The sequence below is a fragment of the Haliotis rufescens genome, unplaced genomic scaffold (genome assembly GCF_023055435.1).
Source record: "Haliotis rufescens isolate VD_foot unplaced genomic scaffold, xgHalRufe1.0.p SCAF_2, whole genome shotgun sequence".
Lineage (NCBI taxonomy): Eukaryota > Metazoa > Mollusca > Gastropoda > Lepetellida > Haliotidae > Haliotis > Haliotis rufescens.
In genome coordinates this window covers 11,901,131-11,973,219 of record NW_025963890.1, presented here as the reverse complement: position 1 = coordinate 11,973,219, position 72,089 = coordinate 11,901,131, and the positions used below count along the sequence as shown (strand labels likewise).

At 40.3% G+C, this 72,089-nt stretch overlaps 1 protein-coding gene across 1 annotated transcript; it reads right to left on the bottom strand.

The window, feature by feature from the left end:
* Positions 1 to 20,975: 20,975 nt before the first annotated feature.
* Positions 20,976 to 68,666, bottom strand: LOC124111597. The gene is made up of 22 exons (XM_048399646.1): positions 68,587 to 68,666; positions 67,476 to 67,574; positions 66,811 to 66,914; positions 66,094 to 66,222; positions 63,372 to 63,506; positions 59,798 to 59,862; positions 57,112 to 57,173; positions 55,751 to 55,860; positions 54,629 to 54,818; positions 53,682 to 53,747; positions 52,977 to 53,134; positions 51,008 to 51,148; positions 50,660 to 50,818; positions 43,597 to 43,681; positions 42,758 to 42,948; positions 41,594 to 41,683; positions 40,689 to 40,904; positions 39,474 to 39,592; positions 37,613 to 37,747; positions 37,064 to 37,145; positions 36,349 to 36,469; positions 20,976 to 29,599 (listed from the first exon to the last, which is right to left on the bottom strand). Exons 1-22 carry the CDS (start codon positions 68,657 to 68,659, stop codon positions 29,382 to 29,384), a joined length of 2,748 nt encoding a protein of 915 aa, XP_048255603.1. The 5' UTR covers positions 68,660 to 68,666; the 3' UTR covers positions 20,976 to 29,381.
* Positions 68,667 to 72,089: the final 3,423 nt, after the last annotated feature.

The window sequence follows — 72,089 nt, the reverse complement described above, 5'->3', positions numbered from 1 at the left end:
GATCGCAACTTGTACGAACATAGCTGAGGTCTTATTGATGACGCTCATGGTTGCGCGTAATCGTTGTTTATCTGACACGCTTTCAAAAAAAATGTGTGTGTCCCTGAACTCATATTTTGGGGAAGTTGAAATTAAAAATTGAGAAAAAATGTATGTTTCAATAACGGACTTTCGTCATAAAAACGAAGACTATATATGTTCTGCTATGAAATCCACTTTGGCCAATAATGTTTTTTTAAGGAATTACTATTAGAAAATTCCCATTTTGAAAAATACAACCACACCACAAAATATGCAATATATCCAACACCAACGCATAGTTCTTCCGATGGTGTCTAACAACATATAATATAGTAACATAAACATTCAATTCAAGTAGATTTCCTTGCTTAACAGACCATGCCGATTAGTTCGTAAATAATATCATATATATGGGCATCTATTAATTTAAAACGTTAATAGGTTGCACGTTGTTCAGGAAAATATCTGAAGAAGGCCCAATACCCACACCCCATAAATACAAATTAAAAAGTGCCATACTATATGAATACAGTGTGTGCCTGTTCTATATATATATGCATATCAAACGTGACAATAACTTATGCAAAATTCCTTGCATATATACAGTTAACTTCATTCTCGGTCAGTTGCCGCGTTAATTAATGACCACCCTAAATTACATTGCTTATAAATTTGTATCTATTTTTTAGCCTAAATTGAATGTTCATTCTCCAATGATTATGTCAAAAACCTTGAAGATTAACAAAAAATCAAATATCACGTATAAATAGATTATGGTTTTCAATTATATATGTAAATGTTTTGCACGGCCCTTTTCACACTGGTTTGGGTGGGGTTTTCTTGCAAATAAAATATCAATATCAAAAGTACGTATCTTCCGATACTAATATGCCAGCCTGTTCATCTCGTTGGTAGATTATTTCAAATAAAGTTCACGTTCCGGGACAAATATCTCTATTCGATAGTAATTTAGATTTTTGATTGATTTTGTTTGTTTTTCATTACGGTATGTCCGTTTAGAATTATATTTATAGTTAAAATAGTGTCCACTTCATTCAGAAATGGGATGGATATTTTTATATTTGTTGCCACTTTTTAGACTTTTTCTATTAATTATTTTCATTTTTTTTCGTGGATTTTTAATCAATAATATTTTTCCATCAAGACATCGACAAAAGAAGAAGTATCAACAGTTCAAGGAGTAAATCTTATTAAGCCTGTATTTAAGCGTTGGGAGTTGAAGCAACGCTTTTCAATCATTGCCCTTGATGTATAAGCATGCGCTATCATAAAGATATCATCTTGTTGACATTGTAATCACGTCGGTTGGTCAATTGTCCTGACTCTCCAATAGATCACAAAACCACAGACTCGCGAATCTTGTGTCTGAGAGTGGCAATAAAATATTGGGTGTCTGGATTGTCGTTAGAGCACACTTTTATTCCCGCCCACTTCGAGAATGATATGAGAAATGAGCTGTGGTTGGGATTAAACATCGCGCGTTATGAAAAACAAACCATAATACCTAATTGTAACGTCACAAACCTGGTCGAAATCTATATCAAACATGGATGTCTGATATGTAGAGTCTGATAAGTAATAAATGATGAGGATGGTGATGATAGTGGGGGTGGTAGTGGAATTGTTGATTGTAATGATGACAGGTGAGATGAAATTGGGTTTATTGCACTTATATAGCGACGTGCATGTACGTGTATGTGTTTGTGTGTGGACTTGTACTAGTCCGGAGTGATGCCGATTTACAGTGCTAGCTCACTGAGATACCATGCCGCAGTTTAACATGAATAGCCCACTCAGACACAGTATACTGACTCCGAGCCGACCAGTTCTTGTGTTAGCCCCTTAATGCCGAGCGCCAGTGTAATGATAACAATTCCTGAATTGATAAAATGAGTTTAATAAAGAAATATTTCGTATTCTAAAGTCATTCTATGTTCTTTGGCTTGATTATATTTAGACCATCTTTTTTTTTTGATTTCAAATATATTAATGAAATACGTGTCATTTTGATAAGTGCACAATATACAATATATTTATACGCATTGTCTTGTCATGCAAGATGCAAGATGCAAGGGACCCCTCGACCACGCGATGACATGGTCGTCTGTTGTTTACTGCTCTGAGATGCAACAAGAAATATTTTATCATGGAAACACCTGCAAAGGTTGCGTCAATGCATTAAAATGTTTTCTGGTTGGCTTAAAAATATTTCCACTAACGGGATGTGATATGTTTCCTTTTACAATATTTTTTTATTGTTATTTACCTTTTCGCTTGAATATGCCAGATTGTAAACAGCCTGTGTGTTTACGTTTGATCTAAGTGTCATCTATGTCACAGGTACGGCAACAGGGAGACAAGACATCTCTATTGTGACGACACACGCATCATTCGACATACATCCTCTTGCCTTCGTTTTTGTTCACTTCCATGCAATCATTATGTTTATTTATTTTTTCGCGTATTTATCATTCATTCATTCATTCATTCATCTCTTTGTTTTATTTTTCTTTATAAAAAGTGCACAATACTCAATGACATATTCATTGTGTGTGTGTGTGTGTGTGTGTCTTTGTGTGCGTGAGTGTCTGTGTGTGTGCGTGCGTGCGTGTGTGTGTGTGCGTGCGTAGGGTGTGTGTATGTGTGTGGGGTATGTGTGGGTGTGTGGGGGGTATGGGGGGGGGGGGTGTCTGTATACATATATAAATTCATTTACTCTTTAATTTCCTTCTTTTTTATTCATTTATGTATTCTATCTTTCTATATGTAGCTATAGCATTTTATAATCTAAAGTGTCCACTTGGTCAATAACGGTCAGCCTGACCTCTGCTAAGTTCAGGTCGGCCGCCTCTGCCACCGATGTCCCTGCCTACAAATTACCCCCGGCATAGTGGGTGAGCGCTTGTTAGAGCTGAGTTCCCACAGTGAACAGGCTAACTACAACCATTTTCACAGGTCCCGTAGATTCAAGACACACGCGAAGTCTTACACATGGCTGGAGGCGTATGAATCCTGTAGTCTGTACCGTAAATCTACCGTTAAGATTTCTCGTTTTCTGAAGTCATTAATATCACCTTTTTACGGTGAGCTTATACAGACATGCTGCAGAACACCCCCAGAATGTTTGCCCTCGTATAGAAATTATGATTGAACATTGTATTTATCAAACACGATATCCTTGTGTTGTAAAGAGTCAATGAGATGATATAAGTTGATATAACATAAATGTCAACAGTTCAAGATGTATTCAGACATAACCAATGCACATGGGGCCGTTTTTCATTTCGAGATAACAATTGTTTGTCGAAACTCGAATCTCGAGTAGTCGAACCATAACATGGCGGCGGAACCCATCTTATTGTACCCATGTGGGGAGTCGAATCTAAAAAGCTCTTTGGTCGAAACGTGCGAACACTTTAACCACTAGGCTTCCCTACGCCTCGTAAAGGGTCGCCATAAATATCGACTTCTGAGTAATACGGTATTGGTTCTTTTCATTCATGCTGTGATAAACATCATTTTGAGACAAGAGGGTTGGGGATAGCGATTTCGACAATCTACCCTTGTGTTCCCATCCAACGTGTTGCAGCATGGGGCAAATAAGGTACTATGTTTTGCTTGCTTGTTTGTTGGTTCGTTGGTTGGTTGTTTAACGCCGCACTCAGCAATATTCCAGCTGTATCACAGCGGTGTGTAAATAATCGAATCTGGATCAGACATCCAGTCATTGACATCATGAGCATCGATCCACGCAACTGGGATGACATGCATCAACCAAGTCAGCCAGCCTGACCACCCGATCCCGTTAGTTGCCTCTTGCCACTAGCAAAGACGCCTTTTTCGGGTTGCTGAAGACCTATTCTACCATGTATCTTCACGGGTCTAACGTACTTTGTGTGAACAGCACAGTCACCTTCGGTGTTTCATGACAGAAAATGACACGTCGGGGGAGCAAGCAATTACGCAATCAACTACCCGATGTTAATTCATCTCATTTGGAACATCCAACCAATGTTTACATGTGTTTACAAAGAGTGAGTACGGTTTGCGGTGTACGTGTCTCGAACCAGCAGCCTTCCAGCTCACTGGCGGTAGTGACATCATAATGATGCACCCAACAGCCCTAGACTACCTCGTGACTTTTGCCCTCACCCAAATTTAGCCCGTATATAAGCGAAATGAGGCCAGAAGCTGGGAAACAGACGATAACTGAACAGCTACGAGCAGACGACATGGAGCAGACGAGAGTAAGAAAAGCGTGATATGTAAACTCGGTCGGGGCAGATTAAAGGGGTCGGAATAACGTTCACATGATGTAGTGCATCATAAGATGAGAATGTTTAATACACAGGAGTAGGCGGATTAGGTAATATCAACCTTGATTATCGATATCCATAAGCTCCCGCCCAACGTGGCAATAGTTTGATGTAACCACCTGTAGTGGCGCGTTGCTTTCCGACATTTTTAACATTCGGTGTGTGTAACTGGATACAGCCATTAAATTGGTGTGAATAGTCTTTGTTTCATCGTCACATAGTTTAATGTTTAGCCTTTTAGCACCCGTTAAGTTGTTGAAGGTGTTGGAGCAAACATCATCAACTGCTGCCGCTACTACTGCTTCTGCTGCTATATTTCCTGTCTACTATTAATACGTACTGTTGAGACTACTTATATGCAGGGATGTAGTTCACATTGCGATGTGTTACTCTGGTGCATACTGTGCATTTTAGCTGGACACTCGAAACTGCTATTTAAATATCATCCCCAAATGGTCGACACAAAACACTATCAGTTCGTGTCCCTTATACTTCCTCGTCTAGAAATATCCTATTTACCCATACACTTTGTCGGTGTAGTTCCTGTTTGCAAGCGTTGTAGATAGTCGAAACTGTTAACAGAAAACAATGTGACAACAAGTAGAATGTACAAAAATAAATCCTCATATGACCCTACATTATCGTCAATTTCTTAATGATCCTCTGTAAGAATACAACTTTCCAGTAGATTTTCAACAAGAAAATCACTCAAATATTGATCTCCCCTTTTCGTAAATGAGGATCGGGTGCTCCGACTCTCTGTGACTACTGTGTGTCATAACACCCTGATGGTGTGCCCGATGTTAACGCGGTTAGTTACTGTCTTGCCTGGTCCAGACTCGATTATGTAAATATAGGTTGTCGAAAAATAAATGGAATGTTGTTGCGTTAAATAACATTCGCAAACTCACTCACTCAAATAATATCAAAATTATATATGAAAAACAAATTATTGCATAATTGTTTCTTAAATTCAGGATGGTTTTTTTTCATGCAGCCTGCATGAAACTAAAATATGTTTGTCACCCTTTTCCCCTCTCCCCCAGATCCCCCATACCCTACACACGCACACTAAGTGATAAACGAACACGCTCGCGCGCGCACACGCACACTCACGCACATACACAAATACATATACACACACACACACACACACACACACACACGCACATACACAAACACATACCCACACATACACGCACATACACATACACAAACACATACACACACGCGCGCGCACACACACACACACACACACGCACGCACGCACGCACGTACGCACGCTCACGCACATACACAAACACATATACACACGCACACACACGCACATACTCAAACACATACCCACACACACACACACACGCACATACACAAACACATACACACGCACACACACACACACACGCGCGCGCACACACACAATCTAGCCTAAGTTCATGATTGTACCTCCATATCAGCAGTGTGTCATGTCATCAGAAGTGCCACAACTAAAGTATTCATACATTCAGCTGATAACATTCCTGATGTTATCACTGCGTTGACTATTTCATCACCAGTGTCCCAGTGTCAGGTATTCAAAACTACATATTTCCATGATGCGACTAACATTAACATTAGCTACTGGTATGACAGAAATACAACGTTTCCAATATTTCATAATCAGGGTGAACCGGGAATCTAATCACGACCGTAGGTTCCTGGCCTGCCTAAGGGGCTTAACTCAGCATAGCGAATTGTAGCTTTAGACGACTGGAACATTATTGGAGCACACATACATCTCTCGGTATATTCGGTTATTTCTCGTTGCATCGTTATATTGGATAGCCAAGATTTAACCAGTTTGAGGCAACAACGACAACGTTTATGACATGTCTTTACGCTGATGCCCTTTCCCGTCAACCAAATATATATTCATGCATAATGCATTATGCACTCACACCCGTGTCACGTAAATTTTAATATGAATATGAAAAATGTTAATATAATCAAAACAGCAGCTCTTTGTTCATATTTCACAGGTAACTTTGTTCAAAGTTTGTTTCTGAGATATTCATATACACGAAACAAATTACAAGTCGGAAATATTCCAAACAATTCTGTTTGAAAATGCTGCATCATGTGCACCTATGACTAATCAACAGAATATGCTAACAATCACACTACTATCTTCTTTCTTTCAAATTAACAAAGGTATGTCAAATATAGTAAAATGCAAGTCATAAGATTTCAATTGACGGCTGTCTGAGCTTTACATCCAACATCAGCCGTATCACCCTCTGACGTAGAACAACATTCAATGACGTATTCATATCGACTCATCCATGGGAATGCTTAAGTGGGAATAAATTCCCGCAAAATATATGTCATCTTTAAATAGATTCGCTCCTCACGATTCCTGTTGTCAAAATACTTTTCAGTTAGTCTATTGTTATTTCTGTTAATACAATGGTTCCTTTCTTCAGGCGAGTGCGCGTTCAAGCATGCATGATGGGAAGGTAAGGCAGGACACCATCGTGGATGTTTCAATTGAAAACATATGGTTAGCTTTCCAATAAAGGCAAAACGCAGGTCGCGTATCGTCATGATTAAGTTGATACACTTTTTTTTCAGAGACGATTTCACGCTGGTATGAACATATTTATGTAGGAGTACAACTGCTTGGAGGAGGCGATGAGAATGATGCGAATCCCACGCCAATTGTAGCTCGAGGTATTTACATGTAGTTCAGCCATAGGCCACAGTTGACTAAATCAACTCTCCACACTCAACAGCTGTGTACGTAGAAGATGTCTAAATAATAATGTTTCCATATTAAACCACATGTGCACAGTCCAAAATACGCCTTTACAAAATTAGAGTTGAGAAAGGCATATACTTAAACTTGATATAACTTCTACTGAAAACGGATCGAAAGTAAAGGGTAAACAAGTACATAGACGGTTTTATTAGACCGCTAGAAACCTAATCTGTTGTTACATCATTTAAAGCGTCTGACAAATCCTGAAACAGCCCATGGAGAACTCGAGTTGCAGACAGTGCGGGGGTTTAAGCATCGTATTGACACAGCTACTTAAGATGAAACCTAAGTGTATGCATTGCAGATATATTTAGGTGCTGTGCTTGAATTATGTTTGCGCTCTATGATGGTTTATAAACATGTCATTTCCAATGTTAGATTTCTTTTTAAATGCCATGCATTTAATGCTAACTGAACAAAACACTATGCCCCACTTGAAACACTCGTCACTGAACACTGGTGGCGGTGTGAACTTGCCAATGGTAATGGGGTCAACACAAATTTGTACATGGAACCGCATAATGCTCAACAAGAGATCACACAAGACATCACCATGTTCTTGACAAGGTCGGACTTCTCATGGGGCATACGACCGCCTCCGTGGTCTAGTGGTAGAGCGTCCGCCCGTAGAGCGGAAGGTCCGGGGTTCGATCCCCGGTCGCGTCATACCAAAAGACGGTACTTGTTGTTACCCTGTCTGGCGCTCGGCATTAAGGGGCTAAAACAAAGACTGGTCGGCTCGGAGTCAGTATACTGTGTCTGAGTGGGGTATTCATGTTAAACTGCGGCATGGTATCTCAGTGAGCTAGCACTATAAATCGGCATCAGTCAGGACTAGTACAAGCAGCCGAACACACACACACACACACGTGCAATCACGTCGCTATATAAGTGCAATAATCTTGGACGCGACGTTAAAACAAATTTCGCCTCACCTCATGGGGCATACACAACTGATACTTCTTATGCGTAGCCTAGACATTAAGTGAGTGAGTGGGTCGGGTTTAACGCCGCTTTTAACAGTATTCCAGTTATATCATGGTGTATCAGCTTAATGTGGGGGGAAAGCCCGAGGTGATGCAGGCCTCAGACGCTTACCACGAGTACGGGTATGGTGCTGACTAACCTAGAAACATAATCGGGACGAACTGGGATTCGAGCCCACGATCATAGGTTTCTGGCGAATCCAAGGGGCGCAACTGCGCACAGCGAATTGCGGCTCCTTGGACATCTAAACCACACGTGCCTCTCCTCCACTAAATAAATAAGCAAGTTCGTATAACTTCACAAGGAGCAATATTTTAGTTCACTGGCTTCAGGCATCACACCCATGTGGAGTGTTGAACCCCGGTGCTACTCAACCAATCTAATCACAAGGGGAATCCGGGGCTGAACAGGTTTACCCTTGTTAGTCGTGAGAGCTGATAAAATGATGACCTGGGTGCAGTTGTACAAAACAACTTTAGCACAACGACTGTCGTAAGTCTAAGTTAAGGTATGGGAGTTACGATCACCTTAGAGCTAAGATCGCTTTGTACATCGGCACCCAGGTGGTCATTATGTGTGACCTGCTTGATTGTGACCCTGTGCCCCGACGGGGTGGATTATTGCAGGTGGTGAAAAGGTGACGTATCCTGCCCCACAGATAGTTACCGATCACAAACACATGAAAAGTCAAGTCAACTGTTCACCTGAAAAAAGCACGGGAACATATGGTAAAAGTCAAAATAGGCCCAAACGTCATTTTTGCCTCAAATTTGGCAATGTCCTCCACATTTAAGCCATAACAGGGTTTTTTAAACTTTACTGAATGATGTCACCTTGTTCAAACAACTTTTGAGCAGTAACCTTTGGACGTTAAATACATACTATCAGAGCATTTACTTTATTATAACTGCGTTTACTGGAAGATCGTTTTGCAAAGTAGTTTTAAAACATAGGTCTAACGTATGACTACGTGTGCGTCCTGTTCACCGCATCACAAATGATCGTGCCTAGGGGGATTTCAAAATTCTTGGAAAGTTTGCCATCATTTCAAATTTGTTTTGAAGAACATCGATACATATTTAACAGATCAGCGGAACCTCGTTTATCCAGACTATAAGTATTTACAAAACTCGTCTTGCTTAGGCGTTCAATAGAGTAAATGATCACATGCTCAAACCGAGATGTTACAATATTGATCAGTTTAGAGTTTCCGACTGGGGTTCTACTATTATCGCGAAGTTAGAGTTTTAACTATAATCTGGATTAAAGGCATTCCAATATAATCCGGAATTATTTTTCCTACAATTCAGACTAAATGGCTTCCACTATAAGCACTCGTAAATTGATACATCAAAGGTTGAAATCATTGAGTTTGGTTCATAAGGAAAAGATTAAAATGAACAAACCTCATCAAATTCTCTCATATGATTGTTAATTCAGACACCACGGGGTGCTACAGTCATACATGGATGTACACCGTACATAAACACCTTCAATCAATACTTGTTTACTGCCTTTGTGGTATGTGTGTGGGAACAAGGAAGACATGTTTTCAAGATGACACCAGCGAGTCACTTTACTGCACTAATACTTCCCCTGGCTAGACAGATATGAGTGATCTGTGATTTGGATCAGTGACAGATTCAGCCGCGTTAAAGTGCAATCATTGCAGAGTGGGTCGAGTATGGCGCTCAAATATATATCAGTACATAAAGGCCTTGGTGGGAAGCTGAGTCTTATACAAAACTATGAATAACCACTCAACAGTAGCCAGCAAGAAGCCATTTGACAAACTACTTGGGTGCAGTAATGTGTAACAAAACTACAGGCCAACGGTCTGAAGCATAATTATCTTTTTCAAGCATTTTCTGATGTTGAGGAATGGGTGGATAACATAGAGAGAGAGAGAGAGAGAGAGAGAGAGAGAGAGAGAGAGAGAGAGAGAGAGAGAGAGAGAGAAAAACAAACAAACAGGGGGCACACAAAGAGAGAGAGAGAGAACAGAGGGGCACACAAAGAGAGAGAGGGGGGACACACAAAGAGAGAGAGAACGGAGAGGGACACACAAAGAGAGAGAGAGAGAGAGAGAGAACAGGGGGCACACAAAGAGAGAGAGAGAGAGAGAAAACAGGGGGCACACAAAGAGAGAGAGAGGGGGGACACACAAAGAGAGAGAAAACGGAGAGGGACACACAAAGAGAGAGAGAGAGAGAGAACAGGGGGCACACAAAGAGAGAGAGAGAGAACAGAGGGGGCACACAAAGAGAGAGAGAGAGAACAGGGGGCACACAAAGAGAGAGAGAGAGAGAGAGAGAGAGAGAGAGAACAGAGGGGGCACACAAAGAGAGAGAGAGGGGGACACACAAAGAGAGAGAGAACGGAGAGGGACACACAAAGAGAGAGAGAGAGAGAGAACAGGGGGGCACACAAAGAGAGAGAGAGAAAACAGGGGGCACACAAAGAGAGAGAGAGAGAACAGAGGGGGCACACAAAGATAGAGAGTGGGACACACAAAGAGAGAGAGAACGGAGAGGGACACACAAAGAGAGAGAGAGAGAGCGAGAGAGAGAGAGAGCAGGGGGCACACAAAGAGGGAGAGAGAGATATATATATAGAGAGAGAGAACAGAGGGGACACACAAAGAGAGAGAGAGAGAGAACGGAGAGGGACACACAAAGAGAGAGAGAGAGAACAGGGGGCACACAAAGAGAGAGAGAGAACAGAGGGGACACACAAAGAGAGAGAGAACAGGGGCACACAAAGAGAGAGAGAGAGAGAGAGAGAGAGAGAACAGAGGGGGACACACAAAGAGAGAGAGCGCAGAGAAGGGGACACTTCATTTTAGGTATTAATAAACAATAGTAAACATTTACGTACGTTATTGTGTTGTAGCTAGCACAGTATCCTTATCAGGAGTTGAATAGTATACGTATTTTGAATTGTATTAATACACAACGTATCACCTTTTTTCAAATATTGTGTTAACAAAAATGTCTGAGAAGAATATGCTTGTTTTGCTGTTCATTAACTTACAAAGGGAGTATACTAACAATCATGTAAGTATTTGATCCTTTTTTTTCATATACTAGTACAAACTAGACACAGACACCTATGAAGGCTCTCCGCATCAAGTGTTAAGAAACGTACATCCATATCGTATTTTGTCCGTCATGGAGTGAGTTGAAAGGTTTCGAATTCAATTCTACTCTTCACACTCCTAAACTCGGTGCACAGTTTATGTTCCTGAAAAAAACCAAAAGGACCAACATGGGTAAAAATGAGTTTGTCAATGTGTATTTGTTGATGGACAGAATGAGCGTTTACACCAACATTCTGCATTGCTGGGTTTTAAAACTGCAGCTACATGTATGTGTGTCACTGTATGCATGTACACGTGTACAACGGATACCCTAATAAAGAATGCACAGTGGACACAAGGTATGTGAGCCTAGGGGAAAGGAAGCATAAGATTACAGGCAAACAAAATAGAACGAAGCCATGTCACTGTAAAATAGTGTAATTATATGCGGCCACACGTTTACAGGATGAATAAGGATCAGTGCCGTCTATAACCATACATACATACCTGAATTAATGAGGAAGTATCATCAAGATTGTACGCAACGAATTTCAACCTGGACAATTATCTATTCTACCTAACGTTTCACTGAAGTTGGTAAACATGACCATGAAATGCAATACAAAAAACGATCAGTGTTTGGTTTGAAGAGAGAGTTAGTTCAGAGCATTTGTGTTAATTAATTCAAGCTAAAATAGACTTGTTAAGTATGTAGTTGGTGACTGGGACGGATATGGGTCACCCAGTTGATGAAAACATGCTGTACATGCGATAGTAGGTAAAGTTTACTGGTGGTCAGGCGGTTTCTGCAAACATAGGTAGACGTGCGTACCTATAATAGCATACCTGGCTCAGTTCAGTGTGACAACTTGGGCTCGAGGCGCACTTCAGATAATTTGTTTATATGTAATAATAAATGAGGAAAAGGAGGTCAGCCTTGCAAAACCACCTGTTCTGTTTTATACATGCAGCAACTGACAATTTATTACAGTTCCACCACGTTATTGACTAAAACAACCACAAGTGGCTGTGCTTATATGGAAGTCTACGGCCATGTGATTTTCTCTCTCCCCCCCCCCCTCTCTCTCTCTCTCTCTCTCTCTCTCTCTCTCTCTCTCTCTCTCTCTCTCTCTCTCTCGCGCTCTCTCTCTCTCTCTCTCTCTCTCTCTCTCTCTCTCTCCATGCCTGTAAGTACCATGCTCGACCCACGCTGCAATGATTTCACTTCAACGTGGCTGAATCTGTCACTGATCCAAATCACAGATCACTCATATCTGTCTAGCCAGGGGAAGTATATTAGTGCAGTAAAGTTACTCTCTCTCTCCCTCTCTCCCTCTCTCCCTCTCCCTCTCTCCCCTCTCTCTCTCTCTTTCTTTCTCTGTCTCTCTCTCTCTCTCTCTCTCTCTTTCTTTCTCTCTCTCTATGGCATCTAAGTGGGCTTGCACTATAAACCCGGCATAAGTCCACACTAATACGAACCGCCACGAAGCAATAATCTTGGACGCGAGGTTAAACCCCATTTCACATCACCTCACCAAAACGTGATAGATATTATCATGGTCCATCGTCATCTGTCGGGATAACATTCTCGTATCAAATTCGTAGAATCAAGAAAACCAATCATGTTGCACCAATGTAAACATATCATGGTATTGTGTATTCGATACTAAGACTACACCAAGTGTATATTGGTAATATTAGGATTCAATAAATGTATCAGGGGAACTCTCTGCTGGAGACAGTATTATAAATAATAACTGAAATCTGTTGTTAATAATGGTTTCATTATTTCGATCTGTCTAACCTCTTATGACGAACGAATCAACAACCGTGAATGTTACACATGTTTTGAACTCAATATCTCTATACCGTTCTGTAAATTAACATCTATTTTCTCAATCGTGGGAACTAACGTTAGTGTGTCTGAATTGTATCACAGGTCATGTATTCGACGGATTTGACCATGCTTATCACTTGGTAGCGAATGCTCAGTGTATTTGTTTAAATCCAGTTGCATCAGACAGATGTAGGCATGTTTAAGAGGTATGGCGTTTAGCATGCTAACGCAACACCGTAACATTAGAAACAACTCTGGGGTCACAACAAAATGTTAGAAGCAACTGCACAACAATATTACATGAACATTTTACAGATTATACAAAATGACAGTATTACATGTGTATTCTATAGCATAACAATGCTACATGTGTATTCTATAGCATAATAATACCACGTGTATATTCTATAGCATAATAATATTACATGTATATTCTATAGCACAACAATATAACATGTATATTCTATAGCACAACAATATAACATGTAGATTCTATAGCATAACAATATAACATGTAGATTCTATAGCACAACAACATAACATGTAGATTCTATAGCATAACAATATCACGTGTATATTCTAAAACATAACAATATTACATGTATAAATTATTTATAGCATGACAATATTACATGTATATTCTTTAGCATAACAATATAACATGTATACTCTATAGCATAACAATAATACATGTATATTCTATAGCATAACAATATTACATTATATTCTTCAGCATAACAATATAACATGTATATTCTATAGCACAACAGTATGACATGTATATTTCATGTATTGTTATTGAGTGAGTTCAGACTATGTTGTTACTGTTCATTATATATTGATGCCCTCTGCGTCAATACTGGCGCAAGACTGATTCAAGATGTCACTTCAAAGAGGGTACTTCCCAAGTTCTCCTCCAACAGTTTCTCTTCAACAAGACACTATCATGTGCAGGTGTACTGGCATTGGACATCATCCATAACCTATGTGCTTATAAGTTGTTTGCGGAAATACCCAGTTGACAAAAATGCAGGAAAACCCGGAAGATATGCCGTGTGGTTAGGTCTCAGCGTGTCCATGTTATTTCATATCATACCACACAGAAGCTTGTTCCATTCAACGCTTCATCCATATTCCCCCATAAGTACTATTTCATCCGAATCTCTTAATAGGGTTGAGAAGTACATAGTGTGTCGGAGACATTATAATTATTATCATGGCACGACCATATGCGTCACGGTGTATATTTGTGCAGGTCAGAGTACGGAGGATGGGACGTTGATGGACGTCAACCAGTGCGTATTGACTGTTTGTCCAGTATTGACGGCTGTGTACCGCCAAGGCCAATACAGCACATGGTAGCACCTGCTGCGACTTACAGATCTATTATGTTTATTATAGCTTACGATGTGGTCGATATGAACATCAATATACGCTCAATTGGTGTGCCATTCGCAGATCATGAAATAGCAATACCATATGACGATTGCGGTCTAAAATAAATATAGACAAGTCAAATGGTTTCCTTATAGGCCAAATGTAGAAATGCGCAATAGAAATACTCACAAGGCGCCGTATTGTCACATACAAAGTTCCACACAAATCCTGAACACAGTTTGTCCATGGTGTGTGTATGGATGACAGAGTATAACCCCTTGGCCATCTTGGACCTTTTGAACCTGTATACAGTGGAACCTCTGAAGGCGCACAGAAATTGGACAGAAATAACGATTTAGAAAGATACCTCTTGCTTGATGTTCATTTTGGGGACCATTTGACGGCTTCAGCAGAGATTTCTTATAATTATGGAAAGGGTTTTGTCGCTTTTATTTACCCAGTTTCTAAAATGTATCGGATTGCACGTGGATGGTTTAAAGCAGGTCCCGTTGTACAATACTTATCATTTCTGAATAAGATATGTCCAAGATACCCTTCTCAGACACAGTAAACTGACCCCGAGCCGACCAGGCCTTGTTTTATCCACGTCATATCGAACTCCAGCCAGGGTAACAACAAGTACCATCTTTTAACGGTTTTGCGGTATGACCCGTCCGGGGAACGAACCACCGACATTCCACCCTCTGGTCAGACGCTCTATCCACACTTACACGAGCAGGATGTATGACAACGATATTCTCACTTTCTCACTAATCATCGACCAGCCTAAACGGCATTCTCTGACTGTCTGAACACCTTCATACTACAACAGCACATGCAATTGTTATAATTATGATCGACTTAAAATTATTTCTGAATGACCGATTTCAAAAACCTCAAATAATATCTTCTAATGGAATAGTGGCATAATGCATCATTTTACACATACAGGTCATCACAAACCACATGAAATTATCAACTGATGAATGTTTTATTTTTCCTATTCTCATTCAGCTGGTGTTTCTGTTGGGCGCCCTGCCAATAAGATGCCACACTATCAAAGTCTACACATCTGAATTAATAATACAAGTCGAGTATATCACAAACGGCTTACAAAATATACATGTTCGGTAAGAGCCCCAATATTAAATGTCAGACAACAAGTGATATATCAATTAAGGAAGCCGATAAGCACATTTGCTCGCTCACCCCTTAAACAAATCTGTCGTCTGTTACCTGGATTATCGCTCCTGTTGACGTTTATATAGCGTTAGTGAAGAGTAATTTATGTTGCGTGTCCATTTCTTTATGAGATCCCCTAACACTTGTTTATCTGAAAATTAATTTATCAAATATAATGTTGATGGCCTGAATTGTATCATGTTTAAGATCATATGAAGAGAGAGGTTTAGTAGTGCGAGTTATTTAAAGCTTTTACGTAAACACCTTTATGTTCGTTTTCGTTTGTTATTTTAAAGTGTAAATCACTGTTGATACATGATTAATGAAACAGATGAACTAATTCTATTGTCTGTGTTTTGTTTCGATTATTTAGAAAAATTCTGTGTTAAGAATATTAAAGTATGTTTTCACAACATTCTATACTACTCAAGCAAAATTTAACCCGATTCTGTAATATTACCATAGTTAATCTGTCGTCTCGTGACAAACTAACTGTAGTAATATGAGAGAATCGGGTGATCTTAAACCTCTTTTGAGGAGTATATATAATTTTAAAGGATTAGCACGACAAAGAACTCGTTATGAATTGTACGAATTTAACATCTCATGTTTGACAATCAATTGTCGAATGCGCAGGTCTAACAAAAGTATTAAGTCGTGCGCAGTCAGCCTGAATGCGTTAGATCACTTGTTTGGCAAAATGCGATCCATATACTAGTATATAGTAGTGTACTGTATAGCATACACAAATTAATTTCATATACATTAACATTAGTAAGTATGCGTACATATGCTTGGCATACTGTGTCCACTTTGAATAAATCACAGAAAAGTTGAATGCTGAATACATTGACGTTTTAAAGTTACACCCAATATTATTGGTCACCGAATACCTCTTGATTGTAAAAGAAATACGGTTATCTCTCAGAAGACAAAAACGTAGCTTTATCTGGATAAACGGGCCGTCATTTCTACCTCTGAAAACGCAATCGAAGACCGTCATGCCTTGAAGGGGAAACGTCAAAAACTTGTTAAGGAAATCAGCACTTCGGATTCTCAGAATATCAAAAACATTTTCCGTGTGCTAAAACGGTCCATTTTGCTTTTATGATTTCTTTGTTTGGTTTTATGTTCTCTGCTGCCCTTAATGGATTATGAAAATAAAGTTGAAAATAATGGAGCAAAGCGGTTTTGAGACAGCCCGTTTACCGGTGACCCAGAGTCAGAGGTCACGCGGTGAGGTCATCCGAAACCGTCAGTCGTCGACAAGAACAATAAGCATACAGAATATGTCGGCTGTTCATTACCACAACCGAAAACCACCATTGGGTGCGAGTTCAAACAAGAACATTGATATAGAACCGGTTGTAAAACTGCACCTTGGCATAGGCCTGTGTGATAACATTTGGTCTCACCTGCTTCTTGCAGCTGCAGAACATTCTATTAAATATGCAGATTTAACATACGCTTGAATTATTTTCGTAAACGGCAGGGGAGAGGGTGTTTAGTTTAGATTCTTTGTGCATGCATGCGTTTTAATATCTTATCCCAACTATTATTGTGGTATAATTCATGGTTCATAATATTTCATCTTTCCTCATTCGTTTCTTGATTATTATGATCTCACATGCTCTTTTAGTTTCTCTTCCGTGGATATTGAATTTAAAACCGTAATCATAATTAAACAACGTATTTTAGGTAATACAGAAATAATGCTTTTCCTTTATAATTCACCGACGTCGGTGCTTTGTAAACTGCTTTAGTAAATCAAACATTGATTGAGGCAAAATATTTTGGGTTTTTAACATCAAACGTAAGATAAGTGTGTTATTCAAACAAAGACTCCCCCTGATACTGGAATCAAAGAACATGCGGATATTTCCACACAGTAATTAGATGAGGGAAGTTTGTCGTCTGCCTCGCGAGTCGTCTGCTGGTGATGAGGTGCGTGCACCACGCGTGTCGCGCTGAAAAATGACAGACGTCATCTCTTTATCTCCGTGCAGATCTTAAAGTGTCTAATAAATCATCTCCCACGGGTTGAAGTTTACCTTGTATCAGCATGTATAGTCAGTCAGTTTAGAGACATATTGTCCCTCAGGTTCAGTGGTAGGGAAAATAGTAGGAAAGTTGTACGCTATGCTTTGATTGATATTTACGCATTGTATAACTAATGGTTATGATTGGGGAGACACGCTTTCTTCCTAAAGGCAGGAATCACACGGCAGACGCAGGAACTATTACATAGTTATTTGCAAGGGATAATTGAATAAAAACAACCTTTTTGCAACAATGGTCAATTAAAAACGCAGAAAGCGGCTACGTTATGCAGTATCCTAAATTGTTATATAATCTTTGTTAAATGTAGATCTTAATTGTTGATCATCTACAAATATCTCACTAACCGCAATTAATCCTTGTTAAATGAAGATCTTATCTGTAGATCATGTACAAATGGCATCTGACTAACCGCATTTAATCCTTGTTAAATGTAGATCTTAACTGTAGATCATTACAAATCGTATATGACCAACCGCATTTAATCCTTGTTAAATGTAAAATGATCTTATGTGTCTATCACGTACAAATTGTATCTGACCAACCGCATTTCATCCTCGTTAAATGTAGAATGATCTTATCTGTAGATCATGTACAAATGGCATCTGACCAACCGCATTTAATGCTTGTTAAATGTAGATCTTAACTGTAGATATTACAAATCGTATCTGACCAACCGCATTTAATCCGTGTTAAATGTAGATCTTATTTGTAGATCATGTACAAATGGTATCTGACTAACCGCATTTACGTATCCTAAATTACCATTCAGATCCCCAGGTATTTCAGAGATGTTAAATATAGTTAGCTTAACACTAGACCTGGGTGATTGTGTGTCGTCACCCATGATATCAATCACTAGTTTGCTAAGTCTAGATCTAGTGAGTGATAGTGCAGGACTATTTCATACTGTTTGGTATGTATAAAGAGAACGGGTGCCATAGGTCCATTTCCATTAGTTTTACCAACGATTTGATACCCCTACATAGTAAGATATAACCTTCCATGCCTGTTTAAAAGGACAGTTTATTAATTGTGGGAGTAGGCAGTCTACAAGTGAGTGAGTTGGGTTTAACGCCGCTTTGAACAATATTCCAGTTATATCAGATGCGTCAGTTTAATGCGGAAGGAAAGCCCGAAGTGATGCATGTCTCAGACGTTTACCAGGGCAGTGGTGCTGACAAACCTAGGAACAGTGTCTGGGCGAACTGGGATTCGAACCCACAATCATAAGGTTTTGGTGTGCCCAGAGGACGCAACTCTGCACAACGAATTACGGCGCCTAAGATGACTTGCCACCCGTGCCCCAAGTCTTCAAGTGAATTTCAGAAGAGTTACTTAATACATGGCATTGGCAGTTTAAGCGGGTACTTCAGAGATGGCAAAACCTTGTTCAGCTTCATATCAGACCTGGCTGATTGTGTGTCATCGTACCCTGATGGAGGGGTACGTCACTCATGCTTTCAACCACTAGTTTTCCGGGTCAAGATCTACTGCGTGATACAGCTGTACTATTCTACGAGGGTCAAACAACAATTCTCTGTCGGTCATATCTACAGGTTCTCACGGCCACTAAATGATGGCGGAAGAAGCATTGAGAAATCTGTGATCTCACACGTCCCCCGCAAATATTTATCCAGCCTGTCATTAGGTGACCAGTTCCTACATCACAGTAGATCAGTCAGGGAGAGGACGTGGATGTCCGGGACACATCCGTAAACAGGGATGACAGCAACAACAGCCGCTGATCCCGCCTCGGATTGTATTATATCTACGTCAGTGATGTACTAAGCGATTTCGACTAGTCGACTGAAAACTACAATTGCTAAATTTCCGGAATATGAGAAGGGAGAAATGTCCCTTTAGTTACGTACAGACGATCGGACTTCTGATTTTTTTAACATGAACGAGGTCTGATTTCGTTATTTAATTAAGTTGCTCGACTGTATTCAAAATTTGGATTATTTGTTGAGCGGTTATTAAATGTTCATAGTGAGTAAGTATTGTTTTACGCCGTTTTTAAACAATATTCCAGCAATATCACAACGGGGAAACAACAGAAATGGGCTTCACACATTGACCCCATTGAGGAATCGAACTCTGGCCTTCGGCGTTAAGAGCGAACGCTTTAGCCACTAGGCTCCTCCGCAGTCACTAAATGTTCAGAATGAGTTAGAAGTCGGAAAGAATGCTCATGCTTAGTATTCCACGTGCATGCACAACCTTTAATAACTCCATGTTGACAAGTCTTAGATCTTCACATTGCACGTTAAAGACGATATGCACCTTTTATGTATATTTGTAATTAAAGACTTTATTCCTAAAAAACCTCATCGTAAATTTCAAACACATGAATATGAGATGTCACGCTTTAATATACACACAAGGTGTTCCACATAACTGCTGAAACTCGAGTGTACGCTAATCTTTTGATTCCTGACACCTGCAGAAAACGCTTCACATTCAGAGCATTGAGTATATACTTGAAATATGTGTTTTGTGTATCCTAACACGTGACTCTTATTGGAATATATTGCGCATGAATGACCTTGAATCGTCACAATTTATGTATATATGTACGATGGATTCGTGAGATAAGCGGGAAAGTAGAGGACATAACACCCAGGTGAATAAAATGATTTATTCACTGGGTTGTATAGACCATAAAATTACAATAGATTTGTTTGCTTGGAATCTAATTCGTAAGCTGTACGGGGTTTTTTTCGTTCAGTAAACCCGACAGGGCATTGTATTGTTATCCGGTCCCTATTGTCTGTTACCAAATATGTCCAAACTTAGCCTGCTATAAAAGGAGGCGGTCGTCGCTTGGCTCGTTACATTTAACGTTCAGACTTTGGCTTTTTCAGGTGGCGCAGCAGTGAGTTACACATAAAGTAACGCAATTCTCATCGTAGTTATACTGTAACATCAAATAACCTTTTCTGGAATTACTGCATACTCGTGTGTTTCGTGTTGACGAATTGAAATTTAAAATAGCAAAATAACTCTGTACTTTAATTTATGTTAGTAACACAATGAGGTATTTTAAATAAGCACGCGTTTTGGATACTTCCACGGAACATATCGATCAAAAAAGGTTATTTAGTGAAATGATTACATGCGGTATCAAAAGGTATTTCTTATTAAACACAATATGATTAATGGAAAAACTAAACGAAGTTGCTTTCGGTATATTTCAATTACTCATATGGATTTCAGAGTCATGTATTTATTCTATAACCAAGACATTTTACTTCATGATACACCCTACTGATTCAATTAAAAAGGATAAAACATATATAATTTAATAAATGTTTATTATAAGATGCAAATAAAAAAGACATGCATCAAAAAATATGTGGACGGAATGCTGCAGTGGTAAGAACAATAATACAAGCTGGTATGTGAAAGAGATGTAACAGGAAATAAAATATACGATGTCTGACATAACATCGGTGTCACTTTAGAATCGAACATGCATGACACCAAGAAATGTCAGTGGCAATATTTGAAATTCTGTGTTCGGAAAAGGGTAAGAATAATCACAACATGCGAATGCGTTCAAATTAACTCAGGATTCACATGCTACGAGCATAGTAGAATACACCCAGGTTACCATTAACATCAATGTATAGAAATTGCAAATATGCACAACCTCTTAAGTGAAATGGGTAGATTTCCACTGAGACATTACACTGACTGAACATTCGCAGGTACAAAACGTCCTCCGGCGGTTTAGGCATTTCCGGGTAGGCCTACCTACGCACGGGGAGCGGCGTCGAGCACCTGTATTGACCATCTGCATAGGCTTGTCAACTTAATAAGATTATTTCATCAATGCCGGATTGTCCATTGTGCCCACTGAGGTGATAACAAAAATATTAATATAGAAAAACACCATCAGTTAATATTATATAAGCCTCGTTGTTGAACAGTACAGTTATCAAGAAATATAAAGAACTAGTTGTCTCATTAATAAAAATAAATATATATGTTGACATATAGGAAGGTACAGTTTTGGTCATTTGAAAAAAAAGACAAATATAAAGAACAATGACAGGAATTGTTAATTGCGATAAATGTGTTAAACGCATACAAAACACAACACAACCCTTACGACTGATTGGGTAAGACAAAAGTGTAAGGGAAAATAGGTCGAACAGCAAAAAGCCCCAAAACACAGGTGTTAAACAGGACATAAGTAAGTTGATAAAATCTATGTATGGTATGTTGATACATTCGCCCGAGTTTACCTAAACCAGTGACACGCCGTGTCATTAAACACAGCACCCGAAACGGCGTTTTCCTAATTCTAATCAGAATCAGTTTGACAATAAAACGGATTTACTCTTCAAACAAAAATATTTCTGTAAGAACCCATAACCGGACAATGCATTAGATGTGTACACACCGGGACCAGTCAAGCAGTTCGCACATACGTACTGCTGTCCATTATTAACAAACTGGAGTATGTTGACCCCATTCCCAAGGCTCCATTACGGTCTAAGATGTCCTCTGTGCATGGGTGCATAGTGAGTCTTACCCCTTGTCCAGCGAGCGGAGGGGACACAATGGGGCCCGGGTGGGAGGAGATACTGAACAGACAACATTACAGTGAGCACAGCCTGGCACCCCACACCTGTGAACACCTGAGGGAAGCACTCATACCTGCACATGACAGGAATATAATCTATTTTCAACAAGTAGTTGGTGATCTTGTGAACGTTTGTTTACAGGTGTTATCAAGATCTTGACTACTGGAGTGAACATTTTTCAGTTAAACGCTTTGGGTATATTGATAAACTGATTAAACAGAATGCAGCTTCACATTAATTAATCAAATTAATTGGAAATATATGGCAAACCTGACTTAATGAAGTTGAACCACACAGTGGTGAAGGTTGCAAAACAACAAAGAATGTCGTAGGCCATTCCAAATTTGAGGCATCAGTGACAAAAATGCAATGTCCTATTTTGACCTGTACCATATGTTCCCGTGTTTCTTTCGGGTGAGCAATTGACTTGCCATTTCATGTGTATAAATTAATTTAACTTAACCTAAATGTCAAAGTTAATTGAATTTAATTACATTAATCACTGATGTCATGAAATTCACCGAAGTTGTAGTAAGTCGTGGATTACGTCAGGTCACATCCTGGGTGATGTGGAAGTGGTTGGTCACATAAGAGATACTGTAGATTGGTCGTTTATGGCTGAAAAAATGCTGATGCGACGTTAAATTTTAACTCGCTCACTACTGTAGATTGTGAGTGAGTGTCAAACTCATCTATCTACATAAGAAACAAAATCCCTTTTGAAAATGACTTTAACCAGACGTATAGGAGGGAGCACTGAATGGCTGTGTGACAGTCTGTGACCGCACAGGAGATCACACACAATCACATGAATGAAAGTCGCATATTTTCACATGAAATCACATCAGCGGAAAATCAGTCATCTGCATCTGTAGAATGGGTCTTTAAGCATTCTCTAGGATCAGACCATATTGTCAGAAACACATAGAGGAGACTCTTTCGAGTGTGATTGAATACTTGACAGCAATTTGTGGACAACACAAGAAATGATCATTGGAACGGCCTCAACAGGTGTGGGTAGTGCTTCAATACAGGGGTGGGGTATTAATACCCCTCTAACAATCTAGACTCAGGGAACAATTATTGCTTAACATTTCGCACTGGAGGAATTTTCAAGAATAGATATCACATGAAAGTGTGATCTATTTTTAGCTAAATGTTTTCAAGCAAGACATGTCTTCTTTCAACTCAAGGATAATGAACACTTTTCCTATACACAGGAATGTTGATGTTGTTGAATGTGTTTATGATCTTTGCAAGTGAAGGCTATTACAGCAATGTAGCCAATCTCATTAATATCAGATCTTCTACACCTGGATCCCTCTGCCCAGTAGGTATCCTTTCTGTATAAAAGATCTGAGTTAATGACATTGACAATGTAGCAAATATGTTCCACATATAAATTTCAAAAGTGATGATTTTGATATTTATTTTGTATTTATCAGCAAATGAATTTAAAAAAAACAGTGGAGACAAAATTAGGAAAAACTATTAAAAAATTTAAATGCATGACAAGGAAAACAATGGCGAACAACTTAGTTATTGTATCTACACATTGCACCTGATGAAGTCGCCTTAAAATGTCCTGTATATACAAATGAATAAAGAAGCTGTTATCCATAATACCCCTTGTCAAAAGAATATCCAACTTCTAGTTATCCATAACACTCCTTGTTATATGTATAAACAACTTCTAGTTACCAATAATACTCCTTGTCAAATGTATATCCAACTGCTAGTTATCCATAATACCCCTTGTCTTATGTATATCCAACTTCTAGTTATCCATAACACTCCTTGTCATATGTATATCCAACTTCTAGTTATCCATAACACTCCTTGTCATATGTATATCCAACTGCTAGTTATCCATAATACTCCTTGTCACATGTATATCCAACTTTTAGTTATCCATAATACTCCTTGTCACATGTATATCCAACTTTTAGTTATCCATAATACTCCTTGTCATATGTATATCCAACTTCTAGTTATCCGTAATATTCCTTGTCACATGTATACATAATACTCCTTGTCATATGTATATCCAACTTCCAGTTATCCATAATACTCCTTGTCATATGTATATCCAACTTCTAGTTATCCATAATACTCCTTGTCATATGTATATCCAACTGCTAGTTATCCATAATACTCCTTGTCACATGTATATCCAACTTTTAGTTATCCATAATACTCCTTGTCACATGTATATCCAACTTTTAGTTATCCATAATACTCCTTGTCATATGTATATCCAACTTCTAGTTATCCGTAATATTCCTTGTCACATGTATACATAATACTCCTTGTCATATGTATATCCAACTTCCAGTTATCCATAATACTCCTTGTCATATGTATATCCAACTTCTAGTTATCCATAATACCCCTTGTCATATGTATATACAACTTCTAGTTATCCATAATACTCTTTGTCATATGTATATACAACTTCTAGTTATCCATAACACATCCCTGTAAAAATTTTGAGTATGGAATGTACCGGTAATTATTCAAGTCTGACTTATATTTTTTTTTTTCTTTCAATTAATTTTATATATAAAGTAAATAGTGGAAGGAATATACAAAGCATGAGATATCAGTTTGATTTATCTTGACATATAATTGTTTGTTTTTCAGAGCACAAATATAACACCAGCTGTGTGAAACCAGAAGGCATCACATTCGTCAAGGCACAGGTCTGTGGTTTTAACATGTTTAAGGATGAACAACTTCACATTGCTTAAGGCGAAAATGTCAAACATCTGACAATTTTCTAAATGATTAAATATGCTAAATATGTAATAAATATATTTTTAGAAAGATTAAATATACAAAATAGATAATACATTATTAAGTAATAGCAGCCAGCTGCTGACAAATGCATAAAATACAAAATTTATATAAGAAAATGTTACAAAATACAAAGAAATTAAAGCAATATACTATGTGAAGGTCATTGACCCACATGGTCCAAGTATTTATGAACAAACAGCATGGGTATCCAAACAATACTGTTTTCAGTATTACATGTCCAGATTGACAAGGTGTCCAGACTAAACAGGTTCTGCTGTACAGGCCACACATGGGTGTCATACAAATTTACATGGTTCTTACATATTATTTCATGCCGGATGGGACTAAAATAGTTTTATGCCTAGTCTTCTAGTTTGGGATATTTGATGCAACAATCAATTTTCTCTTTATGATGGTATGCAGCATGCAATTACTACGGAACCGTTGGAAGAGTTACCCACAATGGCTGTGTGAAAAAAAACTGGGGAAAAACACGACAATAAAACAATGCCTCATGAGACTAAATAGTCTTAGACCCGAGACTGCTTTTCGGTCCTCACATATAAAATGAAATGTGATCAGTTGAAACAAGAAACAAAAAGAGTTAATTTTCTGGTCTTTTTGACTTGATTAAGAGAAATCATGAACTTTCAAGTCCTTGTTTTGAAGCAGTGCCTAGCTACACATACCAGGAAATATGTAGGCTCTATCACTTTCCTCAAACAGCACCTACTTAAAACTACTTCCAACAAACTAGGAGATACAAAACTTGAAAACCAATCATATCAAGGAGCCAACACCAACATTACAAAATACACTTTCATTTCCTTGATAGTCTGTATGTATCAATTTCCAAATTTACATAATAATAATAACAAATAATAATAATATAACCTCTATAGCTAACTGTTTGTATTGCAGACATCACATGCAACATTGTTGTAACATTGTTGTTTTTTCTGAGGGCTTGTTACAGTTAACTGTTTGTATCACAAAACATTACATGCAACATTGTTGTAACAGTGTGGTTATTTCTGAGGGCTTGTTATTGGTAACAGCTTGTATCACAAAACATTACATGCAACATTGTTGTAACATTGTTGTTATTTCTGAGGGCTTGTTACAGTTAACTGTTTGTATCACAAAACATTACATGCAACATTGTTGTAACAGTGTGGTTATTTCTGAGGGCTTGTTATTGGTAACAGCTTGTATCACAAAACATTACATGCAACATTGTTGTAACATTGTTGTTATTTCTGAGGGCTTGTTACAGTTAACTGTTTGTATCACAAAACATTACATGCCACATTGTTGTAACAGTGTGGTTATTTCTGAGGGCTTGTTATTGGCAACAGCTTGTATCACAAAACATTACATGCAACATTGTTGTAACATTGTTGTTATTTCTGAGGGCTTGTTACAGTTAACTGTTTGTATCACAAAACATTACATGCAACATTGTTGTAACAGTGTGGTTATTTCTGAGGGCTTGTTATTGGCAACAGCTTGTATCACAAAACATTACATGCAACATTGTTGTAACATTGTTGTTATTTCTGAGGGCTTGTTACAGTTAACTGTTTGTATCACAAAACATTACATGCAACATTGTTGTAACAGTGTGGTTATTTCTGAGGGCTTGTTATTGGCAACAGCTTGTATCACAAAACATTACATGCAACATTGTTGTAACATTGTTGTTATTTCTGAGGGCTTGTTACAGTTAACTGTTTGTATCACAAAACATTACATGCAACATTGTTGTAACAGTGTGGTTATTTCTGAGGGCTTGTTATTGGCAACAGCTTGTATCACAAAACATTACATGCAACATTGTTGTAACATTGTTGTTATTTCTGAGGGCTTGTTACAGTTAACTGTTTGTATCACAAAACATTACATGCAACATTGTTGTAACAGTGTGGTTATTTCTGAGGGCTTGTTATTGGCAACAGCTTGTATCACAAAACATTACATGCAACATTGTTGTAACATTGTTGTTATTTCTGAGGGCTTGTTACAGTTAACTGTTTGTATCACAAAACATTACATGCAACATTGTTGTAACAGTGTGGTTATTTCTGAGGGCTTGTTATTGGCAACAGCTTGTATCACAAAACATTACATGCAACATTGTTGTAACATTGTTGTTATTTCTGAGGGCTTGTTACAGTTAACTGTTTGTATCACAAAACATTACATGCAACATTGTTGTAACAGTGTGGTTATTTCTGAGGGCTTGTTACAGTTAACTGTTTGTATCACAAAACATTACATGCAACATTGTTGTAACATTGTTGTTATTTCTGAGGGCTTGTTACAGTTAACTGTTTGTATCACAAAACAGTCAATGCAACATTGTTGTAACAGTGTGGTTATTTCTGAGGGCTTGTTATTGGCAACAGCTTGTATCACAAAACATTACATGCAACATTGTTGTAACATTGTTGTTATTTCTGAGGGCTTGTTACAGTTAACTGTTTGTATCACAAAACATTACATGCAACATTGTTGTAACAGTGTGGTTATTTCTGAGGGCTTGTTATTGGCAACAGCTTGTATCACAAAACATTACATGCAACATTGTTGTAACATTGTTGTTATTTCTGAGGGCTTGTTACAGTTAACTGTTTGTATCACAAAACATTACATGCAACATTGTTGTAACAGTGTGGTTATTTCTGAGGGCTTGTTACAGTTAACTGTTTGTATCACAAAACATTACATGCAACATTGTTGTAACAGTGTGGTTATTTCTGAGGGCTTGTTATTGGTAACAGCTTGTATCACAAAACATTACATGCAACATTGTTGTAACATTGTTGTTATTTCTGAGGGCTTGTTATTGGTAACAGCTTGTATCACAAAACATTACATGCAACATTGTTGTGACATTCTTGTTATTTCCAAGGACTTGTAACTGACTGCTTGTATCACAAAACATATCATGTAACATTGTTGTAACAGTGTTGTTATTTCCAAGGACCTTTTATAGGTAACAGCTTGTATCACAGAACAAAACATGTGACATCACTGTCATTTCCAAGGATTTGTTACAGCTGACTGCTTGCTGTATGTAATGCTGTAAACTTCCTGCTAACTTGGACTTCTCCTATTTGAATATTTTAACTAAAAGGAGTTGAAAGGAGTCTGTTTCTCTATTGTTTTTATATTTTGGAACATAACATACATTTATCCAAAGATAAATAAAATAATAAAGGCCCTATAAAAATGCAATGCTAACTGACCTGCCTCAGGTGTACGCATATATGTAAATATATCAAAGTAAATGCAAAATGTTTTGATTCAAATGTACAAAAAGGTACAATAATTACTTCTTTTGACATTCCTAGTACTTTCTTCTTCAATAAATAAATAAATACAAACTTATGACATTGCACAAAATTCATACTAATAGAGCTCTTTATCTGGGGATATTCTACCAGTAATCTAGTAGATATTTCATCATTGCTTCCTCTTCCACAAAGTGATCTAAGCCCATGACCATGACACAGACACAACACAGACTTCAGTAGACACAACACTCCTCTCACTGACACACAGGTGTTTACTCTCCTATCATCTTTTTTCCCTTTTTCTTTCTTTTTTGTTGAACGCTTCACTCAACGTTATTCCAGCCTATGACAGCAGTCTGTAAATAATAGAGGCAGGACCAGACAATCCAGTGATTGACATGAGCTTAAATCTATACCTGCAGCCTTCTCTCTCAGTGAGGACTTCTAGGTCATAAATTGTTTTGATATGGAGCATTTTCCATTAACCAATATTTGATTCAATTATAACATTTTGTCATCTTTTGTGCATAAAATCATTAACTCAATGTTAGGCCATGTCACACTTAATTATTAGTTTTACAGACAAGTGAAAATCCAAGTAAAAATAATTATCAGCAGTATGCAGTATAACATCTCTCTGTGTTTTTAGTAAACAAATATATATCTTGTCTTCAATCAAAGCTGACAAATTTCTGTTAGCCTCCTACCTTGGCACGTTGACCAAGAAATCATGCTCCAGAAAACAAATTAAAAGAGTGGTATGTCCTCATCAAGACAAAGTTGACCCAATGCCACACAGTAAACAGGATGCTCCATACTGTGTTTGAATCATTGTATCTTAAAGTACTTCATAAATGTAGATTATTATTTTTTTGCTTTCATTCCTTTTTGTGTAACAGATACCTTTACTTATCCCCAGTGATGTTGTTACCTACATGAACAAAAAACTGAGCTCACTGAGAGGAAGGGAGAAGCCAATAACAGTTTCTCTGTAACTTTGAATTGTAACACCATTAAAAATGTTCCGTTTGTATAAGATGGGATGAAGGATCTTGTAAGAAGTTTCTGGCAAATCCCAACAATCCATCAGTTGTGTAGGTGAAGTGTGGGTTGGTGCTACCCACGTTGTCAGCGTCGTCGACAGGAGGGTAAAAGGCTGCATGATGGTGGTCGTGGGGGAGGATCAGACAGATGCGTGGGTAGTGAAACAGGCGAGGCACGTCCGACTCCACTGAAACCATACATCAAAGCTCAGAAATGACAATGACTAATGACAGAAAGTTAAAGGTGGACTCTGCATAAATCAGACTGGGGCTGCCAATTTTACAGATTCAGGAGTAGAGACAGAGAGTGCTATGGACATTACTGATAACTTTTTACATCAAAAAATGTTGATAAACATAATGTGTTTCCAGATTTTAGGATATTATTGAGTATTCAAGAGTCTGGAAATTTCATTTCAACTGCTTTAGCCGCTTTTAACAGTATTCCAGTTATACCATGTCGTGTCAGCCTAATGTGGCAGGAGAGCCGAAAGTGATGCAGGTCTCAGATGTTTACCACTTCGGTGAAACCCATGAGCACAGGTATGGTGCTGACAAACCTAACATAATCAGGGCGAACCGGGATTCGAACCCACAATCATAGGTTTCTGGCTTGCCCAATGGACCCAACCCTGCACAGCGAATCGTGGCGCCTTAGACGACTGGGCCACCCGTGCCCCATCTGGGCATTGTAAAACACAAAAGTTATCAATACTGTTCTGAAGCTCTCTCTCGATCGATCATGTCGATGTGAACTATCACAGTTCAAACAAGACATCACTCTTAAATAATATGACATCGCTCTGTAATGACAAGATATCACTCTGGAATGTTTGTTTGTTTGTTATTTAACGCTGCACTTAGCAATATTCTAGCTCAATGACAGCCATCTGTAAATAATCAAATCTGGACCAGACAACCCAGTGATTGAAATCATGAGCATTAAGCCACACAATTGGGATACAATGACATGCATCAACCAAGTCAGCGAGTCTCACCACCTGATCGTGTTAGTCACCTTTTACGACAAGCATAGTCCCCTTTACGGCAAGTATGGGTTGCTGAAGACCTATTCTAACCCGGATCTTCCCGGGTGCACCCTTGAATGGCATGACATCACTCTGGAATTCTATGGTGTCATGATACAATGGAGTGTGCCATATGCTTTTTAATTTATAGCAGAATGTGAAAAAAAACTTCAGATAAATATTGATCAAACTTGATATGTAATTAAAGTGGTATCCATTCTCCAAGTTGAATGGCACCTATTTTCCATATCTGTGATTGAGGACACAAATATGCTGATCAAGAAAAGCATTCATAAACATTGATAAGTCAAAAGAATGTCCAGGATTCAATCCCATTTAACTTTTCTCGGCCAATCATATTACAGCCTACTCTCCCATTCATTTTACAATCTGCTATATTCTACATGTGATAGATCAAGGACATGAGGTTGTGTTCAGCATAACAGCCTCATCAGGTATCCTCATAGATATATTAATGTCAATGTCAAAGTAACAAATATTATTAATTTAGGTGAGGTAAAGTGAGGTGAAATGGGGTTAAACATCGCATTCAAGATTACTGCACTTATATAGCGACGTGCATGAACATGTGTGTGTCTGGCTGCTTGTACTAGCCCAGACTAATGAAGATTTCATAGTGCTGTCCCACTGAGATACCAAGCTGCATTTTAACATGAATTTCCCACTCACACACAGTATATTGACTCTGAGCCGACCACTCCTTGTTTTAGCCCCTTTATGCCGAATGCCTGGCAGAGTAACAACAAGTAGTATCTAGCAACATCTTTCAGTATGATCAAACCCTGGACCTTCTGCTCTCCGGCAGACACTCTATCCCCTAGACCAAGGAGGTGGTCTATTAATTTAGGGACAAACAATACAAGACTCATACGCCTCTAGCCTTCTAGTTTCAGAATGAATGCAGTCTGGTGCACTGGACACAACACCAACTCTCTTGATAGATGCTGTCACAACATGTAACAAAGCAGCCATCATATAAACATCATAAACCATCTTTAAATCTTCAAAACAAGTTTTTAATAATAACAAGCGACAAGGACAGGGTGGGACATCATGCCCCATATGCAGAAGATCATGGTCTCCAACAACCAAAACACATTAAATATGAAGTAAATACCTAGACATGCAAACCATGCCCTTCATATAAACCATCATTACTTTTTATGACAAATAAAATGTTTTGAAATTAGATCTTTCAGGACTTTGTGTGACTGTGCTGGAAGGCCATTCCTCCACCTCCATAATATACATACCACAGAGAACACAGACATAAACAGGGTACCCTGATGGTAAATGATGAACCACTTCTAAACCATATACAAATTACAAAATCACTTTATGCACAGTCATCTTCCAAAAACAAACATATCTCATAAAACCATAAAACTGCCCTAGTTTTATCCCACTTGCATGAGTCGAATTTAAATAAACCTTTCTTTATAATTACAAACATGGATAGTACGGTCAGCCATGGGGGTGCGTTGGATAGGACAGAGATCCACGGCATCTACCTTGGTGCGATCTCATCTGAATCCACGCTTCCCATTGGTCCTGTTCCTGCCTTCCATGGTGTCCATGCGTCATGATCTTAGCGCTATGACTTTCCCCACTCCCATTTGGAACATAGACTTGACATGGCGGACGACAACCGAAATAGGCTTCACACATTGTACCCATGTGGGGTATTGAAGATGGGTTTTTGGCATGACAAGAAAACACTTTAACCACATCGCTACCCTGCTCCATCTCAACATAGACTTATCATAGTAGCAGCGTCAAGATGACTTCGTTAAATGGGCAAAGATGCTTGCTGATGAATCTAATATAAGCCTTCACCATATTTGAATTTTCAAATTCAAAATGGGATCGACTGCTCAAACAGTTGTATTAACACATCCTCCTATGGCACGATTTCAACTGAACCCACTCATCCCATTCGTCCCGTCTTCAATCATGTCCTCAGTTACATCCAGAAACTGATCCATCCATGATGACAGTAATATCGCTAAGATAGTTTTGTGGAACAGGGCTTAGATCTATTTGAATTTAATTTAAGAAATTCCAAGTCAAAGTACCAAAATAAATGGGGAGTTCTGAATGCAAAAACACTAAATCAATAATTTAAAAAAGTAAAAAGGAAAAGCATGAAATACTCATATACCCGCCAGTATGACAAGTCCGGTCTTAGTCAAAGTCTTTGCCATGGAAGCATAAAAAGTATGTTTTTGAAAAATCCCAAACTATCAAAAGGCACCAGTTCACCACTAGACCTGTCTATGTGCCAAGTTTGGTTAAGATATCTCTCATGTTTTTTTAGTTCTGCTCCGGAAACGAAACATGATGGACTGAAAGTCGGAAGGATGGATGGACAGCACCCATTTCTATAGACTCTATCCCTCTTCCACTTCCTGGCAGGGGGAGTATAAAGAATCAACATTATATATCTCTTGGTATGATCAAAACATAAGTTAATTTAACTAAAGACTGAAAAATATATAAATGCAGCTGAGAACACAATCGCCCACCATATTCGTCTACTTCGGCTCAGTAAAGAATGTGTTTCACTACTGGATCCAATTAACCTGTGTATAGATGCACAGGTCGACTACATGTCACGCAGATCAGCTGCACTGCAGCAGAATGCACTTACAACAACAGTGTGAACAAATAATGCATCACTCAAACGTCTGTGTGTGAAGATAATGGACATATTCATTGCCTTCATTTAATAGTGCAAAATCAGGTTTGATTTTTTTCCTATTTTGTCACAGAGAAAGATTGTGTCTACACAATCCTAATTGAACATGTTTTTATGACTGCTAAGTCAGTTTAACTTAATACTAAACACACCTCCCTCAGTTCTTACTGCCTCCCACTGATAATGATGTCACAGACTCGGGAGTATCCAGGAATGAAGAGAATCTCTCCTGTGTGTCTTTTGAAAAGAAGTCGATAAAAGTTTAAAACTCTGATGTTTGCTGAAAAGTTGCTGAAAATGTTGTTTTCTGAACAATAATTATTATTGATAATATGTAAAAAATGTTCTTATTTAACACTAGGCTCTGCACAGATGCATGTTTATAGTACAGGGTGCTATTTGATAAAGCAATCGTAGCACTACGGCTGTCGTAATTCTGTGTTCAGGTGTGGAACTCCCGGAGTTACAATCGTCCTACTATGATCATTTTGTGGAACGGGCGCCTGCACTTTAAACATGCATCCATACAGAGCCTAGTGTTAAAGAAGAACGTTTTTTACATACTGTCAATTATATAATTTGTAGAAACCAACATTTTCAGCAACAAGACAACAAATAAAATATAATTACACCACAGGATCCTGCCTAAAAGTGCTCTTGTCATAATGCAAATAATTGGTCCGACCACTTCCCCGGGCCTACTGACTGAAGTGGAACACGTATTAGCCGATTGTTCCCAGGCTGGAGGAAATGAGAACTGGCTGTTTGATCTTTGATATTATAGTTAGATACCAGAAACAACATTTCATTTAACAGAAACATCCTTGTGAAGTGAGGCAACTGTTTGAGGTGAACCTGGGTATTCTTATGGCAATATGAATATACTACACTATGTACACTTCAATAGGTAGTGTATGTGTCCTTCTTAGAGTGAGTGAGTTTTGTTCAACACTGCTTTGAACACTGTTCAGTCAACTGCATGTCAGATTACTGTGGAAAGAAAGCCCTATGTTATGCAGGTCTTAGAGTGAGTGAGTGAGTTTTGTTCAAATCTGCTTTAAACATTGTTCAGTAAAGCTCTGTATGTCAGCTTAAAGTGGGAAGTGGTGAGGTGAAAAGTCACGTTCAAGATTATTGCACTTATATGGCGACGTGCATGCACGTGTGTGTGTTTGTGTGGCTGCTTGTACTAGTCTGGACTAATGCAGATTTTATAGTGCTAGCTCACTGAGATGCAATGCAGCTGTTTAACATGAATACCCTACTCAGTATTATGACTGAGCTGACCAGTCCTTGTTTTAGCTCCTTACTGCCAAGAGCTAGGCAAGGTAACAAGAAGTACCATCTTTAAATGTCAGGGCAGATGCTCTACCACAAGACCATGGAGGCAGTCCCTGAAGCATGGATAGGAAGGAATCTCAAACAACTTCTCTTTTCAGCTTGTCGATACAACATAAAATTAAGTTTGATTGTTTATTGTTTAACAGCCTACTCAGCAACATTCCACCTGCATGACAGCGGCCTGTAAATAATTCAGTCTGGACCAGACAGTCCTGTGGTTGATATTATGAGCAACAATCCACGCTGTCAGGGTACGATGACATGCAATTAACAAAGTGACTGATCCATGGACTGACATTTTGAACTTGAATTCAAACTAAAGTGGGGGCACGGGTGGCCCAGTCGTCTAAGGCGCCGTGATTCGCTGTGCAGAGTTGCATCCCTTGGGCACGCCAGAAACCTATGATTGTGGGTTCGAATCCCGGTTCGCCCCAATTATGTTTCTAGGTTTGTCAGCACCATACCTGTGCTCATGGGTTTCACCGGAGTGGTAAACGTCTGAGACCTGCATCACTTCGGGCTTTCCACCCACATTAAGCTGACACGCTGTGATATAACTGGAATAATGTGAAAAGCGGCGTTAAACCAAACTCACTCACTCACTCACTCAAACTTAAGAATGATTGTACAAGCATACTTACTTTGTAGGCTTACATTTATTAACTGCATTGTACTTGTATAATTGTATACAATCGAAATGTTGCATATATCTAAATATTGTATTATAATATATGTTTTCAGTCATCAAGTATGACAGCATACTGTTTCATAAAGTAAATTATCCTAATTGCCTATCAGGAAATAAGCCAAACTAGACACAATATTTCATATAGGTTCACAGGAATCACGGGAGAGTCCTTGTCAGGTATGGACAAAGGGAGATAACTGTGACAGGTTGCTGTTTATCCCACATGAGTGAGTGAAATGTGTTCACACATACTGAGGTATTTTACATCCAAGGAATCAACCCATGTATATGTGATGATGAGCACGCACACAGTCCCTAGTGTGTTCCCGGTTAGAAGTGGGCCCCAGCAACCTGTGCTGGTTGCAAGAGGTGACCAAACTGATCAGCTTGTCAGGCTCAATAAATTGGTTGAATGTGGATGGATGGATCGTTGCTCATTATATCAATTACCAGATTGTCTGGTCCGCGCTCAATTATTTACAGGCTGAAAATTGCTGAGTGTGGCATTAAACAACAAATGAAACAAATGAAACATAACATAGACAATGCTGAAGTGTTGACACTGGAAAGCAGACAATCTCTAGCAGACACCTATTTTTAATTATCATCTAATTATTAATCAGCAGTTTTAATTAAACATTTTTAATTTTTAAACCATATTAACCAAATTAGCAGTAATACACATCATGATCTCCTTCGATTTAGTACCAAATCAAGCTGAACCTAACTAACACATACGCTCGATACGCTAACCTGCCATTATGTAGAACTACAGAGTCTAAAACTTACATCACTTTATTAGAAGAATAAACAAAGTGTATGCTAGAAATATGTAATATTTAAACATTGAATGAAGTGACCTTAAAACAAATATAATAATAATAATAATAATAATAATAATAATAATGGAGATTTCTATTGCACCTCACCCACAAACCATTCACAGATGAAGTAAATGATAACATCACAAAGTTCATCCATCCAGATTGACAATTCATTTTTCGCTGAGGAAAACGAGGAAAAGGATGCTTAATTCAAACAAAACATTCTCAGAAAACAGGAAAAATTGACCAGGATAAATTTGATGTAAAGCTAACAGTAAAAAAACAGGAAACATCTTCCTTTTCACCAACTGCAAACAAAGAGTATGATGGCACCCACCTGATGCCTTCTTGTGGTACCCTGCTGGTACAAACCTTGACACCCAGTCAGGGTACAGATCCACATCCACAGTCATCACAGCTACATCCTGATACAGACTCGTACCCACATCCATCAACATCTGAATAGATTCATTTTCCTCATTAGAATTTGGATTATAATGTTTCATTATCAGCATGCAGAAATTTAGCCGATATGCCTGCAAGAGTTATGTCCCTTGTTTCAGATATCCTCTCATGGTGGAAGTGGAAGCTTTTCTGAGTGAATACCCTTTGATTCTTAGTTCACTGATCATAGATAATGGCTGAAAACAATTGATCCGATATACATGCAAGGACTCTGCTCCATATTTTGCAATCCATTTTTAGTACAGGACTAGATATATTAGTGGCTTGTGAAAAAATTGAAACATTACTTGTGCCCGTTATTAAAGTTTGAGTGACCAAGTCAACCAAAGCTACCACATTTCTAGCAATCCGGGTTGACTAGATTCAACCTTGGTTAACCAATCATTTTTAGACATTGCAGAAAAGAAAACAAACACATGCATCTGATTTTATTGAAAAATGCCAAAGCCACTGGTAAAGGATGTAACATTTTCAGTCTATAAACCAGGATCATAGAGGACGTATGTCATTTAGCACTAAGAGTTCAGCTTATAAGCAGTGTTGCTTTATAGGCAGGGGCATTGCCATTGTGATATAGTGTCGTTTACCTGCATGAAGTGTGCATGCTGCGTGATGTTGTCCTGATGCACGAGACTCAGCAGTATCGGCAGATCCTCCTCAAACAGCGGACTACTCACACAGGAGATGAAGATGTAGATGAGTACATTTAGATCAATTATGTTTCTAGTTTCATCTATAAACTTGCCCTAAAACTGGCACCATTTCAAAGAAGCAAAATATGGTTTATTGAAAAGGAAATTTGAACTTTTAGCCTTATTTAATCCACCCCCATTTTCCAAGACATCATGCTGCGAATCTTGGGTTAACTTTGACATGTTCTAAATAAGAGCCAGAGATGTAATAGGTCGCCAGCATCCTATTGCTTCAGGTGTCAGACTCCGCAACTTGGGAGAGGAAAAGAATTGTTTCAGAAAATATTGGAAAAGTCTAAATTTGCCCCCGATATCCTGAAAAAAATGTGTTGTCAAATATATTTATAAAACTGACTCGTCAAAAACATTGCAGTGAACAAAAAAATAGTCTTTATCTTACAAATTTCCAGATCATCCCAAGAATATCAAATAGTTGTCTCATACTTGTTCTTGGTGTGGAACGACATGGCAGTGAGGTGGGTGACTGGAAGGCGGGCATGATCTCGGGTGAAGGACGTTATCAGGTCAGTACAGGCGCCGTGGTTGTCCTCACACTTCTGACTGCTTCCAAGGTTGTATCTACATAATAAACGAGACAATATTGGACAACATAACTACATACATGTTTTGTATACTTAAATCTTAGTTAAACATATCCATAGACCTAAAACAATTCTCACAAACGATTATTTCACAACTAAAAACTCTTGGCACTTACATGTTGGTATAGCCGGTGTTGCATGCTCGCAGTGATCTGCTGGTAATGAAATTTGCGATGGGGAGTTATCTAAGATATACATAAATTTTGGTAGCCAAGCGTTACCGTGCAGTATAACCGAGTTAGCACTATATCAAAGGGCACGATAGCAAGGGATCACTGTAGTTCCTATTTGTCCCTATTACCTTTGTAATAGACATCTTCATGTTAGTAAAATCCTGAGTAGCATTTGTTTCTATTCTCTGGCGTGTCTTTGACATTTTTGTGGTGGATCAGGGTTTTTCAGGGAGGTCATGCTGTTGTTAGCACACCTTTATGGGGCCATTGTTGAGGCTCTATCTGTGAGTGAATGTCATCATGCAGCAATGCCTCATCCTCAAGGGGACACTCAATTTTACCAATGTAGGGAATCAAACCCAAACCTTTCGCTTGACAGGAAATCAATGACAAGGCTACTCCACCTCTCCATATCTCACAGCAGTAACATGACACTACTGTACACAATAACAGATCAAGGTATATGTATGTATGTCAAGGTTTAGATGCAGTGCACACTGGCTGGAAATAGAAACTGGTAGAAAGCTTAATATCCCTCGTGAAGAAAGATTTTGCAAACTATGTCAAATTACCCTAATAGAAGAGGAGTTTCAGTTCCTGCTAGTGTGCCCTGCATAATATACTCACCTACGCCATCTCTATATTCCTTCAAAATATTATCTCACCCAAATGTCCATAAGTTTAACATTCTTTTATCTACAACCAACACAAAGCTGATTATTAATATCGCTAAATATCTGTATCACAGTAAAGAAGAGAGAACATGTATTTTATCATTGTGACTGTTGCCATAAATATGCCATACATTTTGTACAAAGGGCCTGTGGCCTGTACAGTACTGAATAAAGAATTCAACAGATCCTGCCACCAGTAATGACAACTTTGATTTGTAAGACAAGAAAATTAGTAAAATCTAAATATTTTATTACCGTTGTATACTTATCCTGCATTACTCCTTAGTGCATTCACTGCTTACTTTACGACAACTAGAAGGACATCGCAACTGCGAAGGTCCTGGGTAAAGAATTAAAGTTGTTATTCTGAAATCCCAATTACTGACCTTCTGTCGCTGTCCTGTGACCTTGATGACACCTAAGGTCATCTTCACATCACTCCTTTGGGATTAATTTAGACCTTCAGTTTCCATCTACAATCCTAAAATGGATCTGTGATGGGTGATGGATTCTTTTCATATTACTTGTCGTAAGGTAAGCAGTGAATGCATTAAGGAGTAATGCAGGGTAAGTAAAAAATATCACTATACTGATATAAATTAATAAGGGAACACATATTTTTAGACACAGTGAAAAATGTGATGCTATCATGGGTTCCCAGGCTTGTTCAGCAAATGCACATTGGAAACAATGCACACAAACACACTCAACAGTTGATTCTGACATGTGCTGAATCTGTATTCGCGCTCAAATGTACTGACAGTAAAGCATATTTCCCTATATTTTTCATTGTTCCCTTATTCGTTTCCATCAGTATATGTACTCGTCCCTGTTAAATCCCTTCGGTGAGGCCTACCTGTGAGGTTTGTGGAAGGTGTGAAGGTGTGGGCCCAGCTCCTCGCTGATGGAGTTGCGCAGGTATCGTCCAGTCTGCATGATGTTGGCCTTCATGCCGTCGCTCCTCTCTAAAGCCACCTGGACAAAAGATAATACATGCAGTGTCCTTGTACAGTGGATACAAATATTAAGTAAGTTGGGTGTTCCTCCTTTTCAGCAATATTCCAGCTATATGCAAGAAAGGGCTTCATGTAATGTACTCACATGGGGAATCAACTTCCGCTGGTTGTTGTACATGGTGCAGCACCGTACCCAGATCCTCCTCCACCTCATACTCCTCTGGGGGAACCTGGTTGTTGTACATGGTGTAGCACCTACCTTGATCACCACCACATCCAGATCATCCTTCTCCTCCTCGTACTACCCTGGGGGGACCTGTTTGTTGTACACGGTGTAGCACCTACCGTGATCACCACCACATCCAGATCCTCCTCCTCGTACTCCTCTTGGGGGGCCTGGTTGTTGTACACGGTGTAGCACCTACCTTGATCACAACCACAACCACATCCAGATCCTCCTCCTCCTCCTCCTCCTTGTACTCCCCTGGGGAGACATGTTTGTTGTACACAGTGTAGCACCTACCTTGATCACCAACACATCCAGATCCTCCTCCTCGTACTCCTCTGGGTGGGCCTGGTTGTTGTACACGGTGTAGCACCTACCTTGATCACCACCACATCCAGATCCTCCTCCTCATACTCCCCTGGGGAACCTGGTTTTTGTACACGGTGTAGCACCTACCTTGATCACCACCACACCAAGATCAACCTCCTCCTCCTCCTCCTCCTCCTCCTCCTCCTCGTACTCCCCTGGGGAGACCTGTTTGTTGTACACAGTGTAGCACATACCTTGATCACCACCACATCCAGATCCTCCTCCTCGTACTCCTCTGGGGGGACCTGGTTGTTGTACACGGTGTAGCACCTACCTTGATCACCACCACATCCAGATCCTCCTCCTCATACTCCTCTGGGGGAACCTGGTTGTTGTACACGGTGTAGCACCTACCTTGATCACCACCACATCCAGATCCTCCTCCTCATACTCCTCTGGGGGAACCTGGTTGTTGTACACGGTGTAGCACCTACCTTGATCACCACCACACCAAGATCCTCCTTCTCCTCCTCGTACTACCCTGGGGGGACCTGTTTGTTGTACACGGTGTAGCACCTACCTTGATCACCACCACATCCAGATCCTCCTCCTCGTACTCCTCTGGGGGGACCTGGTTGTTGTACATGGTGTAGCACTTAGCCTGGCCATACAGTCGCTCACACGCCAAGCGATAACACTGGTATGAGTAAAACATGTCAGGACTTGTCTGCATAGACTTGGGCAGGTAGCGGGAATACTTCGGCATGAGAGTAGCAGTCAATCGAACATCTTCATCCTGAAAAGTTTATTGTTTCAGTTGAAAGAACAGTTATTACTCTTGTTGTAAGAAAGAGCATAGGCCACATCAATGTGTTATGTGTTCATCAAATGAAGGGCTTGTTGCAATTTCTTGGCTTTTTTTTGGGTGGTACCGTTTTTCTTCTAATTTCTCGCCCAGGAGAAAATAACGTAGTTGAACATGATCGTACATTCATCATCATCAAATTTGTTTTTGGTCAAATAAGCATTTGAGCAGCAACTACTCAAACCCAAATGCCCCAACATTTCAACTTTCAAAAAGTTGAGGTAGACCAACCGACCCATTGTATCACGTGCAACTGAAACGTTTTTATCACAGCTGGAAACAGCCATCAGGAATATCATAGTTAACCCTTTGTAAAACTCACATGTTTCCATTTATTCATAACCGTGCTGTGCACACAAATTAAAGAAGCACTGCAACTAAACTGAGTCCTAAAAATCTGTGTTGAACACTGTAAAACAATATTTTTTTAAAAGTACCATACCGACCCACATCTTTTGGGTCCATGTTACCTGAAACACAATTATTTGGGGGGGTGCCAGATGAAAAAAAAAAGGTCCATACTTCCATAGTTACTGTCTGGAAATCAGTAAGTGAGATCTCAGATTTCCCATCCTGCCCCATATATTATGAGTGAGTGAGACTGTATGTCCTTCACCTACCACTACTTCCATGCGAGGAAGCTGCCTGAACTTGAGGTTGTCCACGGCTGGGCTAGCCACAGAGGAGAACCACTCCATGATATGTTTTACCTGAAAAATATAAACAATTCAAAAATACTGACCACACCTGAGAGATACACAACTTCAGCTAACCATGGCAGTTAGGCATTTGATCAACTGCAGGTGCTTTGTGAAGCACAGTTCTAACATGATTTGAAATCACTCCCCAGCTGAAGCAAACTGCTGTGTGAAGAAGACTGGAGAATACAAACCAGTCAGTTTGGATTTGAACTTCATTTTAATCAGGTCATGTCATGGGAGGAAAGCACTTTGTCATGGGAGGAAAGCACCTTGGAATGGGAGGAAAGCACCTTTGAATGGGAGGAAAGCACCTTTACGTGTCATGGGAGGAAAGCACCTTCATGTGTCATGGGAGAAAAGCACCTTTACACGTCATGGGAGGAAAGCACCTTAGCATGTCATGGGAGGAAAGCACCTTTACGTGTCATGGGAGGAAAGCACCTTGTCATATCATTGGAGAAAAGCACCTTTATGTGTCATGGGAGGAAAGCACCTTTACGTGTCATGGGAGGAAAGCACCTTGTCATATCATTGGAGAAAAGCACCTTTATGTGTCATGGGAGGAAAGCACCTTTACGTGTCATGGGAGGAAAGCACCTTGTCATATCATTGGAGAAAAGCACCTTTATGTGTCATGGGAGGAAAGCACCTTTACGTGTCATGGGAGGAAAGCACCTTGTCATATCATTGGAGAAAAGCACCTTTATGTGTCATGGGAGGAAAGCACCTTTACGTGTCATGGGAGGAAAGCACCTTGGCATGTCATGGGAGGAAAGCACCTTGCCATGTCATCTGAGGAAAGCACCTTTTCATGTCATGGCATTTACCATCATGTGATGCCCATCAATAAGCATATGATGCTTAGAACCAAGATGATGATTGAAATGAATGTGGGATTCAAACTACAAGCGCATCTCTACTGGAAAGGGAGGCAACTCTGCACAACACTGGGCCACCTGTACCTGGATCCAGCTGGATAACACAGACTTTCATACTGAGGTATTCTGTTGATGCAGACAGAGCTTACACGAGTGTATACCATCAAATGATGCCCCGACCATGACACTCTATGAATGTACCCACCAGTATGACACCATGATAGTCCATCCTGATGGACTCTGCTATCTCTCTCTCAGCTTGTGGCGACACACACAGACCATGGCCCAGCCACCCGAACCCACGGAATGCCATGATGGTGGGGAAGCCTGTCACACCATGGTCCACACACAACTGCCGATCCTGCGTACAGTTCGCAAGGTAGAAGGAGCCACCGTCTAGAAAAGCAGAGATAGATAAGTTTCCTGATCACTTATAAAAGAAATTAAATGACCAACAAGATCTAGGAAAAGGTGAAATAGATGACAAACACAAAGACAACAGCCAAAACTGACATTTAATTTCGTCTTTCAAATAAGTAATGAAAACAATTTAGGCCTCCTCCAAACAATAACTTATCCATCCTTATTCCTTATAACACGTCATGAACACAGGCTATTGAAGGCTCCTTTCCTATCAGTCTCACCTGTATCCAGCCTATAACACATATTTTCATAAAGTACTGGGACTTGGTTTGTTTCTTGTAGTGTGGCTAATTGTTGCGGTTTCTTCAGTAACCAGTGGAGATTGTTTCAACTTGTCTCGACTTCCTGGAGCGCTGTAATATCCTGACAGAAGACTATTGCTTGTGCTGGTGGTGAAACACTTCACAAAGGGCCAGTCATGTTTGCCAGTCAGAGACTAAAGATTGGGGCAATTATCAAACCTCCAATAAATCTGATTGTTTTTCTTTCTAGTTAAAATGCAGGGTCCACCAAATTGAGCTTCATACAAAACAGCAATGGTAACTACGGAACTCTTTACTTGTCCATTAAGCTCAAACACTCTACCCACTGTGCCAACTTAGGTTAGGAACAGACTCTCACCTATAAACTTCACTGCTTCATGCAGTTCTTGGAAGACGTCAATGTTGCGTCGACAGCTTCCACATCCATCAATCAGGAACACAATCTACATGACAGAAAATGTCATTGGGTATAACACCACTGTCATATGAGTGATGGCCTATGTAGTGATATCCAAACATGAAATCTCCCCTGTACTTTAACCCATATACTGTCGGTACATTAAAAACAGTCCTCCACAATCAACCTCCGTTCCACTCTTTATGGAATCCCCAGCTAGCAACACAGCTACGTGTACAAGACTGGCTGGAAATTACAGAGTGAGTGAGTTGAGTTCAACACTGTTTGTGAACATTACTTCAGTTATATCACTGCATGGTAATATAATATGATCCCAACCATAGCTACAGACTCCAAACTAACTGCCCTTGACAGGCAAATAGGGAAACATTGATATTTTGTTCAAATTTGGGATTTTTTCAAAGTTTTTATTTTCTAATTTTCAGAGTTTTTTTAACATTGCGTTGAAACATCGCATTCAGTATAGTACTTTAATGTAAGCCTATTGCTCTCTCTAGTCCTGTTATCAGTGCAATATAAGTCACCTCAACCTAGCCATCACATAACTATATTTAGATAACACAGGAACTTTGTAATTCCCTTCTGGGGACTATTTCTGAGAAATGCTGCTGACTTGGGGCCGATTATCTTTCTCTGAGCAGGTGTAAATAAATTCCTGAGAAATTTACCACTTTGGTTTGTTCGTTTGTTTGTTTGTTGTTTAACGGTGCACTGGACCAGACAATCCAGTGATTGACATCATGAGCATCGTTCCACGCAATTGGGATACGATGACATGCATCAACCAAGTCAGCGAGCCTGACTGACGGATCCCGTTAGTCGCCTCTTATGAAAAGAATAATCGCCTTTTACAGCAAGCATGGGTTGCTGAAGACCTATTCTACCCTGGATCTTCACGGGTCTTACCACTTTGGTGAAACCCAAGAGCATGGGTATGCTGTTGAAAGCCAAGGATCATAATCTGGACGAGAGATGATTGAAACCTAAGGGATATAACTCTGCACAGCAAATTGCAGTGCCTTTGACCTTCCAGCACAACTCAGTTTATTACACTACCTATATAACTCGGGCAGCAGTGGAGTAGGGATATAGCATGGCTTCACTGTAAACCAGATCCCGACACATATAGTTCATGTAACATGACAGCAATTTTGGAAGGCATGTTATTTCCTGCCTAACAAATAAGATGTACAGTTTGATTTGATGATGCAGTAAACAAAATTAATTTCAACAGTAATATATGGTTCACAACTGCCACCAATTTGTATGGTCATGTGACTGTGACATGCATGGAACTACTTTCAATATGGATTCCTCCAAGTGCTGGCATTCATCACCACTCGCACCTTTCCGTAACCTGCAAGAAGACTCGTCCCCCCTATCGATGAAATAAGTTTTGATTTTACATGTGTCTTGCATCTAAAAATATACCCAGGACACAGTTAAATGTGCTCAATCATATTGTATCATTCCGCATGTCCCCATGTGCTTTAAATTGCATCTGAAATATATATAATATATGGGGAAATATATGTGAACCATTACACAACGAGTTGACAATTGTTTTAGGTATGCCCGTTTGCACTAAGACAGAACCCGGTCGCAAAAATGGCCATGAGAAGGGCACGAGTCGCTATTCGGCTTGTCCCGGAATAACAGAGAGAGAGAGAGAATATTGTTTATTAAAGTGTCACATGTTATATACACTTCGTAATACGATATATACAAAACAGTAAAATATAACATCCGGCCAAATATGACCTACGAGACACTATAAAACATATCAATCATAAAACTATTCAGTTGAAACAGAATAAAACATACATACCTCGTGATGCAGGCGCGGAGCACGGCCGTGGGCGGTTTCAGTGAAGAGCGCACCAGTATGCCAGGATACAGGGCAACTGACTTCGAAAGTCCTTAGTTAAACAGTGCGCTCCCCCTTAACTCCCCCCACAGCGTTGCGCCGCCCACACACCACGTCATACATACATACATACATACATACATACATACATACATACATACATACATACATACATACATACATACATACATACATACATACATACATACATACAAGTCATACATACATACTTGGCTTAAAATGAAATTGCCTTCTTTTAACCATGTTGTAAATTGATTTGGCTAAAATACATTGGAGCGATTCTTCGTTCATAATAAAAATAAACTTTTCTAAACTACTCATATAATGAAATGTTTTATCTACAGAAGTTGCTTCTTTAGCTAAGTTGTATCTTAAATCATCATAAAATGGACATTCTATTAAAAAGTGACATTCATCTTCAACATAATTTACATGATCATTAGTAGGATTGGCGTGACAATATTTACAAGTCCTATCCAACAGTGGGGTAGGTGGCTTGGCGTAGCGGCCGGTCTCAACATGTAAAGGTAAAATACCACATCGAAAGGATGCTAAAAGTCTTCGATGATCTCTAAAACGTACATGACATAAATAAGGCTCAGCAGTAGGTGATGATTTGTACATTCTGTATGTGCGTAATTTATTGCCATTTGGATTATTCTTGTCATTCCATAGCGCAGTATACCACATATCACAATCTTCAGCAGTTAAGAAACACTTTACACGGTCAACACACTGTTTAATGCTGTATCCACAATAAGGTAAATTTGACAAATTATAGTGAGCTAAAATGTTTACGATTTTTTATCCCAGGATTGTGATCGGATTTTGGACCAATTATGAATGATAAGAGGGAGATGATGGGCCTGCATATTCTGAATTCTAAAATATAATCTAAAGCATTCAACGTGCTGTGACACTTTCACAGAACACCAGCCCATGTCCCCCCTCATAGCAGTAACTGGGGCATTTTTTCTTACGCCTAGAAACAAACGACAAGCCTTATTTTGAATTATTTCTACTTCCTTATACTTATTCAAACCCCAAATGCCAGCACCATAAAATAGAACAGGTTCTACAAGAGCTTTATAAAGCTTGTTAAATACTTCGTAAGACATGCCACCCGCGTGTTTAAACTTTGAATACAACGCAGAAAGAGCTCTGCTAGCCGATTTACACAGTACCTGGACTGTTTTGTGCATATCTAAATGCTCATTAAAAGTTAAACCAAGATATTTGTAAGAGCTTTCATAATCAATAATAGATTTGCCGCATACAAATACTCGCTCAGATCTAGCCACAGATTTGTTTCTGAAATGCATGATTTTGGTTTTGTCTGAATTAATATCCAAACGCCATTTATGACCCCATATATTTAAAACATTTAACATTTTCTGTAACGAGTCTTCGTCTTCAGCTAACAAGGCTATATCATCAGCATACAACAAAACTGATAACACAGAACTTTCAATAGTTATGCCACAGTTTAACTTATTCATGTCTAACACCAAATCATTAATATAAACGGAAAATAACGTTGGCGATAACTTGCATCCTTGTTTAACGCCCAAGGTAACATTAAAAGATTCAGTGATAAAACCATTGAGCTTAACTGCACACTTTACGTCCATATATAAGGCTTGTACAGCTTGTAGCATTTTACCATGAATACCAACAGACATAAGCTTGTACCAAAGGCAATTGCGATTAACCCTATCAAACGCCTTCTTAATATCAACAAAACAGACATACGTAGATCGTTTAGAGGCTTTACAGTTATTAACAATATTATAAAGTGCATATAAGTGATCAGTGCAGTTTCTCTTAGGTCTAAAACCATTTTGCTCTTCCACAAGAATATTATTTGACTCCAACCACTTCTGTATCCTACAGTTCAGTATACACGTGTAGACTTTACAGGGTATTGATATGAGAGTAATGCCCCTGTAAGACAAAGGATCTGATGGGGTACTTTTGTCCTTAGGAATAGGAGTTATTAGTCCTGCTCCCCACTGAGACGGCGACACTGAATGTTCAAAACAATACTTAATGATATGGTGAAGTAAGTTAATACAATGAGGATTTCGTAGTACTTCTACCGGTATACCGTCTACCCCAGGCGCTTTTCCTGTCTTCATCTGCATAACAGCAAGGTCAACTTCCTGGACTGAGACAGAGCGGTTCAAATCCGACAGATCATAATCTGCACACTCCACGGTACCGCTACGCACACGTTCCCACACAGTATCATAATGAGCACGTTCAAACGCTGTATTCTCACTACCGTTATAAAGCGTGCTGTAGGAGGTTTTCCAGTGATCCAATACAGTGTCAGTCTCACAGGTCACGGACCCGTCGTGCATCAACACCTCCATAGGGATAACGGAACTTGACTTTCTGTCGTTGGCTATACCAAGTCGACCTATCTTTTTCCAGAAGTCTCTGCCGCTGTTAATGTTCTGTAAACTGATTAGTTCTTCTTGTTTCTGTAGCTGGTATGATCTTCTCGCCTTGCGGTTTGCTTTGTCAAACAGTTTTCTTGCAGATTGAAAAACGCCTTTAAGAACACGTTTACGATGAACACAACCTTTAAAAGACAACCAGCGTTTTTCCTTTACACCAACCCCATCCCATAATAATTGTAATTCATCAGTCCAATATGGCTTTCGCCTACAATAATACCTGTTGTTGGTGTTTTTCTCAGTAAATGTCTTTATCTTATTTAGCTTTAAGTCCATTTCTTTTTTAATGAAAGTAGTAAACTTCTCATATGCAGAGTGAGCGTCTTGACCTTGTGTTAGGGCATCGTCTATCTTCTGAAGTGTATCTTGTAATTTGCGTGCAGTATGTTCATCATTCAGGAAACTGTCCGGTATATTAGCTACATTGTACCTTGGTATATCCCAGCAACCCGATAACAGCTTCATATCGTCAGACTTAGAATCTGGTTGAATTGCAAGTAAGTCTAGCGTTACATCCAGTACAGAATGATCAGGAATACAGTCACATCCCATCTGAGTAGTAAAATTCTGTACGTCTGACATAAGATGCACGTTAAAATCTGACACATCATTCAGCTGCTCATGAGGCACAATAATGTAATCTACTACGGCCCGACCCCTATGCGACACAGAAGTGAAGTTGTCGTTTCCAAGTCTACCGTTAACAACACACATATTACAGTCTATAAGAAAGTCTAGTAGTAGGTACCCAGCTGCATTAACGCTCTCGTCTATCACATTCCTTTCCCCTACACTGTCAACACCTTCGATATAGTCGGAGTTACTACCAATGCGTGCATTAAAGTCGCCAGCGATGACAACTTTTCCAAGATTTTGATATTCATAAACATGTTGAAGTAAAATATCAAAAAATTCTTCTGCATCATGTGACCTAGTAGAAGCGGCTGGAGGTAGATACGCTACACACAAACATAGATTCTCGACTGTAGTATTAGAAGACAAACGGAGCCATAACACATCCTCCTGGTCACTGTCCAGTGCTTCAACTTTATATCTAGATAAAAATGATGTCTTTATAAGAACCCCAACACCGCCAGATCCACGTTTAGCCTTTGTATGCAGGTTTGTTCTGTTATTACCGAACCATACATACCCATCCAGACTAATGTCCTCTTGATCCCGTAGAAATGTTTCACAGAGACATAGTATATCATAGTCAAAGTACCCAACTGCATTTTCCCTAAAGTGTCTGTTATTTACATTCATTAGAGACCATCCACCGACATTCCACAGACCAAGCCTGGTCCCCTAGGCCCGGGGAGTCGTGGTATTTTTCTTCCTAGAAATAAATCCACTTCTGTTCACAGTAAATAGATTATCCTTCCCAATTTCCTTTAGTAATGTTCTCATATTGTTGCTATGCATTCTCTCCTCCAACGTTGTACAATTTTCAACGAAAGTGTTACTATACTTACGGGAGCTCTTCAGAGATGATTTAGCCTTCCTAAGTTTTGTTTTCTGGTCCAAAGTGTCAATAGTTGCTAACACTACACCAGGGTATTTACCATAGGATTTCTTCCTCTCAACATTAGAGACATTCACGTCTGGTAGGTGTAACCCGTCCCTGATAAGAGCCGTTACCTTGTTAACTGTAACTTGTGGGTCCGTTGCTTCGTCTGTGTGAACCTGCAGATTCTTGATAACAACAGATCTCTCGATGATCCTGTCTTGAGGTTTGGATTTTGCAGCTTCTGAGAAAGTCTTTTCAAATTGTTGTATTTTCTTTTCGAAGTTATCCAATCTTGAGTCTATATCATTTCTCGCCCTGTTTATTTCCAACTTTATCTTCTCGTCAATTATTGCTGCTATTTTCTCAGTGAGCCTTGTTTCTAGATTATTCTCAAAGCTTGACATTCTGTCGTTGAGATCAGTTCTCATTTGTGACATTTCTTTAACCAGAAAGGTAAGCATGCCTTTAACTTCAGTGTCATTGGCTGGATTTGAAACTTCCCTGAGCCCGCCATGTTGGCTTGTGCCGACTGTGTCCTGCTCGCTCGCATTTCCTGAACTTTTCATTTTCTTCGATTCGTCTTGCCTAGAACAACTTTCGTTGCTTTCATCGTCTCTTGCTCTTTTTCGTTCTAATCTGTCTTCACTTGTGGACTGGCTTATGAGTGTAGCAGCCATGACCGTCTCAACAAATTCACTGTCACTGTCTCTCAACACGTCACACATAGTCGAGGTTGCAAGTATAAAATATCTCGTGTAAAAGTTTCTTCTTGATGTAAAATCGAAGACGGAGCACAAGAATAAGATCTGGGCTGATTTAAAACATGTAAAAGGCGATTAAGACTTACGAAATGACAGGTTTTTCACTTTTCAGTCGGAGCATTCAAATCCGTGACCTGCCTGTCTCGCGCATGCGCATTTTAGTGTTAGTCACAAATGCAAGTGCTGGCTGAGATCACATAGGTTTGACCTGAACCAACTGTTTGACCACTGGGCAGTATGTTGCCCTTACAGAGATCACAACAAACAACATGACAACACTAGTGGTTAATAAGTTACGTTGTGTAACCACTTCACACATGACACCACCAAATGTAAACTGACACATGGCCGGCCATCATATATTTTACAGATATTGGCTCACCATGGCTGCCTTGGTATACTCTCCTGCCCATCTACCTTCGGGCAGGAATGGGTGTCGTGGAGCATGGGACTTCTCCACAACCTGACTCCATGTCACGTGAGACACCACTGGCATCCCATGATCCTTTGGAAGGGTGGCATCGATTTCATCAAAAATATGCTGTATAGAGAATTTAGAATGTGTCTTATTTATGTAATAATTAAGAAAATATCTGTAGGCTTACTTATTTCACATAAGCAATCCAAATTCACCATAACCATAAATACACAAAATCATATTTCGAAAACATTAAAAGTATAAAGTTCTGCTAAGTTTTATTACATATTGTGTAAATGACATGCAACATACCCTGTTGGGCCAGTCTCTTTTCTTTTTCAGTTCCTTTATCTTCTTCTTCATCCCCGGCCTCCTCCTGGGTGTATTGTCGGTCTGGTTATGGTAGCCTGGGGAACACATGTGTCCATACGGCCCCCCAAACACACCAGAAACCTGCCCAACATATCAAAGTACATGTGTCCATACGGACCCTCAAACACACCAGAAACCTGCCCAACATATCCAAGTACATATGTCCATACGGACCCTCAAACACACCAGAAACCTGCCCAACACATCCAAGTACGTGTCCATATGGCCCCTCAAACACACCAGAAACCTGCCCAACACATCCAAGTATGTGTCCATATGGCCCCTCAAACACACCAGAAACCTGCCCAACACATCCAAGTACGTGTCCATATGGCCCCTCAAACACACCAGAAACCTGCCCAACACATCCAAGTATGTGTCCATATGGCCCCTCAAACACACCAGAAACCTGCCCAACACATCCAAGTATGTGTCCATATGGCCCCTCAAACACACCAGAAACCTGCCCAACACATCCAAGTATGTGTCCATATGGCCCCTCAAACACACCAGACACCTGCCCAACACATCCAAGTACATGTGTCCATACGGACCCTCAAACACACCAGAAACCTGCCCAACACATCCAAGTATGTGTCCATATGGCCCCTCAAACACACCAGAAACCTGCCCAACACATCCAAGTATGTGTCCATATGGCCCCTCAAACACACCAGACACCTGCCCAACACATCCAAGTACATGTGTCCATACGGACCCTCAAACACACCAGAAACCTGCCCAACACATCCAAGTATGTGTCCATATGGCCCCTCAAACACACCAGAAACCTGCCCAACATATCCAAGTACATGTGTCCATACGGACCCTCAAACACACCAGAAACCTGCCCAACACATCCAAGTATGTGTCCATATGGCCCCTCAAACACACCAGAAACCTGCCCAACACATCCAAGTACATGTGTCCATACGGACCCTCAAACACACCAGAAACCTGCCCAACACATCCAAGTACGTGTCCATATGGCCCCTCAAACACACCAGAAACCTGCCCAACACATCCAAGTACATGTGATGAGGTTCTGTCTAGTTATGCACAGTCTACTGAACAAAAGTGGACTTTAATTGAAGCACGGAGCTCTTCATAGTTGTTTTAATTTCAGCCTGTCACAGCATATTCCTTCTTACATATTGCATCAAGCTCCTTCCTGCTTGTGACACCTTCATCACCCTCATCACCCTCCAGGTAACATCACTGCCAACAGCATGCAAGCCGCAATTATAAGAATATTGAAAATGTTCCCTCTAACCCCAAATGTAGGGACATTTATCTTTTTGTATGTCTTTGAGCATGCCATCAATGTAAATAAGGAAATACTTACGACTGAATGACTATTTCCCAGATGAATTTAAGTTTGTTTGTTTGTTTAATCAGATCAGATCGAGATAACAGAATAACAGAAAAGAACCCGACTTCCCCCTTACATTCTGACTCAGCTGAATACATGATAGTTAAAATGAAATAGAAATTCAAACTGACAAACAAGGAAAGTAATTTAGTCAGGGTAAGAGTATTCAGCGTCGCATAAATCATTACTTGTTTGTAAACATGACAGTCAGACAGATGCGAGTTCAACTCCATGCCTGGAGTGAGTGGGAACTGGTGGCAGCGATGGTACAGAGAGCTCCATGAGTAGCTTGTTATGGTATGGCAATGGTGACAGTTCACAGGCTAATTCAGGCAAACAATTTTACATATAAAGTAAACATTTATGATAAAGAATGGACCAGAATATGAGCAGTGCTGCTGGGAAGCATTTGACAGACACATTATGGCAACTACAGGACACTGCTGGACATAGTTTCGTGGTTTGAGGTGAGGTGGGAAATAGCATGTGGTAGAAGACTTGTTCCTGTTCACTAGCAACCAGCAGTGCTGAGCCTACCTGTAGGGGGTCCTCCACACCATATGGCTGGTACAGCACTGGCTCCCCACTGTAGGTGGAGATGTTGATGCCAAGCTGCAGTAGCTCTGTGTACACAGTGAGGGGACTTGGTCTCTTCTCAGTCAGCAGAGTCTGTTGTAGTTCACCTGTCTCTCTACCTACAAGAGTGAATACAGACATTCACCTGTCTCTCTACCTACAAGCAGTGAATACAGACATTCACCTGTCTCTCTACCTACAAGCAGTGAATACAGACATTCACTGTCTCTCTACCTACAAGAGTGAATACCGGTTACAGACATTCACCTGTCTCTCTAAATAACCTCAATTTTGCAAAGATGAAAAGAATGAACTAAACCACAGTGTTTGACTTGAAAATGAAAGTGTTCTTGTTAAAACTTTGTATAAGGATATATTTTAGGAAAATATCCTTAAATGTATACTCAATTTCTTATCATCATTTTGTCTCCTGTATCTTGGTATATATTGACTAAAGAAACTGAGGAAACAAGATCCAAAATTGGTCTGGCTTTGTAACTGAATGTTAAGGAAACAAAGTTTGTTCAACCCCAATGTGTTTTGTAATAAGGCACACTTATGCCCAGAAGAACTACAGTTAAATACCAGGCCAGTTAATTGGATTCATCTGTATCCATCCATTTTGGCATAAAACATTTGTTGAAACATTGATTAGTTTTTGTATACCTTTCGTAAACAGGATCAGAAAAGGAAACGATCTTGCCTTCATGGGGTCAATGTATCTGTTGACCACTGAAATACAAGCAGGACAAATATTTATAACACATTATATCAGTCATTAACAAACATATTGATTTCATATTTGCATGATGTGGATACGGGTCGCCCAGTCATCTAAGACACCACGATTTGCTCTGCAGAGTTGCGTCCCTTGGGCACACAAGAAACATATGATTGTCAGTTTGAATCCCGGTTCGCTCCGATTATGTTTCTAGGTTTGTCAGCACCATACCCGTGCTCGTGGGTTTCACCAAAGTGGTAAACGAGACCTTCCACATTGAGCTGACACGCCGCGATATAACTGGAACACTGTTAAAAGCGGCGTTAAACCCATTGTTTTACCGGAGCCTTGGCAAATACTAGTTAGATACACGTATAATATGAAATGATCATGCATACACTGAAGTTTCATCTTTACCCAAGTGTATGAAAGTCAGAAAGAATGTATAGTCACAAAGAAATGCAAACATAAGCGACTTTTATTGTTATTGTAATTAAGCACAATATCATGTGACTAACCACTTGTTCGTGTAGTCATGTGGGTACCCGGGTCCTACACCCATCCCAGCCCAAGTATCAAGTATTATTTTCATTGGCTCCTATCAGAAATGAAAGAAACTTCAAAGTAGATCAAAATTGGAAGAGGAGTAACCCTTACAAAAAATTCAAAAGAGCATTTTTTACTCTTTTCTTATTTAACCTGCAACTGTTTTGGAATCATTACTTTTATGTTTATTTCAGATGTTCAAACATTTAAATGTGTAAATCCAAGTAGGTAAATAATGTGCCCTTGTAGGATCATATACCATCCCCACAATCCAGTGATAAACACAAAAACACACTGTACGAGGATCCAATTTTAAAAGATGTCAGTTTGTCTGCCGTGGACTCACACAGGTTTTGTTCCGACAGGTCGACTAAGCCGAATCGCAGGGATACTCTCAGGTCGTCAAACTCCTGCACAGTGACAGACATGAATCGGAGGAACGTCATGACACTCGGTGCCCAGAAGGCGTAGAAGCCAATAAGGAAGGGGACATAACCCTCAGCAGATGTGTCCCGGACTAGCAGATTGAAGGACTCCTGTGGATTAAAACAAGAATCAATCTCATTAAAATCAGACATTAGTTTTCGCTACCGCTAAACAAAGATCTGAAGACATCCCATTAGGGGTCACATCAGAACAACCTTTCATCCGACCAATCAGAGCGTCGCTTACCAGATTATGAAAGTGACAGTTGGAATGTGATTTCTAATCATGCAACCCCGAAAACTTTAACATTGGGTATTCTGAACGATAGTTATGGGTTTAACAACTGAATCCTTACAACCCAGACCATCTATTAGTCATTCCAGAATGTTTTTTTGTTCAGGTTTCAAATGTGTAATCGAGAATTTGTCAAAAAAGTTTCGAAGCGTAGTCGCCAATTTGAAATTAGTGCCGTAAAGCACGAGAAAGATGCCTTCTGATTGGTCATTCCATTGGTCGGTCAAAGTTCATGCAAGGTCGGTCTGATGTGACCCGTAATGGGATGTCCTCAGATCTTAGTTTAGCGGTAGCGAGAACTAAGGTCTGATTTTAATGAGATTGGACAAGAATCGATACAAAAAGAAAGCATATACCAAGGGATATGGTCCCTGATACAAGCAGCTGAATCATGTAAACATAGCAAAGTTTGTTTAACTAAGTTTAATTTTCAGTTATATCATGACATGTCAGTTTAATGTTTGACGAAAGATCAACTTATGAGGTGGAGGTGAAAACAACTAGGATGCAGACAATGATTATAATTGATCAAATAAGATTCGCCAGTGAATTCTGTCAGCTTAACAGCATGATAACAGTGTACGTGCAGTGCCAGCAGAGTGAGTGAGCAAGTTGAGTTTACAGCATGTTAAACAGTATTCCAGTTATATCACACAAACCCAGAAACATCATCAGGGCGAACCAGGGTTTGAACCCATGATCATAGTTTTCTGGCATGTCCAAGGGACGCAACTCTGCAGTAACCTACCATTGTGAAGTGAGTGGTGGGCACTCTCCGGGCCTGGATGTAGGTCTCCATTTTGTCTCTACGCAGGGAGATCTCAGGGAAGACTTTTACCACGGGGTCAGATCCATCATCTGAAGGCACAGCAAACATTAAGGCTTTTGCGTTTTTAGCAGTGGCAGTATCTCTCACACATGCCTGCCCTCATATGAACAAGCGTCATCACAAGATGACAAATCCCCCTAGACCCTACAATAGCAAAGGGCAACATTTCAGCCTCTGGGCAATACATATAACAAGTTTGGATGAAAAATCTTTAAAGGTTTTCAAAAAAAAGAAATAAGGACACACAGACAGATGGATGGGCAGACAGACGGACACAGACCAGATGATGACTATATTCCTCACATATATGCCATAGTTTCAAGTCTAAATATTTGGAAAGTCGAAACAAACAAAACTTGCTGCAACAGACACATGTGACAATATTTGAGGCACATTAATAGTGAGTGAGTGAGTGAGTGGGTGGGTGAGTGGGTGAGTGAGTGAGTGAGTGAGTGAGTGAGTGAGTGAGTGGGTGGGTGGGTGGGTGGGTGGGTGGGTGAGTGAGTGGAAGGTGGGTGAGTGAGTGAGTGAGTGTGCAAGTGAGTGCGCGAGTGAGTGAGTGGGAAGGTGGGTGAGTGAGTGAGTGAGTGAGTGAGCGTGCGAGCGAGCGAGTGAGTTGGGTTTAACGCCGCTTTGAACAGTATTCCAGATATATCACGGATGTCAGCTTGATGTGAGGGGAAAACCTGAAGTGAGGCAGACGTTCATCACTTTGGTGAAACACACGAGCGTGGGTATGGTGCTGATGGACCAAGAAACATAATCAGGGTGATGCAACTCTGCACAGCCAATGGCAGTGTCTTAGGTGACTGGCACCCACGTCCCCCTTTGTTGACCAACAAAATGAACACATTTGAAAGGCCAACACAACAATCATGTGAATATGTCTCACATAAGTGTTATTACATTGCACACATCATATAAATATATAAAAACATTTACAGATCTTTGAAATTCCACTCTGCTATCGATGGAAGAAGAAACAGTGCTAAAATTCATATGTTTGATTTAAAATCAACTTCAAAGGAAAGTGAATATCAGAGTGAGTGAGTATGGTTTTACGTAGCTTTTAGCAATATTCCAGCAATATCACGACGGGGGACACCAGAAATGGGCTTCACACATTGTACCCATGTCGGGAATCGAACCCGGGTCTTCGGCGTGACGAGCGAACGCTTTAACCACTAGGCTACCCGACCGCCCAGTGAATATCAGAAATAATTTCATGATGAGAGCCTGGAGTTCCAGCATTCAGGAAAGATGGCGGGCAACACACTGACCTTGATTGTGCACCACAACAGCTGCTGGCAGAGTCGTCACCCCAAACATCTCCTGGATGTATCTGATGGTGAAGGAAACAGATCACACATCACACAGAATGAAAATATCTAAACATTGAGAAACATATAACACAGTTTGAATAGTTTTAATGTTATTAAATTGTAACTTTGAGAACTATTAATATCATTGCAGAGTATACAAAGATTGTTTTCATGCTTAGTTTCCCTAAGATCCACTGACACTGCCCTGTGTGAACATGTGGCCAATCATATCCATATCGAGCACCGGCCAATGATCAATAGTTGCTACATTTCACAGGTGTGTGAAAAAAATAATTCTTGCCAAATGTATTTTTAGAGAATTTCACTAAAAACACACAAGATTTGTTTGTTGCTTAACACTACAGTCCGCAATATTCCAGCTATATGACGGCAGTCTGTAAATAATCAAGTCTGGGCCAGACAATCCAGTGATTGACATCATGAGCATCAATCCAGGCAATTGGGATATGATTGCATGCTTCAGCCAAGTCAGTGAGCCTGACCACCCGATTCCATTAGTCGCCTCTTACGACAAGCATAGTCGCCTTTTTAAGGTAAGTATGGGCAGTCAAAAGACCATCAAAGTGATGTGATATTGCTACATTTATGCATCATATTGATAACAAAAAACTCATGAAATACAGTGGACTGTCTAAAGGGGCATTATATCCAGCACGTGACGGTGGGGTAGCCCGGTGGTTAAATCGCTTGCTAGTCAAGCCAAAGACCTGGGTTCGATTCCCCACATGGTTACAATGTGTGAAGCCCATTTCTGGTGTCTCCCCACCGTGATATTGCTTGAATATTGCTTGAATATTGCTAAAATGGTGAAAAACCATACTAACTCACTCACTAATTCGGCTCTCTATACTATATTATATACCTGGCAGATAGTAGTGTTAATGTCAGTAAATAATCTCCATGTAATCCAGCGTTTGTCTGTTCTGGATGCCAGGACTGTTTGTCTGTCACCAATTTACAGAGAAAATGACTCTCTGTGATCTGGCACTGAACAATCACCCACCGTAAGCTGTAATCAAATACTCAACCAACCAGGGGTAAGCGTGTCTACGCAGTACATATCTAAATCATGGATTAACACTGACTGAGAAAACCAATCAGCTGATGACTGGCAAGGTGCTATATCTACACTATTTTAATACTGGGCCACAAACGTGTGACGATGGCATCCCAAATCAATGTGTACAGAAAGGCTCATTAAGCTGTTCTGGCCAAGCTTAGAGATGGATTTATCAAACTTTGAAATTTGCACAAGTTACTATGATCAGAGAAAAGGGGTCATTTTGTACACCACACGGAACTGATTTGCACAAGTAACATCATGTCCACATGTAGTTTTATTCACTGATAATTTAATTTATGGGCATATATTTGCTTTTGCATTTAGAAACAACCTTCTCATTATAATTTATATATAAAGTAACTTGTGACATATTCCACAAGAGAAATGCAGAGTTGACATGTTTCGTTGACACTGTAACTTACGCAATTTTACAATATACCAGTTTTACCAGCTGATAAACCAGAAGGGTAAGAAATGTTCTTTCTTTCTGTTTAAAGTTATTTTGTATAGAAGCTGTTATCTAAAAATAAAGGCATTGCAAGAGTGAAAAGGTGGATATACCGTATTCGATGTAATAAGCGCCCAGGGCGCTCTCAAAATTAGAAATAGGGGGCTCTTATTAGAATATTAATTTGGTGAGAGAAAAAACAGAGTTGAAAAATTGTAAATTTTGTGGTTTATGCTGACAGCCTGAAATGATATAAAAGAAGAATATGTTTGTATTATACACGTTAGATATATTTTCGAGAATTTAATTGCCCATAATTAAGGGTACATACAACACACGAGTGCGTATTATACACGGATAAATAAGTCTTGTGTACATTGATTATTTGGAAAGGGTGCTAATTGGGATTGTTCACTAGCCAATAAATTAGCAAATATCGCCATGGGTGCTTATTAGAGCGGGGTGCGTATTATGACGAATACGGTATTTTTTTGATGTAATTGTGTAATTTACATGGACACAATGGCCTAGTATTGAAATACTCCACGTATACACATGCTTGTAGAATCTTAATTTTAATCATGTTAATAAATTGAGCTTACATGGCATTTGATAGGCTAACCAAGCAATTAGGCCACACCCATTACTGGACTACTGTTTCCTGATTGGCTGATAATAGAATGGGTGGGCTAATGTCACATCACTGTCACTGATCTTGTTTTGTTGTCCGGGTGTTTGGTTGTTAATGATCAGATAACCAGTCTGTGAAGTTATTATTGTTGACATATTTATATAGTATTTATAACAATTGACAAATAGTATGCTCTCCATAAACTCCAAAAGCACAAAAAATATTGCAGTCAATTCTTAAAAAGATCTGAAGTGATATGTGTTGAGCAGGAGATGGAATGAGTGAGTGAGTGAATTTGGTTTTATGCCGCTTTTAGCAATATTCCAGCAATATCACGGCGGGGGACACCAGAAATGGGCTTCACACATTGTACCCATGTCGGGATTTGAACCCGGGTTCTCGGCGTGATGAGCGAACACCTTAACCACTAGGCTACCGGACCGCCCCAGGAGATGGAATAAAAGGCAAAGTAGCTCATCACCTCCTTCTCTCTGAGTGGGGATGAACTATCAGAGACTTGATGTGGTCTGCACTGTCATAGCTTATCTGAAAGCATAAGAGATTTACTGACGCACAATTTTCTTCATCTATTAAACATTTGGCACAGAAATACCATTCTTAAATTCAAGAAATTTACCAACACACAGTTACGCAAACAACAAAATAATAATATCAGGTATCCTTTCTCTTCAAAACCCATGCTTTGTTTTGGTTATTACATTACTCTTGTCGAGTCAAGTATCCATTTTCCTACCTGGTGTACCTGGTGTACTGTGTCCTCCACCTGTTCTACCAGGTGTACTGTGTCCTCCACCTACCTGGTGTACTGTGTCCTCTACCTACCTGGTGTACTGGGTCCTCCACCTACCTGGTGTACTGTGTCCTCTACCTGTCCTACCTGGTGTACTGTGTCCTCCACCTGTTCTACCTGGTGTACCAGGTGTACTGTGTCCTCAACCTACCTGGTGTACTGTGTCCTCCACCTACCTGGTGTACTGTGTCCTCCACCTACCTGGTGTACTGGGTCCCCCACCTGTCCTACCTGGTGTACTGTGTCCGCCACCTACCTGGTGTACTGTGTCCCCCACCTGTCCTACCTGGTGTACTGTGTCCTCTACCTGTCCTACCTGGTGTACTGTGTCACCCACCTGTCCTACCTGGTGTACTGTGTCCTCCACCTACCTGGTGTACTGGGTCCCCCACCTGTCCTACCTGGTGAACTGTGTCCCCTACCTGTCCTACCTGGTGTACTGTGTCCTCTACCTGTCCTACCTGGTGTACTGTGTCCCCTACCTGTCCTACCTGGTGTACTGTGTCCTCCACCTACCTGGTGTACTGTGTCCTCCACCTACCTGGTGTACTGGGTCCCCCACCTGTCCTACCTGGTGTACTGTGTCCCCTACCTGTCCTACCTGGTGTACTGTGTCCTCTACCTGTCCTACCTGGTGTACTGTGTCACCCACCTGTCCTACCTGGTGTACTGTGTCCTCCACCTACCTGGTGTACTGTGTCCCCCACCTGTCCTACCTGGTGTACTGTGTCCCCCACCTGTCCTACCTGGTGTACTGTGTCCCCCACCTGTCCTACCTGGTGTACTGTGTCCCCCACCTGTCCTACCTGGTGTACTTTGTCCCCCACCTGTCCTACCTGGTGTACTGTGTCCTCTACCTGTCCTACCTGGTGTAGTGTGTCCCCCCACCTGTCCTACCTGGTGTGCTGTGTCCTCTACCTGTCCTACCTGGTGTACTGTGTCCCCCCACCTGTCCTACCTGGTGTATTGTGTCCTCTACCTGTCCTACCTGGTGTACTGTGTCACCCACCTGTCCTACCTGGTGTGCTGTGTCCTCTACCTGTCCTACCTGGTGTACTGTGTCCTCTATCTGTCCTACCTGGTGTACTGTGTCCCCCCACCTGTCCTACCTGGTGTACTGTGTCCCCCCACCTGTCCTACCTGGTGTACTGTGTCCTCCACCTACCTGGTGTACTGGGTCCCCCACCTGTCCTACCTGGTGTACTGTGTCCTCTACCTGTCCTACCTGGTGTACTGTGTCCTCCACCTACCTGGTGTACTGTGTCCCCCACCTGTTCTACCTGGTGTACTGTGTCCCCCCACCTGTCCTACCTGGTGTACTGTGTCCTCTACCTGTCCTACCTGGTGTACTGTGTCACCCACCTGTCCTACCTGGTGTGCTGTGTCCTCTACCTGTCCTACCTGGTGTACTGTGTCCCCCCACCTGTCCTACCTGGTGTACTGTGTCCCCCCACCTGTCCTACCTGGTGTACTGTGTCCTCCACCTACCTGGTGTACTGTGTCCCCCCACCTGTCCTACCTGGTGTACTGTGTCCTCCACCTACCTGGTGTACTGGGTCCCCCACCTGTCCTACCTGGTGTACTGTGTCCTCTACCTGTCCTACCTGGTGTACTGTGTCCTCCACCTACCTGGTGTACTGTGTCCTCCACCTGTCCTACCTGGTGTACTGTGTCCTCTACCTGTCCTACCTGGTGTACTGTGTCCTCCACCTACCTGGTGTACTGTGTCCCCCACCTGTCCTACCTGGTGTACTGTGTCCTCCACCTGTCCTACCTGGTGTACTGTGTCCTCTACCTGTCCTACCTGGTGTACTGTGTCCTCCACCTACCTGGTGTACTGTGTCCCCCACCTGTCCTACCTGGTGTACTGTGTCCTCCACCTGTCCTACCTGGTGTACTGTGTCACCCACCTGTCCTACCTGGTGTACTGTGTCCTCCACCTACCTGGTGTACTGTGTCCCCCACCTGTTCTACCTGGTGTACTGTGTCCTCCACCTGTCCTACCTGGTGTACTGTGTCCTCCACCTGTCCTACCTGGTGTACTGTGTCACCCACCTGTCCTACCTGGTGTACTGTGTCCTCCACCTACCTGGTGTACTGTGTCCCCCACCTGTTCTACCTGGTGTACTGTGTCCTCCACCTGTCCTACCTGGTGTACTGTGTCCTCCACCTGTCCTACCTGGTGTACTGTGTCCTCCACCTGTCCTACCTGGTGTACTGTGTCACCCACCTGTCCTACCTGGTGTACTGTGTCCTCCACCTACCTGGTGTACTGTGTCCTCCACCTGTTCTACCTGGTGTACTGTGTCCTCCACCTGTCCTACCTGGTGTACTGTGTCCTCTACCTGTCCTACCTGGTGTACTGTGTCACCCACCTGTCCTACCTGGTGTACTGTGTCCTCCACCTACCTGGTGTACTGTGTCCCCCACCTGTCCTACCTGGTGTACTGTGTCCTCCACCTGTCCTACCTGGTGTACTGTGTCCTCCACCTGTCCTACCTGGTGTACTGTGTCCTCCACCTACCTGGTGTACTGTGTCCCCCACCTGTCCTACCTGGTGTACTGTGTCCTCCACCTGTCCTACCTGGTGTACTGTGTCCTCCACCTGTCCTACCTGGTGTACTGTGTCACCCACCTACCTGGTGTACTGTGTCCCCCACCTGTCCTACCTGGTGTACTGTGTCACCCACCTGTCCTACCTGGTGTACTGTGTCCTCCACCTACCTGGTGTACTGTGTCCCCCACCTGTCCTACCTGGTGTACTGTGTCCTCCACCTGTCCTACCTGGTGTACTGTGTCCTCCACCTGTCCTACCTGGTGTACTGTGTCCTCCACCTACCTGGTGTACTGTGTCCTCTACCTGTCCTACCTGGTGTACTGTGTCCTCCACCTGTCCTACCTGGTGTACTGTGTCCTCCACCTGTCCTACCTGGTGTACTGTGTCCTCCACCTACCTGGTGTACTGTGTCCCCCACCTGTCCTACCTGGTGTACTGTGTCCTCCACCTGTCCTACCTGGTGTACTGTGTCCTCCACCTGTTCTACCTGGTGTACTGTGTCACCCACCTGTCCTACCTGGTGTACTGTGTCCTCCACCTACCTGGTGTACTGTGTCCCCCACCTGTCCTACCTGGTGTACTGTGTCCCCCACCTGTCCTACCTGGTGTACTGTGTCCTCCACCTGTCCTACCTGGTGTACTGTGTCCTCCTACTGTCCTACCTGGTGTACTGTGTCCCCAACCTACCTGGTGTACTGTGTCCTCCACCTGTTTGTGTATGTGCATGTTGGGGAAGGCAATGATGGTGAAGGTGTGAGTCCTGACAGCCATGTCCACCACCTCCTCTGTGATGTCTTGCTGGTGCTCCATGTGCCGAGAAAACTGGGAGGAAAATATTGAAGGGAACACTTTGAACATTGAAATACCAAAATAGTTTCAAACATCATGATCAATGCTTGTACAAAAATGCCATTATCATATATACCTATCCTGCACATATCCTACCAAAGTCCAAAATGAATGGCGATCTATGAGCATCTTCAGTACTCTTTTGCCTAACATGACCCCCGTCACATCCAGTATCAGAAGACACGCCCCCTGTATGTCATTATTGTCTTTGAATGTCCCTCAGGGCTGATGGTACAGTGGGGAGGAAGACATCAGTCATGGGAGGGCCCTTGGGTAATGCAGGATAAGCACATGAAGAAAACATAATATTTTTAACTTATCCTGCATAACCAGCCATAACCTTCGGTACTCTAAGGAGACCTTGGCTTATGATTGGGTAACAGCGTCCCAGAATAACGTTGTCACGGCAACCCAGGAAATGGGAACCTAAAACCAAGAGGCGTTTTGTCCTTGTCAAGGGAGAGGGCTTTGTCCGCATAGTTCTGGCCATGTACTGGTTGCTTCTTAGAATGCTTTCGTGGTCGGAACGAGGTGTTATGGGATTCCAAGCTCCTATCCAAGTTTTCCAAAGCCTTCTGGAGTTTAAATGACCCCCCTCCATGCCGCAAGTCTGTTGGGAGGCTGCACCTTTTTTGGGTGACGGTGCTGTAGGCAGAAAATCTGCGTTTCTCGGAACTATATCGTGGAGACGGGTATCAGGTTTCACCTCATCATAATCAAGGTCAGAAGAAGACTCTTGATCAAATAGGGATGACCCTGACTTCCTTGATGCATGAAGGGGGATGAAACAGAAGGGGACTCTGGTCTATGGTGCCCCAGGGTGGATTATTGGAACATTTGCCTCACGCTAGGTGGGACAAGCAATGGGATCCCGACAGGCGCCTGACAGGGGAACAGCTGAGCCTGTTCATTGAGTGGCTCTGCATAATCGGTAAATGGCTGTTTGGTGAGTTGTTGTTTCTGACTGCCACCACCTTGGCTGACAGTGTTTAGAACTGTTCCATCAATTGCAGAGCCCAGGCAGGAAGTGCATCCTGTGCACTGGAAGGCACCGCTGCTTGAGGCGCCAATGCTGAAGGCAAAGGTGTCTTGGTAGACTAGGACGTTGTCTTAGGCCTCGGCCTCAGTGGTGGTGGAGTGGTCAGACATTCTGCGAAATGCCAGTTGTCGTTTCCTCTTACCATCAACTAAGTCTGTATCACAGAGGGAAGCACATTCGAGACACCTTTGAGTGAACAGACATGGCGTTAAACAATCTAGGCAGCAGAGATGAGGATCCTTCACAGATTTCTCGACATTACATAAACCACACTTGGCAGCAAACATCTGTAACATGGGAGTAAAAGGTACCCAATAAAAGCCCGCTCAAGTCTAGCTATTCGTACTGTGATGCGACGTCAAAGTGAAAAATTTATGAGCAAGTAAAAACATATTTTATACAACAAAAAAGTTTGATTAATCGATAATATGAAAATGCAACAAAAGTGAAAAACATTCATATCAAACATGAATCATGCTGTCGATAACAACCATACTCCAACAGGAAAAATGGCAGCCGTCATGAAGCATGACCCTAGGTGGAGGCATGGATTTTTTACATCTATGCATTGAAAATGCTGAATAACCTGGCCACTGAAATAAAAAGGATGTAAAACACACCAACAGTTTGAAATTCAACCAGCAAAGTATAGAATCTTTAAAAAAACAGGTAAGATCTTGTCTCAGTGATCTATCAGTGTCTTCAGTAACTCTTTTGCCCTCCATGACCTCCATAGAGGACAAAAGAGTTACTGCAGACACTGATAGGTCATCCTTCATTTCCAGGTAGGACTTCAGTAGTGAGAACAATGTGCAATATGTAATGCAGGATAAGTTAAAAATATGTTTTTTTTACATGTCTAACACATCATGAACATTATTCTGTGATTTGAAAACCCAAAATAACAACAACATTAAATAGAGATTTAAAACATATACTTTGTATCCTGTATAAAATATTAATCACACACATGATTTTGCTGGGCCCTGTCTCATCAGCGCTACGCTATCGAAAATCAATTTAAAGTATGGGAGTTGCGTCACCTTAGCATTAAGGTTGTTTTGTGGAACAAGACCTGGCACAGTAAAAAGTCAAATTGTTTCAAAAAGATGTTTGTCTGAGATACAAAATTGAGAAGAACATAGCCTTTACAAATGGTAATGTAGCAACATTTTATAAATCATGGATCTTTTATCACACATTGTTTGAAGAAGCAGAACAGCAATAACATATGTATCTTTTCTCATATTTGTTTCTTGCCAGGATAGTGTTTGAATAATATTTTGAATGCTTGACTGGGTGTATGTTTTGTTATATTTCTTAAAAATCACCTTGGCACCATTTCCAATACTTGTATTTAATTTTCCCAAATGTATACATACATTGTCTTCAGAATGTGAGGGTGACCATTGCCCTGGATGGCCATCCTCCTCATGTAACAGGGAAAAGGTGAAATAAAATGTATAAAACAAACAAAAAAAAGTCAAATTGTTTGTGTACGAAGACTTTGAATAAACATACCAGTCCTTGAAACCATTTGGATAGTTTTGATTTTGCTGTTTTGCCCTCATAGTCGTACATGATTGTCTCCCCTAGATAGCACCGAAGGCCGGGGAACACTGGTGGGACTGGCACAGCCTCTGTTGTGTCCTGATCATAACACAAAACATAATTGGGTAACGTAAGCACATGATAACACTACCGTTATCCATATGCCCATTTCCATTCCTTTAAGATACAGGAGCATTGTAAAAGGCCACTTCCAACTGATTACTTGTTTGTTTGTTGTGTTCCTATTTATTATCTTGCAGCAAAGCACAATACCAATGAATATAGTGAGTGAGGTGGGGTTAAACTAGTATGTGACCAAATAAATAGTTGTGTATGATCAACCTGGGAAGGGGTCTCCCTGCATCAAAACTAGCATACAAATGCACAAGATGCACAGTAAAGCAGGATGCATGTAAAGGGAAGTAACTGTGTGCTGTATTGGATCGCATTGTTTTTTGTAGTAGGTTTCATTTATTTGTTTGAAATTGGAAATAAAAACGAAACGTGCGGCGGACTTTATGATGCGGGCGGTGCCTGAGAACCAAGACTATTCTTTTTTAGCCTTTAGGTGATCATATTACAACTAGAATAAAGTATTCAAAGCAGCGAATAAACCCCTACACACTAACTCACTATACTAAGTTTAAAGTTACACATTATTTATTAAGAGCAAAAAATAAACCTTACCTTGTTTACCGTAAATGATCCAATCTCCCATGATGAAATACTGTGAAACAAGTCTTTGTCCTTCCACAACGTGAATAAAATATTTTCTAGCTTTGATCCACTTTCTGAAAACATAACATTTGTGTACCATTCATAGAATTTGTCATTTGCAATCGTATTTGCTTTTTCTACTGATACACATCTGTGTACCTCCAGTTATGGGAGTACCCCACATCATCACAGACTCTTATCAACCCCCCAATCAAGATACATTTCATTAAAGCACTACAAAAGGCATGGAAAGATTCAGGCCACTTGTATAAACCTAACAATGTATTCCCTGTTTTCAGATATTATATTTAGGAGATAAACATACTGTGTTTTCAATGTAGAGCTAGGTTACCTGTAGATTTAACTGCGCTATATTGAATTTTGAACCGAACACGCAGTGTGAGGTTTCAAATGTTAAATTTAGCGCAGTTTCAAGCAGAGGGAGTTTATTGTTATTTAATGGCCTCTGATTGACCAATCGGAATGAAGTAAATTCCAAATTCATGGTAGAATGTTTCATAAACTCAGCTACATTTAATTTACAACATACTGAATGCAACATCTGCCATAATATGTCCATATACATCATAAGTTATTTAAAGATTAGGAAATGTGTTATAAAAATGATTTATTACCTTGTTTACGGAAGAGGACACAGACTGGAAGATGTCTAGACACAGATATGTGTCGAAGCAACACATGTGAGGGAAAGTCCTTGAACAGAGGCTTGTGCGCTGTATAAAATAGTACAAAATAATACGTGTAATTTTTCCTTTGCACATCCCTTGACAACTTTTGGTGAAGGCAATTGAATGAATGCACAGTTAAAAAATACTTTTTTAACAAATTTGCAGAGCTCCAGTTAAGCTGAATATCTGTGTAACATACACAAAATATATCCATATTACCCAATTAAGTTTGAGTTGGTTGCATACCTTCACATAAAAATCTCAAACTCTGACTCTTACTTGTTTATTCTATGATGAAGAAATACCTCTCAACCTCTCTTATGTCTTATTATATAAGCACAGAATTTCTCTCACTCATTGATTGGACGCTTATTTGGAGCATCATGTTATTCAAATCAGGAACAAATCAAAACTATGCGGTGGATGGGTCTGGGGTATTCAACACAATGGAGATATAATGGACAATGTTCAAGGCCAGGCGACCAAATGAATTTCTTTTTTCATGAATTCATAAACTCTGAATTTTGAAAAAGTAAATCAAACTTTGCTGGACTTGATTGACAATATTTTGTATTTTCGCTTCTCAAATTAATATTTTTTTCACAACTTTTTTTTCCAAGAAGTCTTTTTTTAAATTAAAAATCAACCACATATTAGTGTTGTTATCTTCCATCCAAACCTATAAATCTTACCTCGCTAGTCTGATGTAAGAGGGATGGCATGTGCATTGTCATTCCATAAGAGAGACATTACGAAGCTTTGTATCACTGCCAGAGTATCAAATTTACTTGTGAAATATATTCTTTTACATATATGTTATATATTACATATATGTCGCATTTTTATCTCGTGCATATATATAGATTATGTGTTTTCATAACAATCATGCAAGGCCTATTCAAAACAAAACAAAATACACAATGTTGTAGTTTTTTAACCCAAAACATAATTACTGTATCGTTTTTTTGTTCAGTGGGTTATGGTAACCGTAATTCCGATTGTTATTTTTCACAAAAAAACATTTATATATTAAAGGTGTACATATTTTGTGACATACCAGATACTTGGAGTATTATAAGCATTAGAATCGTGACACATTCGAGAAAGTGGCGTCCTTCCCAACCAGCCATTGTTGGAGTTCAGTGCCCGAGAGTTATTCAGGAAAGACAACTCTAAACATCTCTTGTCATATTAGTCGAAGCGCTCGTAAACCTTTCAGGTACTCTCCATTCAAAACCCTGGACGACTCTGGTCAATCCGTGATTACCAATTTAAGGTATAACCCAAGTTAACTTTGGTTGAGCAATGTTAGCATATGTTTGTTGGCCAGACATACTGAACTCTGGTTATACGTCGCAGGCTCCAAGCGACGTCGTCGTTGAAGCTGATTAATTTCATTTATTGATTCATGAATAAAACCATATTGATGAATTTAATTAACTAGACCAGTCTAGGTGTAGATATACAATATATAATTATTCTGATATGCGTCAAGGTAAAATGCATTTCGATTGTTTATATATAAATACTTAAGAATCAATCATGCAACTTTGATGATGGTTTTGCAATCTGGTTGGTGTTCGAGCGTAAGTTTCAACTTTCTTGTCCCACATAACATCCATTAACTAGAAAACGTACAATGGCAGTTTTATTAAGCAATAAATGGTTAAACTTAAGTTTAAAGGTTGAATCTCACATTATAATAATCGAACGCAGGTGATGTAATATTTGATCTAATGGATAGAGCGTCTGCCCGGATAGTGGATGTCGGTGGTTCGATACCCGGCCGAGTCATACCGAAAGAGGTTAATATTTGGTACTAGTTGTTACCCTGCCTGGCGCATATAATCAAGGGGATTGGACTGGTACACACACACACACACACACACACACACACACACACACACACACACACACACACACACACACACACACAGATGAAGAGAGAGAGGGCATTCACGTCCTTTTGTAAGTGCATTAATTTTTAATTTTCAACGCGACCATTTCACCCACAGACAGAGATATGGGATGGGGGATGTCACGCCGCTATGCGAGTGCATTAATCTTGAACACGGTCATTTTACACAGAGAGAGAGAGAGAGAGAGAGAGAGAGAGAGAGAGAGAGAGAGAGAGAGATAGATAGATAGATATATCCGGGCACAATGTGTGAAGCCCATTTCTGGCGTGATATTGCTGAATATTGCTAGAAGTGGCATCGTAAAATCATACCAACTAATTCATGTTTCGTATAGAAAAGGCGAGGTAGGATGAGGGCAGTTTTTAGTCCACAGGATCTGCATAAGTTAGGAATTGAGCAAAACTATGAAACTGATATGAAAGGTGTGATCATGTGAATGAGAACTTGACTTTGTTCAGGTGAACTACTGCATGTTTGAGGCCTCTGACAACATTTACTACGCAGGTAAGGGTACAATGTGTACCCCTATTACACAAGCGTGGTCGCAATGCTATTCTAGTAGTTGTTATACCCCTCTGAGTCCCCCCCCCTTAAACCTCCCTTCCTGTCCCCGAGATAAGCTGTCAAATAATAGTTGTTTAGGAGATGATTGCGGATAGAGTTGATTGGAAAATACAAAAGATTGAACACTATCGTCGGTACCCGAGAACCGAGGGATAATTGATTCGCACTAATTTACTGCAAGCGTTGAAACATTTTCTCCTCGATAAATAGTTATCAGAACACATTATTGAATCGATGGAGCTTCCCAAATGTCAAATCGTGACATGTTAATACAACCGTAAGTAATTATTTATTGACCATAGTTCATCGAAATATCAGGTAACCATAAATTTTCTTATGCAACTTGATTCTGCTTGTGTAAGCGTTTGTCTACATAAATCCTTTTAAAAATCATATACATGCTATTATCCAAGGAAGGAGGGGGTGGGGTGGGGTGAGGGGGGGGGGGGGGGGGGGGTGAATAGGGGTGTGCTTAACCCAATGGATGTTGTTTTTATGACGCACATTTACCACAGTATTTATTTGACATATCTATAAATCACCTTTCAATGATCGGTCAATTGCACAGCGAATTCATCGATTTCAGCGAGTAAGCGAGCAAGCGGGTTGGGTTTAACGCTGCTATGTACCATAGATTTCAGTTATTTCACGGTGTGAGTCAGCTAAATTGGTGCGATGAGAGGGGGCTGGGGAAGCCGGAATTGATGCATATGATTGTGTGGTGCTGGGATTCGAACCCACGATCATAAATTTATGATTCAGCCTATGTCATAAATATAGGAATGAATCGCTATCAAATAGTGATGATGCAGGTGTTCGCGAACGGTTAGCATTGCCTGCCCCACCGACAGCACTTGTCACAAACACATGCAAAGGCAAGTCAATTGTACACCTGAAAAAGCTGTCCAAGTTGGAAATGTCCTCCACATATCTACCATAAACCTTTCGAAAGCTTCATTAAGGCTTTGTATGTTGTAGGCCTTGTCAAACCACTTTTTAAGCAAGAGTCGTAGAACACGCTCTTTGGCGCTCGACTGTACTCAAAATTTGTGAAGCTGGAGCTACTGGAGTATTTTTCGAGAGAGAGAGAGAGAGAGGGAGGGAGGGAGGGAGGGAGAGAGAGAAGGAGGAGGGGGTATCCACTTCATGAGAGAGAGAGGGGTATACACTTCATGAGAGAGAGAGGGAGAGAGAGAGAGGTATCCACTCCATGAGAGAGAGAGGGGTATCCACTTCATGAGAGAGAGAGAGAGAGAGAGAGATGTACCTCACTTCATTAGAGAGAGACCTTTGGTATGATAGATGTGAAGGCTAACCTCCACATGTTCTTCCTTCGAATACAAAACAGTGTATGAAATACCTTTTAACTATTAACGATACATCACAGCAACTTGAAATAGCACATCAAACACATGAGGAATGATATATATTAGAACCTGATTATCCCGGACAGGCTGTGGTATGACCTATTCGTAGAGGAAGTAGTATACACCCACCCCTCAAGGGTAGCGTATGTGTCAGTTACTGCCAGTCAAATAGTTTAGGTGTCAACTACAATCATATATACATAGAATTAATGTCTCAAGAGAAAACACTTGCGGTCTACATTTATAGAATAACCCACGAGGTACGAGTGATTACGGAAAATATGTCACGAGTGAAATTAATGTTTTAAGTTCCGAGCTTTAGCGAGGAACTTAAAAGATTAATTTCACGAGTGACATATTTTCCGTAATCACTCGTACCTCGTGGGTTATTCTATTTATTACCCATAGTCATATTAAAGACATGTTTCAAGAAAAAAACAATGAACTGTCGCCGATCAAGAAACAGCTGTTTTGTATCAATCCGCGTGTGAAAAAACACTGTCCACTCACTCCAGCCGCATTACTCAATCAACAACGTCTTGCTACGCGTAAAAATATAGTTCTGTTAACAAAACTTGAAAGATCACATTATTGCAGTTATATTTCTGTCTGAGTTATACAGCGTACACTATCTACCATTGATAAAAGAAGACAATTTCCAAAAAAGGTTCAACAGGCTTTTTATTCAAGGCTTGTTTTGACAAGACCTC

Excerpts from the sequence above, each read along its gene's own strand:
- LOC124111597 (XM_048399646.1), bottom strand. The coding sequence starts at position 68,659 with ATGGCTGGTTGGGAAGGACGCCACTTTCTCGAATGTGTCACGATTCTA. Across the intron at positions 66,915-67,475 it reads TGTCCTCTTCCGTAAACAAG|AAAGTGGATCAAAGCTAGAA; the intron begins GTAATAAATCAT and ends TTATGTTTTCAG. Across the intron at positions 39,593-40,688 it reads TGGATGTGGTGGTGATCAAG|GTGGCTTTAGAGAGGAGCGA; the intron begins GTAGGTGCTACA and ends TCTTTTGTCCAG.